The sequence below is a fragment of the Neltuma alba genome, unplaced genomic scaffold (assembly GCF_004799145.2).
Source record: "Neltuma alba isolate B1F8T4 unplaced genomic scaffold, ASM479914v2 tig00010247_pilon, whole genome shotgun sequence".
Lineage (NCBI taxonomy): Eukaryota > Viridiplantae > Streptophyta > Magnoliopsida > Fabales > Fabaceae > Neltuma > Neltuma alba.
In genome coordinates, this window is record NW_021635174.1 from 796286 (window position 1) to 868374 (window position 72089).

The window sequence follows — 72089 nt, forward strand, 5'->3', positions numbered from 1 at the left end:
AGCTGTTGTTGTGCGTTTCCTCTCCTTCCCCTTCCGCCAATCTTTATTTCATGTTAACAAATGACATAGCCACGTTTTGTAATAGATAAGGGCATTCTGGTTATTTTGATAAACTTGAAAATCTCTATTTTGTCATATATGATTAAAAAGGGATTGCCTTATTCAAGCGTCCACTTGGGAATTTTTAACTTTAACTATCATTCTTTTGTCATTTTCCCTATTTGTTATCCAATTAAATCGAAATAAGTATATTGTAAATTTTAAAATTTGTCAATATAAATAATAAAAATAAATACAAAGTAACGGAAAAAAGAATTTTGATTAAGGACATTTGTAGTAAATTTATTATTTTGTTGGTAGGTCCCTCTTTCAAATTTCCTTTAAATTTGTTATTTTTGTTGGTATGCCCCTTCCCAACTAGCAAATTACTTGTAATTTGTAAAGTTTGTAATTCTTATTAAATTTATTTTATTTTCATGACATTTTTTAGTTTGGCTACCAATTTCTTTTATAAGAGAACAAATTTATTCAAAATTCAAGTAAAATTATACATAGTATTATGAGCACAATATGAGATTATGTAGCAACACAACAACACAAAGTAAAATACTAATGTTATTTTTAGTGTATCTAGAGCGCATTGGTGCTATTTTTTAGATACAACTGACAACCTAATCTTATTTATGGTTTAGAGTGCTAGAAGCAAAAACAAAACAAAAAATCAATATTCTAGATACACCATAAATAAGATGAAGATATTGGATTTATCTCGAAAATAATGTAAGGATATTCTATGCTGTTTTATTCAATATTAAAATTCAACACAATTAAAACAAAATAAGCAAAGAAATGTTCTGAAATGTAAAACAAACATAAGTTGAAATATGAGACCCACTCTCATGCAAAGCCCACACTAGCCCTAATACAATAATACTACCCTCATGATTGGAATCTTTAAAAGTAATTTTTCAACCATGATTTATGAAATATGAGATAAGTATCTGAGATTAGTTCTGTCTTGACTTATGTAAATATATTTTAAGTTCTTATATTATGCAACTCCAAACAAACAAAACAAACACTTGTCTCTAGAGGCAGGAAAACAAGCCGAGCCCCTTAGGGCCGGACTGTTTAAACCCATTTAATTGAGGGTCGTGCTTGTATTTTGGAGTTTTGAAAGGGAAGTTGGGTTTAAAAGAGCCAGTCCTATAGGACCGGCTTATTTAAGCCCGCCAACAATTTTTTTCAAATGTTTATATTTTTTTTAATTTAAAAAAGAAAACCCTAATATTTTACACATAACACACTCTTAGTTTTACTCATCCCAGCAGCTCACACAGACAACATTCACAAAAAAAAAAAAAGAATCACTTCAGTTGTTAGAAAAATAACCAAAAAACGTGAAAATTACAAAATTTAAAAGTAGGTATATTCACAAAAATGTATTGTTATAAGTTGTCAAAACTTGTTAAAATATTTTATATGTAATTTTTACAGTTTTTTATTTGTCATTTTTCCATATTTTTTATGCCTGAAATAGAATTAATTAAAGAATCTTTTGAATTAAAATAAAGATCTACATCATTTTTATAGTTAGAAACAAATTTAGAACTAGGGATGATGGACTCTTTTTTTTTTTGGTCAGCAAGACGAATGATTATTCTTTATGAATACTATGTTTGTTAGTTAAACTTTTTTGTTAGTTATCTATAATTAAACTAGATCATCCACATTGTAATTATTTACTGAACTTAGTGCTTATTTAATTGTTTATGTCTATCTTCCATTTAGTTTGTTTATTCAATAGACTCTATTGTATTGTGATAGATGTTTAAATATGATGATGTTTATGTTTGTGACGTAATTTTATTTATATTTATATCTTTTACTAGTAATTTTATTGTTTCATTTTTATTATTTCCATATAATATGTAAAAAAAAATTTAAAAAATTTGCATTTTAGTTAAATAGGCCAAAAGTCCGCAAGCTGGCCTTGAGCATGTCGTCTCAAGGGCCGGGCCTAAGAAAATTGTCTATTTCTAGGACTCGGGTTTAAACAGACCAGCCTGTTTTCTCGGTGCTACCTATCTCTATCAACATCAAGTGTATGCCCTTTAAATTATTAATTTTAAAATTGACATTGCTTATGAAAATTGTAGAAAGTCACTTTATTTACAAGTCAATAAATGGTTTAACATTTATTTCTGGGTTCACCCTAATACTTGTAACTTATAAAGCTTTTATAGGATTTTTATATTTTTCTTACCAAGCTATATTTAATAAAAATATATCAAACATATAATCTTTCATTATTCAATAGGTTATTTGGCATAGAAAGAACTATAATGTGTGATAATTGAAGTCAAACATTTAATAATAATTAAGCATATGAAAATATCATATAAGTCGTTCAAAATTAAACCAGAGAGCGTTTTTTTAATAATTGTAACAATAAGATCAAGAAACAATTGTTTAAAGTTCATTTCAAGAAAAAAATATTTTTTTTCATCAAGCTTCATAAATTTTGTTATTTATTAGCGTCAAAAGGCTTCTTTTTTTTGTTTTGTTTTGGAACATGGCAATTGAGGAGGGAGGAGGGAGGAAGGAGGAGAGAGAGATTCCAAACCAAAAGGCAAATTTAGCGAGAAAAGAAACGAATAAAGAAAGGACGACGCAATGCAATATACTCTATTTACTTTTAAAATGACAGTGCGTCTCTCCAGGTTGCACGTTTTGTTTTTTTGGGGGAAAAATCTTATTGAGCAGGCTAGGAATTACTTTATTTAAGGGTTTGATTTTTTTGAATAAAAAATCAAAATCAATTTTTTTTTAAAAATTCCAAACATTGAAATTTTCTCCTATGGTTATCTTACTTTATTAGTATGCTAAGATCATGCTGAAGGACCAAAATCAGAAATTATTTATGTTCAAGTACTAACCGTAAATTTTGGTAATTTCTCTTGAAGACAGAAATTCTTCTCTGCCAAAAGGGGGAAAAAACGAATTGTCCTTATCGTTAATTTTGCAATTTCTCATTAGTAAATTTTTGGAAGTTGATTTTTTATCACTTAAAATGCTTGCATGGATTAGCTATGAATTAATGTGATTTTAGATTGTCATAATTTTTATAAACATGTAATGTTAGTTAGTTCTATGTGGATAAAGTATGAATTTTATTTACATTTCTATTATTATATCTAATCATAATGATAACTAAATATGATTTAATAAAAATGGCATGAATGTTTAGATATAATTTTTATTTAATTATTATTGTAAGAAATAATAGTTATTATTTACATATAATTTTCATTTAATTAGTTAGTATTAAAAAAGGTAAATATGCGAAATTTTTATTATTCAACCTCTATCAAGTTCTCTTCAATGGGTAACGATTTCAGGAAAACTATCCAAAGAGTGTAAATGGGCTTTATGTTTTTCGGCCCAAAAGATGGGCTTTAAGTATTTTTTCACACTCAAATGTTTTTTTTTTTTATAACCAGCACACTCAAATGAAATTATACTGGCTACCGCCGCCAAATTAAATAGGCATCCATTATGCTAATTCTAATTTGTTTGTGTAACATGTGACCCACCTTGTATATTGCATGTTGCAGTGGATTTAGATCCTCACCTTATTCCTTTTCTCTTCATCTCCTCTCCTCCCGTTGGATTAAAAAATGATTGCTTGAGATTTAATATTTTATAAAATTACTCCTCTGATCTTTAATATAGGACCTAATTGTGGAGTTGATCTTAATTCTAAATATAAAAGCTATTTCTCATATTTATTAATTTTTTCTAAATTACCCCTATAGATACTCCCTCAATCATAATCAGTAAAAAGGGATGGAGGATATTAAAAAAGATAATTATGATATTTTAGGAAAAAAAAAGTCATATTTCTTATAATTAACTAACTTACCTAACTTCCTTAATCTAATCAAATTAGTTAAATAGATCTCATATTAAGGACACGAGGAGTATTTTTTTAAAAAAAATATTTTTAGGTAGTTTACAACAATGATTAAAGAATCAAACCTAATCAGACAATTCAGCTGATTGGATTACCAGCCAAACTTGCTAATGGCTCAGTTTCAAATATAAAAAAAAAAAACCATTTTTAAGGTTTAGTTTGGTTGGACCTAATGTGCTTGAAAGGGTCTCATCCCTGCTGTCTCGTCCCTGTCCTGATGGACAATTCCAACTCAAAAATTTTCGGGACAAGACAAAATCTATATCGGAATAGGATGAGATGTGGGATGGGAGTGTCCCGTCTCAATCCCATCCCAAAATATTATATATATATATATATTAACTTTTATTTGTTTATTTCTAAGCACATTTACAATATTATATTATCAAAAAAAATCCCAAATATCTAATTTCTAATGTTTCATACTTTCATATGGGCATATAATATTATACTTTTTAATCACTTTAACTGGTGAATTTCTCAAATTTCTATTGTAATTGTTTTCATATTGGCGGTGAATATAAACCCTTTTCGAAATTCATATGAGCGTGACGTATACTGTATACACATATTGATTAACCAGAGTATTAGAGGAGAAGAATTGCATTCTAATAATCAACACATATATGCGAGCAGGTTTTAATTATTTATTTTATGTGTGTAAAACTTACAAACAAACACTGTATATACATGCGTATGTGCATATAAGTTCGTCTATAAAAAATAACTAAAGTCAGGTGTGCCGCAATGAGATAATGCTAATTAATTAAATCACTTAATTCCCATGATATATGTAATTCACATTCATAGTTTTTGGTTCATCTGATTTAAACATTGTTTTTTTGACTTAATTCCCTATGAAACTGTGAAGAAGAACTAACTAGAGAAGAATTGTATGTCCCCAAAACAAGACATACTCAAAACTTCTCTGGCTTAGTATATCTTTTGTTAATGGCTCAATGATCCTTGAATAAAATATCACCATTTTATACTTTGGCTTTGATTATATTTCAATACTTGAAATGTGAAGGATTTCGGGCATACCTGGAGTCTGCGGTGTAATCAGGTTGCCACGCGGAGGTCCGATCACGGTGACGGAGTCGGATTTGGGAGACACAGCAAATACACTGGAGTAGAGGGAAGGGAAGAATGGAGAGCAAAGTGTGGAGACAAAAACGAAAACCACCACACGAATGCCATACCCATGACTCACTAAAAAAGGGTACTCGGACGGTTGAAACCGAAGACAAAAAACCGTCTCTGTTCTTGAATTTTGCCTCCACGGTTATTTAACCGTTTTGAACTAAAAAGGAGCAAATTGCAATTTTCGACCCAAATGTTTTGTTATTTGCTTCAAAACCCCAAATTGTAATTGGGTTTGGGTCCAATCCACCAAGAGTGGACTGGCCCATTTTCCTACATCTCCCACTCACACTTGGTGGATTAGATGTCGCGGGTCTAGTCTCTTCACCTTCCCTCAATTTCATACTTAGTGCTTTGCCGTGACCGCGTGGGCATGACGTCTTCGCTTAGGTCCCTGTACTAGAAATCCCTTTTAAAGGATCAGCACAAGTCACCCTCTCCTTTGTGTAGCTTGAATTTTAAAATTATGCCTCAGATGTCCTAGATTTACTTATATACACTTTTTCATGGTAAATCTAATCCCTCTCGAGTCAATAGTTGACTCAGATTACCTTTCTCTGATGTCTAGTATCCACACTTATGACCACAAAATGTCATAAGGGACATGTCACAGACACTAGCATAGGTGTGTATATCACAGTCAATCTTCCTTTCGCCCAAATATCACTTTGAAATGAATCAGTCGCTTTCTTAGCATACTACCTTAGATCGCATCAATCATGACCATAGGACATATGCCAAAGTAGCAGTCACTGAAACATATCTTCATGATATTGTCAAAGTCAAAGGACACCAATAGGAGGATAATTCCTCCCTGGGACACAGCAATGAAGCAGGGATCTTTCACTTGCTTCCCTTTTGCGGTTCTTTCAGCACATGTGGTATGAAACACATGCTACGGTGTCACTCTTTTATTATAAGAGCGTATGTCGATTTAGATTTATTATTAACACCGTACAGACTTAGGTCCAGACACACTCAGTATCTAAACCCAAATTCTTCAACTCTGCTCATTGTTATGACGTCGACGTTGAAGAGTTTGTTGTCTGGCTACAGGTATTATGGAAGTGGGATTCCAAACTTCGATCCAACTTTATCCACGTGGATCTCATCTTGACTTGCTACACTTTAGTCAAGGCGACATAAAGTTTGTGTTTCTTCTCCACCATATCAGCATTCATTGCTGCTTTACTAGTGAACACAAATGTCTCATCTTTATTCACTCCACCTGAGTGTCAAAGGCGGTTGCCCGTGTGAGAGAGCAAACCTTTTTAACCTGTACGACATACTAGACATTGTATACTTTCGGACAGACACATAAAGTGATAACGAAATATAATTTCATTAATGAAGCATTCATATTACACTTTACGTATGCCAAGGGCTTGTACATGTTCTTTAAAAACTTTTTCGCCTATTGGCTTTGTCAGAGGATCTGCTACCATACATTTGGTTGAAATGTATTGTACAGTAACAATCTTTTGTGCTATGTAATCTCTAACAAAATTATACTTGATGTCAATGTGCTTGGTTTTGCTGTGATACTTAGGATCTTTAGTATAGGCTATGGCTGCAGTATTATCACAATATACCATCACCGGATTGGTACTCTCATTTCCAAATCCAAGGTGTTCTATAAATCTCTTCAGCCATAAAGCCTCTTGCACTGCTGCAGTGCAAGCCACAAACTCAGCTTCCATTGAATGCAATGCAATGCACGTTTGCTTCTTGCTACTCTAACATATGGCGCCATTGTTGAGTAAGAAGGTATAACCTGAAGTTGACCTTCGTTCTTCTTCATCTCCGCCTACATCAACATCGGAGTACCCAACAAGACGCAGGTCACCTCCTTCGTAGCACAGTGCATAATTGGAAGTGCCCTTTAAGTATCTCAAGATCCTCTTCACTGCTTTCCAATGCTTTTCACCGGGGTTAGACTGGAATCTGCTCACCAGTCCCACTGCATAACAGATGTCTGGTCTTGTACACATCATTGCGTACATCAGACTACCAACAGCACTGGCATATGGAACTCTTTCCATCTTCTTTTTATCGGATTCGATTTTGGGACACATGTCAGAACTCAAAGCCACTCCAGTAGCAACAGGGGTACTCATGGGATTGCAGTCTTTCATGTTAAATCGCTCAAGAATCTTGTTGATGTAATTCTCTTGTGAAAGAGAGAGGATTCGTTTTGAACGATTTCTTTGGATTTTAACTCCAAGTATGTATTCTGCTTCACCCATATCTTTCATTTCAAAATTCGATGAAAGCCATTCTTTAATAGCCACCACCAAACCCAGACATTTCCTTCAACTCTGAATTTTATGGTTCAGCATTCAGATTCCAGAAATTTTTTGTTATGGATCTTGCTTTTGGTTTTAACGCTCATGATTGTTTTGCTATTTCTTCAAGCAATCCTGATATGAATATCTGGCATGCTAGATTAGGACATATTAATCAAAATAGAATGATTAAACTAGCAAAAGAAGGAATGTTGGGCACAATCCCTAACATGGAAATGTCCTTATGTGAAAATTGTCTAGCTGGTAAGGCAACTAGAAAACCTTTCGGTAAGGGAACAAGAGCTGAAAATCCATTGCAATTAATCCATTCTGATATTTGTGGTCCGATGAGTGTGAGGGCGAGGCACGGAGCTTGGTATTTTATTACCTTTATTGACGATTTTTCACGATATGGTCATGTCTATTTGATCTCGCATAAGTCTGAAGCACTTGAGTGCTTTAGACGATACATAAATGAGGTAGAGAATCAAATAGATAGTAAAATTAAAGCATTACGTACTGATCGAGGTCGTGAATATTTATCTGATCAATTTAAACAGCTCTGTGAGGAAAAAGGGATAATTAGACAACTGACTATCCCTGGCACTCCACAACAGAATGGAGTGGCTGAGAGGAGGAATAGAACTCTTCTAGACATGGTTAGGTCTATGATGGCTCAAGCAAACCTACCAATTTCATATTGGGGTGATGCTTTGTTAACGGCAACCTTCATACTTAACCGTGTGCCCTCAAAATCAGTCGCTTCCACACCCTATGAATTATGGACAAAACGCAAACAGGATCTAAGTGTCCTAAGACCCTAGGGGTCAGCAGCATATGTTCATGATGATTCCCACAAGCATGGGAAATTGGGTCCTAGAGGAAATGTCTGCAACTTTATCATGAAAATAAACATTAAACCCAAAGTCTACTAAGCAAATAACAGAAATTAAATTCCGTCGGATGTCGGTAGCATGAAGCACATCATGGAGTATCAAGGTCTTTCCACCACGCAAAGCAAGCTTGCAGGTGCCAATGCCTCGAACCTCGATTCTCGCGTTGTTCCCAACATAAAGCCATTTGCTTTGATACGGCAACCGACGGTATTCCACGAAGGATCCCCGATCCCTGCTTACGTGGTCTGTGGAGCCTGAGTCTATAATCCAAGAAGAAGAAACAGGTTCTGTTAGAAAAACAGTACTAGAAACATATGAAACATGTGAATTCACATAATTCACTAATACCTTTTCGCTTTCAGCCTGTTTAAAACAGTCACGTGCAAAATGGCCCATTTGTTGGCAGGCGAAGCATTTGACCTTCTTTAGGTCTAGCTTCTTCTTCCTGCCTTTCTTTCCCTTCTTCTTAAATTGTTTCTTGCCCTTTTTAAATTGAGGACCGCCCTTCTTCCCTTTCTTTTGGGGCTTCTTGCCCTTTTTGAAATTGGGCTTAGATTGGGAAGTTCCAGCATCCTCAGTTAAATAAGTTTATCCAGAGCTCTTGTAAGCCTCTAGACGTTCATCTTCCAGCTCCAGATGCTTAGCTACATCGTTCAAAGTGATGATGTTTTCATTGTGGGTTAGGTTGACTTTCATGTGCTCCCAACTTGCAGGGAGCGACCTGATGACAGCCTGCACTTGCTGCTCATCAGACAGATTATGTCCAGCTTCCTTCAGTTCCCGGATCATATTGGCCATTTCTCTCAGATGTTGCTTCATAGGATTGTTTGGCTTGAGCTTATAGGTATCAAACTTAATTGTCAACCTTCTAAGCTTGGTCGTAGAGACTCCGCCAAAATTATCCTTCAATGCTATCCACATGGCCTGTGCAGTTTTGTGCAACTCAAACTCACACATCAGGTCATCAGCCATGGAGCTCAAAAGCGTGATTCTTGCTATGCTATTCTTCTTTTTCCAGGTTAGATATGCCTCTTGGTCTCTCCTGTGCTAGTTTGTGTTGCCAGCCTCAGGTTCAACCATAGCAGTGGTGAGAGGCTCTATCGCATCCTGTTCCTCTAGGATATACTGGACCTTTCGGTGCCAGATGTCCCAGTTGTCCCCGTTAAGCTTTTCGCCCTTATTCAATTCAGCAATTATGTTCTTGGTTGCCATTCTTAGTTCTGTGACAAATCTATCCCACATTAATCTATGTTCTCTTTGAAGAGAACCGAACCAAAGAACGTTTCAGTTATATAGCACAATGAAGTATACAATGTAATGTGCCTATATTATCCTTGATCAGTAAATAATGAAATTACAAGATCTATGATCAAGAGAATACGTTTGTACCTCCCATCACACAGATACTAGCAATAATCATCATGTCCTATCAAGGATTTTATATAAGCACTTCAAAGATTGTAACCTTTAGAAGTCTCATCTTCTAAAAGCTCCCACTTATAAAAGGCATACACATGATATTCACAAATAATCATACAACAATAATTCAAGTAATTTCATTAAATGAAATAACATACTTAGTCTGTTTACAATGCATGAAACCACAAATTCATGGTAAATACAAATATTACATCATTTGATATGAACATAAAGGTAATCAAGCATTGCTTTTCTTAGGCTTCTAAGTTTGCGCGTTTTGTTCATAAAGGAGGACACTAGCTCTATGGCCCAAATCCAGTAAGACTTTCTTATGGGTTTGCCTTTAGGCCCGCCTCTAACTCTTATTGCTCTTATGTACTCCATTATGACTCTAAGGTAGAATTCTGTATTCTTCTTATCGGTCATGTAATGGACGTAGCTAGCGAGCACACCATTGATGCCTTTTATGTTTGTCAATTTAGCTGCATCACTTTCAGCTATTCTCATAGCTAAAGCAGGGGTAGAGGGTTGATCCACCTCTTCGCCTTCCTCTACTTCGGTTTTATTGGGAAGATCTAGTGAATCATTACAGACCAAATGAGGTTCGGTACGGAGGGGTTCAGTGGGAAATAAAGATTCTGACTCAGGTCCAGAATCCATTAACTCCTCCGGGATTTCTTGAGGAACCTCTTCAGGGTCCTCTTTAGGATCCTCATCCTCTGGTTCATATTCTGGAACTGCATTATCCATGTATAAATATTCTAATGAACCATCTTGGATATTTTCAGTGCTACTAGAAGCCTCTTACTTCATTTTCACCTAGAACAAAATAATTTAAATTATTTTGAATATTCTGGAATTTATTTCCGCATGAAAAATACCAGAAAATACACTGAAAATACTCACAAATAGATCCTTAATTATCTCCAAAATTATCAAATTATATATCAAAATGAAGATCTTGATTTTAGGGATTTTTAGAGACAAACCGCACCTCAAACGGACCTCGCACGCGCCTACACGCGCCCCTAGAAGAAAAATTAGAGGAAAAATGAAAAAAAAAAATTTCCCACGCGCATAGTCGGCGCGTGTAATACACGCACCTCCCTGCACTTCGCCGCCGGTAACACGCGCCGAACCGGCGGCCTCCACGCGCCACCACCTGTCAGGTGGTGGTCCCCACGTGGCAAATTTTTAGGATTTTAGGGATTTTTAGAGACAAACCGCACCTCAAACGGACCTCGCACGCGCCTACACGCGCCCCTAGAAGAAAAATTAGAGGAAAAATGAAAAAAAAAAAAATTTCCCACGCGCATAGTCGGCGCGTGTAATACACGCGCCTCCCTGCACTTCGCCGCCGGTAACACGCGCCGAACCGGCGGCCTCCACGCGCCACCACCTGTCAGGTGGTGGTCCCCACGTGGCAGAACGCGCCACGTGGCGCTGCTTGGTAAAAAATTTTTTTTTTTTAATTCTCGGTTTTCTTTTTTTTTTAAATTAAAAGTATTTTGGGCCGGTTGGGTTTGGTCCATTTCGGCCCAACCGGTTCTCTTCAATTTTTTTTTTTTTGGTCTGGGCTGGATCCTGCCTCCAGCCCAGTACACCCTTTCCTTTTTTTTTTTTTTGTCTGGGCTGGATCCTACGTCCAGCCCAGTAAATACCCTTTTTTTTTTTTTACAGGAGGGGCCAAAACGACGCCGTTTTGGCCCCTGGAGGGTCTCCTTCAACCTCCAGCCGGGTCGTCTTGACCCGGCTTCTGCAACCGGGTCGGGTCCGACGGACCCGGACCCGGTTTCTTCTCTCCTCCGTATCTTCGCCGTCCGGTGTCCGTTTTTAGTGTATTTTATATCATTTTCTTCATTTTTTCGAGCTCTACGCAATGGGATAAATTTTGAATCCAAAAAATTCATTTCGAGACACCCAAAAAACGAACAAGCGTACGGCCAAAATATATACTGTATAGAACGATTTTCACAGAGGCAGAGAAGCAACCCAATATGTCTAAACATAAATATAAGACACGAAAACTATCATATTGGAAGTAAAATGGAGGATTTGCATAATATATTGAAGCAAATCGCAAGTTACTCAGACCGAACAATCAGAAAAAAAATACTGATATGAAAACGCAGGCCACAGAATCTACAGGAAATATCACATGCTCTGATACCAATGAAGGATTTCGGGCATACCTGGAGTCTGCGGTGTAATCAGGTTGCCACGCGGAGGTCCGATCACGGTGACGGAGTCGGATTTGGGAGACACAGCAAATACACTGGAGTAGAGGGAAGGGAAGAATGGAGAGCAAAGTGTGGAGACAAAAACGAAAACCACCACACGAATGCCATACCCATGACTCACTAAAAAGGGTACTCGGACGGTTGAAACCGAAGACAAAAAACCGTCTCTGTTCTTGAATTTTGCCTCCACGGTTATTTAACCGTTTTGAACTAAAAAGGAGCAAATTGCAATTTTCGACCCAAATGTTTTGTTATTTGCTTCAAAACCCCAAATTGTAATTGGGCTTGGGTCCAATCCACCAAGGGTGGACTGGCCCATTTTCCTACAAAATGACATATGCGGATGTATGATGCAATGAGAAATTGGGAATATTATGCACTCTTATTATTACAATATTATCTTGAAATTTTGTTGTGTAAAGATTTAAGGGTGACTATGAATGATTGCAAAATTGGAGATTCAGTTTTTTTAAAAAAAATTTCACCAAAAAAAAGAAAAAAATTGGGCTGTAAGTCCCAGTCCTGTCCATCCTTATTGGAACCAGGGTACCTTCAAGTTAAGACGACAAATAGGACGAAAAGCCTGTCCTGTCCTTATTCATCAGGAGGGGTTGTTCTAATCCTGTCCTGTCCCGTGAACACCCCTAGTTGGATTTGAGTTGAGCTACCATTGAGTGGGAACCCAAAATTAGACTGAGAATTGGAATGGTTTTACGGACCAAAAATTTAAAGAAACACCATAAAAAATGACCCCTCAAAAGGCCTAATATATTTTTAGATCATTTGAAGTTATATGGTGAAAATATCCCATGAAAAAAAACCTAAAAGCTACTAATTCTCTAATCATGAACTCCTATAAAAATATGTTATTATTTACAAGTTAAGTGTAGTCAAAAGCTATTAAAATCTAGGAAACAAATCTGATTTGGAATTTATTAATTCCAAGTTCTTATTATTGTAGGATTTTCCTTTATGTGATATTGTTCACCTAAAATATCTATAAATTGTGGTGTTATTACATTAACAATTAGACTGACTACTTCGGTCCTAAATATAAGACACATTTTGTAGTATAAATTACACTACAAAATAGATTTTATATTTAGGACCGGAAGAGTATTATAGATTTATTCTATACATATATGTATTCTATAATGCTTATAATTATTTTTATTTAATTATTATGTCGCTAGTCCAACTGTGAATCTAATTGGTTAGATCAAAAGAACAGTTAGCTTTTTCAATTTGATGTCGGACCCGACTTCAATTTAAAACACTAGTTAGCTGCAGTAAATTATCCACATCAAATTTTAATATTTTAAATTTATTTATTTATCTTTTATCTTCTTTTTTTGTGTAAGAGAAGAGGCCTAGCGCCCACGAATTAACAAGAGCCCATGCTTAGCTTGTAAACATGAGCCCAAAAAAAACGTAGCAACAAATCAGGTGGCTGAAAACTTGAAGCTTGCTCGTCAAAACTCAGCAACTCCTGTTCTCTGACATGAATATTCTCCTTATCTTTATCAAAATATTGCTTCAGATCTAGAGACAAGACATCTCAAACTCTACCATCTCCTTCTAGACCAAAACCCATTTTTGCCAACACGTCCGCACAAAGTTGGCCTCTCTATTTACTCAAGGTAAAAAAAACCGGACCGGACCAGCTGGTTCGACCGGAAAATCTGGGAGGCCAAAAAAACCGGCCCGCAGTTGAACCGGTACTAACCGGATCAAACCGGGCAACCCGCCAGTTTGATGGGTTGTCCGGTTTTGAATATTTTATTTTTTTTAATCCCCAATCCATGGAAACGGCGTCGTTTAGCAGTGAAATTTACAAACCAAAAAAAAACAAAGACGGTCCGGTCCAAATCGAACGACCTCGCTCGCCCCTGCTTCAGTTTCTCTCGCCGAGTCGCCATCGCCACCCTCCCCTAAATCGAAAATCCCTAGCTGAATCAACCTCATTGTGCCGGAGTTTTCTAGCCATCGGAGGTCTCAGATCGTCGCGTCACGTCGTCGAGGTTGAACGTTGAAGCAGCCGGTGATCGTGGTTCAAGCTCAAATCTGCATCGCAGCCGCAGGTGGTCGCCTCCCATCATCGTTGCTTCTTCCCGGTCGCAGAATCATCGTCAGAGCTGCAGGTGGTCGCTTCTATGCTCTTGCCTCTTGTTGTCCTGTTGGTAAATTTCATTCAGTTAGGCTTAGATATTAAATCATCAGCGTGCCCTGCTCTTACGGTCACTGCTCATGTTTTGTGCATTCTTCGGTTTTTTTTTTCATCTGAATTCTCAAGTAGCTAGGCTTAGATAAAATGAGATTTGTTTCCTTTTTCTAATGTAGAACAATATCGTGTATGATATAGATATAAGATCCGGGAAAGATCATTTGATTCGTTTGAATGATGATATGCGTTCTTCGGTCATACAGCATACTGATTGATTCAATGATTCGTTTACTTGGAACATCATTTGATTATTTGAATGATGATATCTGGTCAGCACATGTGAGAGGATTCGTTAACTAAAATTTGATCATACTGAATTTTGGCATGATGATATCTAGTCAGCACATTTGAATATTGGCATGATGCCCGTAAGTCGTAACCTGAAAATTTATGCAAATGGTGTTTGAATATTAGATCCAAGTACTTAAAGTGCATATTTCATATGAAATCTGAATTTATCAATTTGATCTTTGATTTTTAATCAGTGATGTTATATTATCCGAGCTAATCCCATAGCAATGAACCCCTAGATGTTTGATTTTTTTAATTTGTTATTTAGTAACAGTGATGGATATTTCAAGTAATCCAAGTTCAAGAAGTGACAATGTGACTCCTAATACGGGATCTTCCACTCCTAATACTGAAACTTCCACTCCTACACCCACTTCTTCATTACGTACCAAAACTGATCCTGCATGGGCACATATTGCATACAAAAAAGAGGGGACACAGAATATATATACTTGTCTTTTCTGTGCTAATAGTTATAGAGGAGGTGGGATAAATAGGATGAAGCAACATCTTGCTGGTATCACTGGTCAAATAGCTTCTTGTAAGAAAGTTCCACATGATGTACGCCATAGAATGTCTGAATCTTTGAAAGAATCTTCAAAAGTTGAAAACTTAGAAGAGGATGTTGAAGAAACCCATGTTGATCCACAAATTATCATGAGTACTTCGAAGAAGAGGAAAGCTAGTGGGAGTATGGACAATTATTTTGCTCCTAGGACAACCCCTGATTCCCAACCGGGTGTTAAAAGTGCATTAGCAACTAAAGAAGCAAAACATAATGTGAAAATGTTGATTGCTGAATGGGCTATTGTGAACTGTATTCCGTTTAAAGCATTTGATTGCCCTTTATTTCAAAAAGCTGTGGATGGAATTGCTTCAATTGGGCCTGGGTTTAAAGCCCCTAGTGCTTATGATTTCAAAACCAATTTATTGGGTGATTGGAAAAAAGAATGTCAGTTGCTGATTGATTGTCATCGAGCTAAATGGAAAAACAATGGCTGCACACTCATGGCTGATGGATGGACCGATGTTAGACAATGCACTTTGATAAATTTCTTAGTGTATTCTACACACGGTATGGTATTTGTGAAATCTGTTGATGCATTAGATCTAGTCAAAGATGCTAAAACTTTATTTACACTATTCTGTGAAGTCATTGAGTGGATTGGTCCTAAGAATATTGTTCATGTAGTGACTGACAATGTAGCCAACTATGTAGCATGTGGCAAACTGATTAAGGAAAAGTATAAAAGCATTTATTGGTCTCCTTGTGCTGCTCATTGTTTGAATCTTGTATTGAAAGACTTTTCCAGCATGCCTCATGTGTCGGACCTTGCATCAAAGGCATCAAGAATAACCATCTTTGCATACAATCATATGGTTTTCTTATCCTGGCTGAGAAAAAGACCGAGTTGGAAAGAAATTGTGCGTCCTGGTGCCACAAGATTTGCTACTACATTTATTACATTGCATAGCATATATATGCACAAAAATGACTTGCAAGCTTTGGTTGTTGATAAGCATTTTGTGGACCACAAATTATCCAAGACCGAAGCAGGAAAAATTTTTAGTGCAATCATATTAGATAACCGGTTTTGGAATGACTGTTATGAAGTTGTAAAGATTGTATCTCCTTTGATAAAATTATTATGAATTGTGGATTCAGATGAAAAACCTTCATTGCCTTATGTTTATGAAGGCATGCGAAGAGCAAAAATGGCAATTAAGGAGATGTTTAAGAAGAACAAGGAGATGTATAAGCCTTATACAAGAATTATCCAAGCTCGATGGGACAGGCATTTGAAAACCAATCTTCATGCAGCATCATACTTGTTAAACCCTGCAATCACATATGGTCCAGACTGTCCTAGCAAGTCAAAATTAATGATGGCTTTGATTGATGTGGTGGAGTCTTATTCAGATGAAGATGTTGATGGCTTTCTGGTGATGAAACAAGAAACCACTTACCGTGAAGGCAAAGAATCTTTCAGTAGACCCTCATGTCAAAAAGCTGCACAAAAATTAGACCCTTGTAAGTGTTAATACTTTATAGTATTTTTATAGTTATTCACTAGTTCTTTATAATATTGTATGCTAAATGTATTTTATTATGCAGATGAGTGGTGGACATATTATGGTTGTTCAGTTCCAGAATTACAGCGCGCTGCAATGCATATTCTTAGTCAAACTTTTGCTTCTTCTAGTTGTGAGAGGAATTGAAGCTTGTTTGAGAGAATTCATACAAAAAGAAGAAACAGATTGGAACATAGCAGGCTGAATGATTTGGTTTTCACAAACTATAATCTGCGATTGAAGCATAGGTACTCTTAGAAATACTAAATGCTTTTAATCTTCTATTTTAATTGATTTATATTTAATTGAATTTTTATTTGTCATTGAAGGAATACATTGAAGAAGAAGAAAAATTATGATCCAATTGACTTTGAAGATATTGACATGGTGGACTTTTGGGTGACTGAAGAAGATCCCACCCCTGAGTTTGATGATAGAGATGTGGCTACAATTGAAAGTGTTCTTAACAATGAAGGCACTGCAAATTCAACAACTTTTGAGAGGGATAATGAAGGTGTGTATATATATATAATTAAGATTCTATTAGTATTCTTAGATGAATATATAACTATTTACATAATCATTAATATTGATTATTGTCTTATATAGGTGATGAAGATATGGACATTGCTGATCCTCCACCTTTGCACGATGATACTGTTACTCCTACTTTTCCTCGCCCAACTGATGATATCTCAGTCCATGCTCCTACCAATGATCTTAATGATGATTTTGATTTTGTATAGTGATGAAGATGTGAATTTTATTAATATTTGCTTGGTACAATTAAACCTTTAAACTACTTTTGTAACTTTCTATCTTTTTTTTGAGTGATTGTTATTTATGAATTCAGTTCTATTTTAATATTGTGAATTAAATTATATTATTTTAATATGACCGGTCCGACCCCGGTCAGACCTCCGGTCCGACCAGTGACCCTTGACCCACTGCCTCGACCGGTTTAGCTCCCGGTCCGGTTTTTTGTTCCTTGTATTTACTTTACAAATTTGGATGCTCTACTCTCTTTCCGGCAAAGTCAAGATGCGCCGCTGGACAATAGGAATAAAGCTTAAGACTTTCGACTTTCCCCTCAACTCCTTGACCAAAATTTTCGAATCAGTCTCCAAGATTAGCGGGTGGCAATCCCTTGCCCAAGCCAACTCCAACCCTTTCACAATACCCCAACACTCCGCTTCAAACATCCCACAGCTCCCTAATTTTTGAGAAAAACCACAGATCCAGTCACCCTTGTCACTTCGCAACAAGCCTCCATAACTAGCCATAGATAGATCTCTTCTACAAGCTCCATCTAAATGAAGTTTTACCCACCCTTTTTCTAGTGGGCACCAAGCTTCGCATGGAGATTTAAACATAGTAGGACTCAAAGGTTCAATACAACACATTAAACCCTTTGCTTCAACAATCTCAAAAGCAAAATGCATAATCCTCTAAGTAATCGTTCGACCATGCACCCTATTGTCACGGAAGATTCTTTCATTGCTATTCCTCTACAAGGACCAGCAAGTCACGCCAAAGACCACACACCAGGGTATGTTTTTGACTTTCAAACTATTAGCTAGATTTCTTTTTACCCAAATATGGATAGGCTTTGAGTAAAAATTCTCAAATATCTAATTGAGAGATAAAATTTCCTCCCAGACTTCCTTAGCAATGCAGTAATCCCTAATAACATGCACCGATGTTTCAAGTCCACCACAAACACTACAATTCCCTTCTACCCCCATCTCTTGTTTCTTAGAGAATTTGTGTGCAAATTATCCAGAGCTAATAACCAGAGAAAGAACCTTATCCTTTCTGACCCCTTCCACTTCCATATTAAGTCCCGGATAGAATCCTTCACTCCATAATTCCTCGCTTTTAAGTATCTGTAACCTCCTTTCATAGAGTATACACCCTTTCCCCCCTTCCACAAATAAATATCATGACCCACTTTAAAAGGCAGGTAGAAAGCCTTTATCTTATTTAAGCTCTCCCTTTGAATTAAACAAGAAAACTTCTCCCATTCCCAATTTCCTGAATAATTCACCATATCAGCCACTGACCACTCCAAAATATCATCCGAAATCTTTGAAACACTAGACTCAAGCATAATAATGTCCTTGTAAAGCCATGGTTCTAACCAAAAGGAGATATGCTTGCCATCTACAATACCTTTCCAAATATTACCATTTAATAAATCTCAAATTTTCCCCAGATCTCTCGATAAAGCTGAAGCATTTTGGGAATTTGTAGGATTGAAGAGAGCTTTGAGCCATCATTATACTTATAGAGTAAAACTTCCTTCCACAATCCTACTTCCTCAGAACGAAGAGCCCAAGCCAGCTTTAGAAGGCACATCTTATTCATACTTTGCAAATTCAACACCCCCAAACCTCCACTAGTTTTAGGCTTCTAAAGTTTATCCCACCCTACTAAGTGGATTTTTTCGTTCATTTTCAGAGTGACCCCAAATGAAATTTCTTTGAACAACTCCCTCTAGTAAGGAATTCAGCAAAAGGGATACCATTATGGGGTAAATAGGAATAGAGCCTATGACTGACTTTGCAAGAGCAATTCTACCCGCCATACTTAGATGATTAGTTTTCCAATATGTTAATCTTTTCCTCACCTTTTCTAAAACAAAGTTAAAGCTGTTCAACTTCCCTTTCTTATAAAACAAAGGAATACCTAAATATTTTCCTGGGTCAGGAGTTTCTGTAAGACCCAATAACCCAACTAGCTATCTCTGTATGTACATTCCTAGAAAAAAAAAGATGATAGACTTGTTAGCATTAACTTTCTGGCCCGATGGCAAGCAGAAATAATTCAAACAGTCTATTGTAACTTTTATTTGATCTTCTATAGCAACTCCAAATAAAATCAAATCATCAACAGACATTAGATGGAAGACACTTGTGCCCTCCTCTCCAACTTTAAAAGCCCCTCCAGCTCCCTTTCTCTTTTGCTTCTTGAATAATGTGTGTTACGTTTTCCACGGCCAAAACAAAAATATGGGGAGACAAAGGATCTCTTTGTCAAATCCCCCTAGAAGGTTTCAAAGTCTTAGATTTCTCCCCATTCCACAAAACTTGCATACTAACCAAAGTAACGCAATGCGTAATAAGCCCCCAAACTCATCTTCAATTCTTAGCTCCTTAAGGATATCATCTATCAAACTCCATCTAAGCCTATCATAGGTTTTTTCCAAATCAATCTTTAGCGCAAAGTATCCCAATTTACCTTTTAGTTGCCTCATAATATTATCTTGGATATGTCTAGCAGGAACAAAACTAACTTGGTTAAGGGCCACCACCTTATTCAGCCACCATTTCATTCTATTCACAACAATCTTGGTAATGCACTTATATGATACATTGCAAAGCCCAATAGGGCGCATTTGTTTCAAGGATTCAAGCCTATGAACTTTAGGACTCAGAAATAGAAGAGTTGCATTCACTTCCTCAACATTACCCTTACCCTTCCACAAACTCTGCACATATCTACACAGATCATTCCCTACAACATCCCATTCTCGTTGAAAAAAGATAGTTGGAAAGCCATCCTCACTCGACGCTTTGAAGGCTCCAATAGAAAAAATTGCTCCCTAATCTCCTCATCCAAAAAGCCTCTATTCATACTCATTAAGTCTTCCTACAAAAGAGATGGAAAAGAATCCTCTAAAAAAGCAAATTGATGTTGAGGCACCAACTCTTCAGAAAAGAGATTGTAATAAAAATCATAGGCTATACGACTGAGTTCAAATTAATCTTTAACCCAAACCCCTTCCTCATTTTTCAGCATTACCACCTTATTCCTTCTTCTTCTAGAAATAGTTCTAACATGATAGAACTTAGTATTTCGATCGCCATCATTAGTCTATTCCCCTCTTGACTTTTGAAACCATAAGATTTCCTCTTGCTTAAGTACTTCTTCTAACTTCCTTTATAATGTCTCCCCAAGCTTTAAAAAAGTAGAAATCAGCCTACTGAAATTGCTCATCTTTTTTTGGATACTATCCAATCTAGCCAAGAGTTGGCTCTTTTTCATGCGAACATTGAGGAAAATCTCACGATTCCACTGTAGAAGATAACCCTTAAGGTCTAAAAGGCTCCCTCTCAAACTCCCTCCACAGATCCAGTTCTCCCTTATCACTTCTTTAAAAGAATTGTGAGCCATCCAAGCAGTCTCAAATCTGAAAGGATGAACTCCTCTAAGTCTGCTATCTTCATTCATGCACAATAATAGAGGACAGTGGTCAGAATACCCCAATCTCACTAGATTCTTAATCACTGCATTTGGGAACAAGTATCGCTACTCACTATTACAAAGACCACTATCCAATCTTTCAAAAACTCTTTCATACCCAAGAATCGAAGGCCCTTTGTATGTAAAGCGATTGTCCCAGGCCCCTATCTCCATCACATTACACTTATTGACTCTTTCATCAAAAAAATTGCATCTTTTTTCATTCACTGGTGCCCCTCCCTTCTTTTCACTACTCTATCTTTTATCATTCAAATCCCCTATCAAAACCCAAGGCAACGAGTTGTGACCTGCGAAGCCCTCCATTTCCTCCAAAAACATCTTATTTCCTCTTTTATGAGGATTTACACAGTCTATGGTAAGAATCCATAGTCTATGGTAAGAATCCAAGCAACTTCTCCTTCTACTTTCAAATGAACATATTGAGCATTTTCTTTTACCATAGAAATATTTATCCAATCATTGTTCCAAGCCACCCAGAATAGCCCAAAACCCCATACCTAGAATTGCAATCCAATTTTGGTATCCAAGCTTTTTAAAAAGCTCCCCTGCTCTCCTATGATCAATTCTCATTTCCAAGAGACCGACAAAGGCTGGTTTCCTATCCTGAATCAAAGACTTCAAACATCATTCAAACACCTTACTTCCAACCCCTCTACAATTCCAAGCTAATATTTTGTAGTCACAATTCATCATAACAGAAAAGAAGAGTGAGCAAAACCCCCAAAACATCTTTAGTCAATGATCATAACAGCCTCACACCACTACTGCTTCTCATCCTCTATTCCGTCATTATTCCCTACCTTCAAAAGACCAGAAAGGGCTAGATTAAGGGGTCTACCCGACACCCCTTCCTTCATTAACATAAGTCCTTTAGCCACCTCAGGTGTCTCCCTAACAACATTCACATCTAACTCTTTCAACCCATCACAAAACTCCCTTTTATTCTTCCTATCTAAAACAACTACCATCAAATCCCCTTCATCTTACCACCCAAACTACCAAACTTGTTTCTGAAAGCAGAAGATAGAACTTATTGAGTTTGGGAGGCATTCTTAGGCACTTGCACTGCCACAGCCGCATTCTTAGCAACCCCATTAAGCTCTTCTACAGAAGCGCCACCATTCTTCTTCTTTTTATACCAAGTTTTTCTGGAATTGCATCTAAAACACCCTTCTCAACCCTCTTTTCAACTCCAACAGGAGTCCCTTGTTTGTCCAAGTCTCCCAAACCAGCAAAATGAGAGCCTTGTTATTAGACGTAACATTTAAGTGTCTTTTTTTTGCCCCTTGGAAGAAACGTCTAGCTCCTCTCCCCTTCTGAACTTTTGAGCATTCACCAAGCATTAACTCCTCACTTCTTGTCTCACCACCTTGTTCATGATCTCCAATCCCCTCAACCCTACAATTCTTCTCCTTACATTTTCGTTCAGTGTGCCCATATAGCCCATAATAGAAACACAATAAATGAAGTCCTTCATAAGCTATAGACCTCTCTCTTCCTCCTATAACATGCACCGATATTAAAGGCTTTCTTAGATCAACTTGCACTCCTACTCTTACATACCCACCTCTAGATTGTAAAGAAGTGGTCATATCTACTTTAACAGTCTTGCCAATCTCATTATCAATTGCTTCCAAAATATTCTCATCATAATACTTTAGGGGGAGGTTAGGCAACCTAACCCGAACTAGCACATCTTCAATAGCTTCCACTTTAGGATCAAAATCCGATCTCTATTCGTTCACAGTTAGATAGCTGTCCATAATCATCCATAGGCTCCCTAAAAGAGCCAATTCATAATCCTCAACCGCAGAAAAGGTAATCACAAAGAAATCGCTAGATAAATCCACCACTATAATTACACCTATTCTTGCCCACATTTTGTAGATTATTTGCTCCATACGGATGATACCCAATTTCTTCCCCAATACTTTGACTATTAGACTCAGATTAAAAGGTTTTCTAATTTTATGCAGGGCTTTCTCAGACAAAACAAATTTAGGGATAGAGAACCTACCCTTTTGATGCTTTAGAATCTAAATATGGGATTTCACCGAGCCAAAATCCAAGTCATTTGCCTCCATCTCAGCATTCCGCCTCAAATCGCCCCTGTGATGCCCGCCGCTAAGCTTTTCACTAAGGCTTTGTTTGGTTCAATGGAGAGGAGGGGAGGGGAGGTTAATTAAGGGAGGGGAGGGACGGGGAGGGGAGGTCATGGGTTTTGTTTGGTTGGAGGGGAGGGGAGGGGAGGGGAGATTTCTTGTTTGGTTCACAAGGGGAGGGAAAGGGAGAGGATTATAAATTGACAAATATGCCCTTATCTTTATATTTAGACTGGTTTATTCTTTTATTATAATATTTATATCAAAATTATTATTTCCTAATTTATCAATTTCAAAAAAACCAATTACCTCACTTATATGTGATAAAAAAATTATGAAATAAAAGTATAATATATGTGAGAAAAGTGAATGGGAGAAAAAAAGACAAGACCTTAACTATATAATAATACCCTCCACATATTAGGAAATAAAAAATATATATGATATTAATAGTATCATTTTATAATTATAATATATATTAATATATATAATTAATTAATATATTAACATATATGTATATTATATTTGTGTGTGTGTGTATATAACTGAGCGACCGCGAAAGGGAATGCGAAGGTAATCATGCGAAACCAAAAAAATAATAAGAGGGCACCACTGGAATATTCAAAAAATAGTATGGACATATTTGTTCAAATTCTCATAATATTTCTCTCCCTTCCAAAAACCTCCAATTTGGGAGGGGAGGGGGGGGGGGGGGGGGGGGAGGGGAGCACAAAAGACAAATTTTTTTAGCTCCCCTCCCCTCCCCTCCTCCCAACCAAACACATCCTCCCCTCCCCTCACCTCCCCTCAAAAGAACACTGCGATCCACCTTCATTAATGCCCTGCAGCTCATTGCTCTTGAATTTCTTTTTACAACGATGAAGAAGATCTTCTTCTTCCACATATTGCTGTCCAAGATCCTTGATCTTGAGAAATTCCGCCAACAAGAGCACCGAAAGATTATCGGTGTTTAGAAATATCTTTTTTCTAATTTATAATCATAATTTTAATTATAAGATATTGAATTTCAATCATTTATTTTTTATTGAATGATTGGGATAGGACTAGAAGAAGAAAATGAGGGAAAGGATGACAAGAGGATGGGTATGCTTAGTGCGTATTTAAATTTAAAGGTTCATGTTTACTTTACATACATATTTTTTATTCGTTTTGATTGAAAAATTGATTTTGGGGGATCCATTTTATTATCCATTGTATGAGAGGCTAATGATGAATGAATTGACTAATTAAGAAAGCATAAATAATTAATGATTCTCTATAATGTTAGGACTCAAAGGATCACACTTTATGACTTAAAGAGAAGATTTACCTTCTAAAAGGCATTGGAAGATTGTGATTTCACACCATAGCCCCTTACCATAGTATCTTTGTCGGCCTTTTTTTTTTGGATACACCGGAGAGAAATCTTTATCAGCTTTATGGCAAACTAAAGTGGGCAGTAAAGCTTCTTTTGAAGGCTGTCTGAATTCTTTTAATATTAAAGGGAAAATAATGTTAAAAAAATCTCAAAAAATACCTCTGAAATTTTAAAATCCCAAATAAAAAAAGACTATAAAAATGTGTTATCATGTGTTTTCAAATATTATCAATTATTATTAAAGAAATGTAGCGAATAATATTAATTTGAAATTTTAAAATTCAAAGATATTCTTTTGAGATTCTCCCAAAATAATATACTCCTCCGGTCCTTAATATAAGACTTATTTAACTAATTTGATTAGATTAAGAAAGTTAGGTAAGTTAGTTAATTATATGAAATGTGACACATTTTTCCTAAAATACCATAATCATTTTTCTTAATACCTCATCTTCCTTTTCTACTTGATTATGGTTGAAAGAGTATCCGTAGAGGTAATTTAGAAAAAATTGATAAATATGAGAAATAGGTCTTATATTTAGAACCAAAACCAACTCAACAATTAGGTCCTATATTAAGGACAGGAAGAGTACTAAATTTTGATTCTATAATAGATTTATAATTGTATGTCACATGATATAATACATGCAAAATAGTACAGCCCTTAAACATCATTATCACCAGCTTTTCTTTTTCACTCAGCACATACGCCTCTTATTTATTTTTTTTCCAACGAAAATGCACTTTTCTATTGAATTGCATTAAAATTACATCCTCAACTTTTATTGATTTTACAAGGGTGTACATGTTATTTCAAAACCAAACCTTGAAAATAAAAAGGATGGTTATCCATTTTTGCAAGCCAACCTTAACTAGTGGTCCCGTATTTGAGCCTTGAATATGCAGCCACGATAATTGTTTGATGGTAGCTAGCGAGGTTTCCCCCATTGTGGGCCTGCATTCTCGCAAACCAAATTAGTTGATTGCTATTACCCCAAATATCGACGGATTAAATTAAAAAAAATGCATGTAACTTTAAAAAAACATTAACTGAAGCCCGTATAATTTATATTTTACTTTTAACATAAACGTGTGTAAATATATCTCACATACATATTATATAAATTGATTGCGTAGTTCGCAAAGGATAAATGTATGAATGGGGGAAGACAAAGAACAAGGACTTTATTTGCCGAAGAAGTTATGCCTCACATATTGTACCCAGTAAGGGAAAATTTCAAGCCATTTCCATTGACAAAACCAAAGCAAACAAAAAAGGAATTGTCTCGTATTCAAGAAACCCTATTATGTCTCAAAGCACATATATATACATACGGAAATGTCGTAACCCACAAAGCAACATATTCAGAAAAACACTTTCGTTCTGTTCCATAATAAGAGAACAAAAACTCTAAGCATATATGGCTACGAAGACAAGAACATCAAGTTCTGTTGGTCCTGTGCATGACTACTTCGAGCCCAGCACTGAGTTATCTGAGAATAACGAAGTTCACTCTCTGCGCATCCTTCTTCCAGGTACGTCATGTGTGTGTGTGTGTGTGTGTGTGTATAATTTGTGTCTGTGTGGTGTTATTGATACGTCTAAAGCGGATATTTCCCAAAATATAAAGGGTTCTTATTCCTCTCATGGTAGCCATGAGCAACATGTTTGTCCAAAAACCAAATGCAGTTTAAATGATCTAGATTTAGAGCTTTTAATTTACAATTTTTAAATAAAATTTACTTTTTCACATAGGTATAATTATAAAATTATATTTATTTTAGATTATACATATATTAAAATGAAAAAATTTATCTCATATACATAGATATATATATATATATATATAAAATTAAGCATGATCTTGATTGTCCAAGTATGGATGCATGATATTGATGACAAGCATGAAATGTACATGTGGTCTTGTGTACTATTTCTGGTCCTATTTATAAGCTTCAAATTAGAGAGGAGATATAGTCGATTTTATAAACTTCAATTTGTGTTTGTCTTAATATTTAATGTGTTTTTTTTTTAAATGTTGCCCTTAATGATTTCTTTCTTACCATATTTTCTCACATATTCTCTTTCATCTTTTTTTTTATTATTATAAGGGCGTATTTGAAAACAAAAATATTTTTCTAACATATTTATTATTTTTAACTAATTTTAACTATATGTTTATTACTTATGAATTAGTTATTTGAAACTTATAATAAGGACCAGAGGGAGTATTAATTAATACTTTCTCTTATCCTAAATATAGGAAATAGTTAGGAGGTTTTATTTTAATCCTGAGTATATGTCTCCAATCTATTTTGTCTTTCAAAATTATAATTTTTTAAACTATCCTTAATTGCACATATTAAGAATTTCCATCAAGGAGTAATTTAAATACAAAGAGGGTATTTTAGGAGATTGACATATGCTTTTATAAATAACTAAATAAAATAATGTTTTATATGCTTTCAAAACATTTCGAATGTGACAAGGAGAAAATCCACAACGTAAATGAGGAATAACTTTTCCCATTAACTATCAGAATATATAGCAAAAAGTTTATTAATATGGTAGTGAAAAAAAGGCTTATTATTTTTGTTATTTCCATGTAGGTATTCTTTTTTTTTTTTTTTTGCCAAAATTACCATGTTGTAGCTATTCATATATACGCATATATTCATATATACATGGGGATTTTTTGGTAATTGCAGGCTTTACAAGGGATCAAATAAAGATTACATTTATGACCTATACAAGGATGTTGAATGTTTCTGGAAAGAGGCCAATTGATAGTGACAATAATAGGTGGATCCATTTTGATCAATCATATCCTATTCCACGGAACTGCGATGAAGGCAAGCTCAAGGCCAACCTTAGTGAGGGAGTTCTCATCATTACAATGGCAAAGAAGATTCTTTCCCAACATTCTCCCAGAACGGAAGCCCAACAAAAAAGCCGATTTCCCTCAAAGAAACAAGTGCCTAGGCCTAATGGAAAGACCCAGGAAAAGCCCACAGATCCTACAGTTATTGATTCAAAACCTGAAAAAGTCCATGAAAAAATCCAACAAAAGTATGGACCTACTCAGGTTGAAGACCTAAGGCCTGAGACCCGCAAAACAACCCAAGAGCCTAGGACCAAGGAGGCGCAAGAGGGAAGCCCTCATAAATATACCCCTGTATTGGAAGGCCCAGCGCCTGAAAAGACCTATTGGAGTCCTCAAGGATTTACACAAGGTAAATCGGAAGAAAAAACAGCTGGAGGAACCCATGATGAGGAAATTCCTTTTAAATTCAGAATTCGTAGAGGGAAAGAAGATTTTAAAAAAATGGAAGACGACAAAAAAGGATTAAAAGCTCTTATGCCTCCAGATCCTACCAAGGAGTCTAAGCTTAAAGGCCAAGATGAAACTGAACCCATCCCCACAATGATAAAGTCTCAGAGAAAGCTCATTGATAAAACGCCTCCGGTTGGCCCGTTTGAAATAGAGCAAAGACCCACATTAAAGTTTGCTCCAAAAAAGCGCGAAGATGAAAGGTTTGAAAAGGGTGCTGAAGAAATTGAGAAAGAAAGAGGAACTAATAAGGAAGAAGAAGGAAAATTACTAGGAAAGCCCGAGAAAATATTAAAAGAAAAGGAAATAAAGACAAGACAAAAGACTGCAGAAATAACAAAAAAAGAAAATGAAACTTTGCCTACAAAAGAAGATAGAGTTGGCACAATAGGGAAAGGAATAAGACAAGTGTCATCTTCAACTTCAGAGGTTGTGACAAAAATTTCAGAAGGAAAATGGAAGGAAGAAGAGAAGCCAATGCTTATAAATATGGGTGCTGCAATTTTAGTGATTGCAGCTATAGGAGTGTATGTATCCTATAAGGTTACCTCTTCTGGCAGTACCTGAAACTTCAACGTTTCTTCTTTAATAAATCTTTGATCATTCTCACTACCTTCAAAAGCAGTAAAGTTTCATTATGTGTAATTTCAAATCAATAGTTAATGCAAAGAAATCCATTTCCATATTTATCAATGAGATAAAATAATATACAAGCAAAATTAAAATGTTTGTGCAAATAATTATATTTATACACGTAACTCGTGACGAAATTGAAATCGCCCTTTATTCGACAGTGAAAATAAATTCTGGTGCTTTGTTTGGGGATGAATATTAGGTTCACAACTCTTAAATTGTTGATTTTGATCTAATTTGGAATTTAATTTTTAGGAAATAAAAAACCTTTGTTTTTAAAGTTGATAGTTCCAGAGCATTAAAATTTAATGTGATATGTAATAAAATATTAAATATCAAAATGACTAGAATATACCTATTCGTATATCAAAATTTATCATGTTTAAAACCAAATCAAATATCGCAATGAAAAAATCACATTTGTATTAATATCATCAAATTATTTGGTAAAGATATATTATAATGTTAATATATTTTAAAATAAAATAATTTTGTAAAATTGTTATTTCTTTAACCTAAAAATTAAAAAGCGGATATTTTTTAAAGTTAAATTTTTTGCCATAAATATTTGTGCTCATATCATTTCAAAGTAACAGTCTACAAAACACCAAAGTACAACACACAAAAAGTATAACTAGTATGAAAACCAACAAAATATAGAAACTAAAAACAAAAACGAGAACAAAATACAAGCACAAAGGAACACTCTTCAGCTGAACAATGCAAGCCAAATCCCAATACTTCAACAAACAAGAACAGTTATAGAAGGTGGTAGTCTCAAAAACTTAACAATTGAGCCCAACTTCTCTAGTGCCAATGCTGCGTCCACAATGGCAGCTTTAAACCACTCCTTTGAACTAAGAGAGGAAGAGTGGTGCTGAAGCCAAAATGGACCTCCAGGATAAGGAGCATAAGAAATCTGGACTCTGCATCATTTTGCCTAAGAGCACCAACAACTAAACATAAAACTTCTCTAATAATCCCATTCTTTAGGTGGAACCCATCTCAAATCATCCTGCTTCTTTAAAACAACTTGACCAGAGTTTGCAAACAATCTTCCCTTCTAAATAATAAGAGAGAACAAAGTATTCACAACAATATTCATCTCTGCAAACTCAACTAAATAAAGAGTATCATAATACGAAGAAGTCACTAATTCCATAAAGATTCATTGTTGCTGGTAAAAGAACAAAAATTGAGCCATAAACCATCGTCATAATCAGCACAAAAAGGCCATATTAGACTTTCGGATAGAGGTATAACAATCAATTGAAGAATCTCTAACCATGCCAAATTCATTCTCTTCTGAACCTCCTTTCTTTCCATTATTTTTCCACGTAAAGGACAGTTAACATACATTACAAAAGCTCTCTCCAACCAAATCCAGTGTATCAAATTGATCCAAATATTCCACAAATAGAGTTGGACAAAGCAAAAATTATCTTACCTTAGGATCCTTAGATTTTGGGAATCTTCATCAACATAATAGCACATTCCTAGAGTTATTAAACATATTAGCGAGAGAGGTAGATTCGACCAAACCTTACATCGCTTAGTATCATCAAATCAAAAAAATAGAGCTTTGATATTGATGTTATTATAGCAAAGGTTGCTATGAAAATTTTCTTCTATCAGCACAGACCTAGTCAGATCATTCTCACCGCTTATCAATTTCTGCACTATAATCCATGGTTCCTTTGACCTCCGTCACTCAAACATTTGTTTTGTTAGGGATATGTCTTTAATTGACTTAGCTCCACCTTGGCCATCACAATTCCTTCTATAATTCCACAGATCCATATCCATAGCACGTATCACAAGATACTCTCTCCTTTATCTTGATTGTTATTCCCAACGGCCTCAAATAAGCACAAACATTCACACATGCATGTCCTTCACTCACACACGCTGTTCAACGTCCTCTCCCACAGGAGTTACCAGAGAGCTGTCGGAAAAAATGCCCCTGCTCACGTAGAGAAACATGCTCCCATAAGGATAAACCCTAGGAAAGAAAAGAAAGGGGCAAAACCCCAACGGTGATTATAAAAGTATTTTTTACGTGTAGTTCAACACTTGCATTTTATAATAAAAGGAAATAAAAAAATTATATAAAAAAATTTACATAAAAACCGATGATAAAATTGCCGCTCATGTCATGTTATATAATAAAGGTGGGAAAATGTTCATGCTAGAAGACGATGCTACAAAATTAGGTTTGAAAATTAAAAAAGAAGGGGAAAACTAATCTGCTAGTCCTTATGATTTCACCATATTTTGAATTAGATCTTCATAGTTTTTTTATTTTTTATGCAATCCTTATAGTTTGCTCTATTAGCCGTAGTGGTCCTTTCGTCTATAAGGACTGCTAACTTAAGTTGACAAGGGTGATGTGGCGTTGACGAGGCTAATCCTCTTCCTTACCAAGCATAACCTAGTTAATCTAAAACCCACTATAGACCATAGCTATGCCGATGATGATGCTCTGTTTTTCCCCCCGAACCGCAACACAGGTGTTTTGAAACACATATGCTTGCAACTCGGCTCGTGATTGTCAATTTGTCATCTCTTTATTGTCTCTTCGTCCACTATTGTTAGAATCGTACTCTCCAAGAGTTTCCTGATTAAGCGTGTAGCTTGTGGTGATAGGTTTCACACTCTGCAACCCTAGGTTGATACCGAAAAGGTGTTTCACTAACCAGGAGGCAGGTTCCAAGGCAGAGAGATACCTAACCGACAAGGTTCTTCATCATGCAAAGTCTCTGGTTAATAATATTGGCCATATCTCTATACTTTTGTTTTTGGACTGACATGCTTGAAAATGGTTGTTTGTTTGTAATAGCTCATACTAAGCTCTAATAGGATAAGGCATATTTCCATTTGAATTTGGTTAACTTGATGTGATAATTATAACTACGTGTTCTTCCTTTTCCCTTACAATATTAAACATCAGATACAACAACAGTTGGGTTCCTTATCATTTCAATTTGTATAAGGAGTCTGCGTGTCAAGTTATTGGGAGAGCCAACGAAACACACTACATATGTAACATACTAGATTGATGAGAATAGCGGGCAAAGTTTCTATGATAGCTATTAGATCTAAACATGGCCGCGTTTTGAGGGTGTCTGTGTCAAAATAGCTGGGTTGAAGTTGGTGGGTAAATTAGAGCATCATCTTCAGGATAGCTAATATTGTGGATGGTTTCTTATTCTGGTTGTGTTGGATAGTTTTTGCATAATTCTTGCTCGGCTGGTTTACACTTGATAAAGGAGTTGGGTTAGCCTAGGCAGCGCCACACCCTCAGTAACTTAAATTAACGGCCCTCACAGACAGAAGGACTAAAAAGGCTAATGGAGCTAATTATAAGGATTGCGTAAAAAATTAAAAAAAACTATAAGGACCTAATTCAAAGTATAGTAAAACTATAAGGACTAGCATATTAGTTCTTTCAAAAAAAATTTCTCACATTCGTGCTAAGGAGGGCCAAAGGGGGAGTGTGATTTTTCTTTTCATTTTCTCTCCATATGTGGAGAGAAAACTTAGAGAAAAAATGGGATGTGGGTCCTACTTTTTTTTCTTTTCATTTTTCCTCCCTTATTCAAATGAAGAAAAATATATTTCTTTCCTTATTTTCTTTTCTAGCTCTCTTTTCTCTGTTATTTTGGTTAGTCCAAAATTCACAAGATCATGGATTCAAAATACATTATTGATATAAGACTTTGTTAGTGGATAAATAAGACTAACCTGTATCTAACACCTTAAAGTATTTTTTTTTATGTGATTTAGCATCTTAAAATATTATGTAATTCATCAGGCCTCCTAAAATATTCTTTTAGGTGAGTTTCGCTCTCTAAAACATCTTATGGTATGATTTTGCTCTTAAAATATTAATTTTTTCCAGGAGCAATTGTATCCTTATTTTTTAGGAGCAATTTTAACTTTTGCCATTAATTCCTCAAAAAGTCTACTAAACAAATATGCATCAAATACCTTAAAATATTTTTTTAGTAGTTTTTAGAGTATTGGATGCACCTAAAAAAAAAATTACTTTAGTCAATTTAGTGTACTAGATGAATTTAGAAAAATAGTTCAAGATACTGGATGAATCACAAAATATTTTAGAGTGTTGAACATACCTAAAAAATATTTCAAGGTGTTGGATACATCTTAACCTTAACTTATAAGTACTTTTATAAGCATTTTTTGAGTTTGGAGGTACTTGACCTTAATAAGCCTCATAGATCCAAATCACTAAAATTTTTTGTTTATAGGAAAAAAAAAACAAAGAAAGAGAGGCAAAATGAAATGGATTTTATTTTCTATAAGATTTATTCATACATGAAGTATGCCTATTTTATTAATTTATGTTAGAACAAGTGAAGGGTTATTGTGCAATGATGACGTGAAAGCCAAGCAAAATGTAATAGGAGGACCTAGGTACTTCTTTCTATCTTGTTTGGTTGAATTGGCAAATGAAACTTGCTCGGCTTGATGATGGAATAAATATATTACATTTTTAAAAATATAATTTTTTTGAATAAAAGTTAGTTTTATTTTTAATGACTCTCTCTTTCTTTGTTCCATCTCGTTCCTTTACTCCTCTCATTTCCTTTGAACCAAACACCAATAAAGCAATTCAAAGAGATTGCCTCTAGAAAGAGATTCTAGAGAGAGACTCTGCTTTGCTTCTCTTTTGAGAAAAGCTCTTGTTTTCTTCCTTTCTATTTTGTTGAATATTATAAGAGGAAGAATATTATATTAATTTCTTGAAAATGTTTTATACACTACCGTTTAAATTGCGTTCCAATAATTGCTTTCAATGTAACTGATAACATACTATAATGAGATGATGTTATAACAATTCATGACATTGCTTATAAATCTTAATACAAGTGCCTAACATCATTTTTGCCTCCCGCTCATGCTTTTCGGTTTAGGGTATATGGATAACCACATCTCTACCTATAGAGACATTATTTTCTTCATACCCATATCTTCCATCACTACCTACTCTATATACTCCCTATAAGCCTTCAGGAACAAACCATGATAATCTTTTTAGAACCACCTACCAGTATACTCAACACCTCAGAAAACCCAAGAAGCCATCCAAGAAAAAGACTGTTTACCTTTCTGGTACTCAATCTCATCCTCTGAATCCTCAACCTCTTTCCATAGCCACCTCATTCACTTCTATGTATTCAATCCCTACATATACTGACCCTACTTTCTCATATATCAGACTATAAAGGCCTTTGATCATAAGAACTCCTCCTTCCTCTCTGCCAAAGACATCTTCACTCACTTCTGATCAACAAGATCAAGGAAAATCACCTGTTATTGCCCCTACTCCTTCTACATCTACCTCATTCCTCAAAAATGAATGAGTCTTTTTCCTCTGATGAGATGCTTGAAGACAACTCTACAGAAGCAACAATAGAAGAAGCTCTATCTCAGACATAATCTAAGGACTACTTTACAGAACAACGCCTTGCGGATTTGTCAAAAATTGCTATGGTTGATTAGCCAAGAGAACCACATCATGAAACATCTCGTACCAATCCTATTGTCGAAGATCCCTCTTCCAAGGATGAAGTCCAAGAAGAAACTGCCCAAACTGATCAGCATAATCATAAACCATCTTCAGGTCCTTGGTTTACTTTTGATGACCTTCCTCCACACAAATGGAGAGATCGCCTTCATGAGTTTGGTGCATGGCTAGATCTTCGGATGACACGACCAGGGATAACTCTTAGACAAATTATTACAAGATTTGTCTCTCACATGACTGGTTCTTTGAGAGAATGGTTTATTCACATGAATCCCTATGTCCATATGCAATTTCTTAGAGCTGATAGTCTTGGAACATTCCTTGGTGCTATCCACAAGGAATTCTTAGGAGACTTCAATGTTATCCAGAGAAGACATTACCAAGAATATTTTGAAATAAAGTGCTGTTCTCTTGATAAAAGAGATTTGCAAAGACATTTTTCATGAATGTTTGAAAAATACTATCTCTTATGAGGACATGAAGAACCACAGTTGAGACATGTCTTTATTGCATCCTTATCTGATGAACTCTAGCCAAAACTTTATCGTATAATAGCATCCCTTCAAAGGGAAGTTTCACAACTTTCTTTAGGAGCAATCTATCAACTAGCCTTGGCCATATTGGATAAGCTATATGACCCACAGAGACTCCTTAAGGCAATAATGAAAGGGAATGCTAAGTTCAAACCAAACTATGATCACTCTTATCTTCGCATAAAGTGCAAAGACAAGAAGGATTGTGACTATACTTCCAAGAAAAAATCCCATTTCAAGAAACACATTCAAAAAATAGTTGTTATTTGACATTCAATACTTCTTATTGACAATTAAATTACAAAAATAATGTTATTTTGTGCACGAGAGAAGTTAATGATATTAGATTTGCAACACTTATTATTTTCCAGTGATGACTTATTATTGGCAACTAAATTATGAAAATAATGTGATTTTTTGCACTAAATGAGGTTAATGGTTTTCGTTAGGGGTGGTAATACAGGCCAACCCGCGAGTTGCAGGTTGTCTTGTGACAATTAGGGTTAGGCGGTGCATGTTGAAAATATCTCGTGTAATGGCGGGTTGACTTTTAACTAATCCTAACCCGCCAACTATTTTTTTTTTTTAACTTTGCATTTTAAAAATATTTTTTCCTTATACATATAAAGAAAATATAATGAAATTTTTATCTTTCCTTCAAATACTTGATTGAAAATACTAAATAAATGACATAGGTATCTTTTAGATAGGGTATAAAATATAATAATTAATAAAATTTTAAAAAAATTAAATACAGGTTAGCCCGGGTTGTGGGTTAGGCATTGTAGGTTAAAAAGTTTCATTTACTGGCGGGTTGATTTTTAGCTAACTTAACTCGCCATTTTTGTAGGGTTAGCAAGTTGGACCCATTACCAGCTTTAGTTTTCGCTTGCCAATACTTATAATTGCTCAACAAACCTTGTTAAAACTAAATTCGTAATTTAGCATTCATGACTTGTTATTTGGCATACAGGACTTGTCATTGACAATTATTATGAAAATTAGGAGTGCACATGGGCAGGGCTAGGCAGACTAGGACCCCTGCTCGATGCCCAGCTCAAAGTGTGAGCGAGCTGCACTGGCCTTGCCCATAGAAGCCCTAACCATTTTGGGCTAGGCATAGGCGGGCTAGGCAGGGTGAGCTTTGCTGCCCAAATGGTGATGACCTGCCGATATCTAAATAAATAATATTCGTAATCCATTTAGAACAAAACAACTCTCAAGATTGTAATTAAAGCCTTCAAATTCAAATGGTTTGCATTAATCTCCAGAAAGTTGAGAAAAGAATAAAACATCTGAAAAAATTGAAGAGGGGTTGAAGCATATTGAGATATTCCATTGAGGGTCGGGGATGGAGATGTAATAGAAGCTTGATTATCTATTCAAGTGGCAAAATTAAATATTACCTAAAGGATTGCAAAAAGATATTAAAACTGAAGCAATGGGCTAATAGGAATAATATAGGCCATATAAAAATAGGATGAAAATAATTGTAAAAAGAAAAATAAAAAAATCTTATAATCTTATAATAATTTAATATAACTACTTTTAATATACAAACACTTATTATGCGATACAATGCAATTAGCAGTCCATAAAACTAAAAGACTTCTTTCCATCATATGACTAGTTCATAAAAAATTAATACAAAATAACTAAATATAAATCAAATAAAAAATAAAACATGTAATTCAGATAATTAAATCCTAATTTTCTTTCCCTGCTCGCACCCCAATCTTGTTTTCTATCTTGTATAAATATTCAAAAGTGTTGATTTATGCAAATATGTAATGTATGAACTCCATTCTCTAACAAAGAAAGTTGTTGATGGCATAGAGGGGAAGACTGACTTATAAATAGCTAATATTACAACAGCAACACACAATAGGATACACCTAATAAAACTCACAAAGAATAAGTTAAAAGCAAGATATTATTGCTTCTTTAGAAGAATTAGATCCCCTAAAATAGAAAACTAACAGACACGTGAGAATAACAAATTAAATTGCAAAGAGGAGGGATATAACTTTTTTTTTGGCAAAGGAATATAATATATTAATATTATTTCATAAATTATAATATATATATATATATAATCCAGGTAGGGCCAAATGGGTAGGGCAGCATGTCCTGCCCGATGCTTAGCCCTGCTCATGAAATGCCCAGCCCAAAGATGCCCATTCTTTTTTGAGCTCGGGCAGGCTCAGTGGGCATTTGGGCTTAATGCACACCCCTAATAAAAATAATACTAATTTCTGCTAAAACTTAAGTTAATATAAACAGTTTTTTAGCACTTGTTATTTTCTATGCTAGACTTGTCATTAGTAACTAAATTATGAAAATAATGGCAATTTTGGCTAAAACTTAAGTTAGTGTAAATAGCTTTTCAACAGTTATTATTTCACATACGAGACTTGTTATTGGTAATTAAATTGTGAAAATAATTCTAATTTCAGCTAAAACTTAAGTTAACATGAATAGCTTTTCAACACTTACTATTTTTCTTGTTAGACTTGTTATTGGCAACTAAATTATGAAAATAATAACAATTTTAGCTAAAACTAAAGTTAATAGGAATAACTTTTCAACACTTGTTATTTCTCATGTTAAACTTGTCATTAGCAACTAAATTATGAAAATAATACCAATTTTAGCTAAAATTGAAGTTAATAGGAATAGCTTTTCAACACTTGTTATTTCTCATATTAGATTTGTTATTGGCAACTAAATTATGAAAATAATGTTAATGTCTGCTAAAACTTAAGTTAATGTGAATAACTTTTTAACACTTATTATTTCCTATGATAACTTGTCATTGGCAACTAAAATTGTAGCAATAAAGCCAATTTGTGTCAAAACTTAAATTAATGTGAGTAGCTTTTCAACACTTATTATTTTTCATACTAGACTTGTCAATTACAACTAAATTAAGAAAATAATGCCAATTTTTACTAGAACTTAATTTAATGCCAATTTTCACAATTTAATTTTTGCTAATGACATAACTTTATTGAGAAATAACAATAATGTCATCACCAATGACAAAAAATCAGTATATGATTGACAGCAATCATTTTTGCAATGCAAACAAAATATTCTTTTCTCTCCCCTTATGATATTCATATAATCAAGTTTGAATTTAGGAGTTATTCCCTTTCTTTCTTGTTCAAGAATAACAAGGGTCTCAACAATTTGATACTTGAATCACAATTCAATGCAAGATTGAATTGAATTAAATAACATGCATTAAATTAGATAACTTGCATACTACTACAATTTTTCTACCATCTCGCCCTTGTGAAATGTAACATCCTTATTTTTATCTAGTATTTAATTAAATTTATAAATAAATATATTTTAGTATTAAGTTAATTAAAAAAGAGTTAGATATAGGCAAATTATTATTATTATTATTTTAATAATGTTTTTGTGTGTGATTGTGTGTGTGTGTGGATGATATTCTAGAAAATTAAACCATGGTATAGAAGTCCCACATCGACTAATCTTTAGAGTGAAAAAGTTTGAGGAGCCTATATATAGGAGATAATGAGTGGAGCTTAAAGTGAATAAATAATTTTCGCACATATCTGAGGTAGTCTTAGAAAAGTGCTAGTTTTGAGTTTATTAACCGTTGGATCGAATTGAAATTTGGTCAGCCCATTTGAGACATCCAAATCGTTAATTTCAACGGTTAGATCATCATTTTGATCTCCGAGTTACAAGTTATTAGGTACGTTTTTAACTTATATCTTTTGGTATTTAGCAGATAGAGTCCTGAATAGTAAATTAGCATTTTAAAGTTCATTCACCGTTAGATTGAGCTATAATTTAGAGGATAGTATCATGATAGATAGGAAATTAAATTCAACAATTAGATTTAAGGGTTTAACTTCTGTAGTGAGAATAACCTGGTTCGTACTAAGTCTATTTGTCTAAGTCCTTCGAAAATGGAATATAAGTTATAAATTTACAGTTTGTCTATTTACATGATGAATTTGGTGATTCTAATAATATAATCTAATAATTAAAGGATATTTAAGTAAGGAAAATTTAGGAGTCGAGTCTAAATCATATATATATATATATGTTCTCATTCCAAACCTTAGAAAAATGTCTTTTAGGCTAGAGTTTTGAGTAAAATTAAAGCTTTTAGAGGAGGATTTAGAGGCTAAAATTTTGTGAGTCGCAAACTCTAATATTATAGAGATAATATTTTAATTTTGTTTGTAGATATAAACTCTATTGTGGCATTTTTGAAGTTGGACTCTGGTTGTAGTTGACTGTTAGCTAGGAGACTAGGTAACTAAATTTCTATATGTTGCATGCTCTAGTATGAAGTTGGTGAGTGGTTTTATAACTAATTCTATAAAAGTATATTACGTTTTGTATGAACTGTCTTGTGTGATGCTATTTTAAAGAGGATTGACATAGTTTGTATTGCAAGAAATTGGTGATCATGATTATGATGTGTTATTATGAAATTCTGTTGATTATGTATATAAATGTATCATTTTAAACCTTGTGCATCTATTTTGGATGGGGAAAGGAGATAATTGGAGTTATTGAGATTCATATACTTGCCACGTGGTATTTGCCTCCATATGGAGCTCTATGGTTGGCTGTTATTATTGTCCCACTAGTTCTTCGAGGGACTGCGACACCCCACTAATTCTTCGAGGGGGAACCCATGGTCCACCGAGTGCTCGGTGATCTTTGGCTGGTCCACATCATTCGTGTGGTGAGCTTGTCAGAGTTGCCAGTCAAATGGAAAAAACTTAGCCTATGGGTCCAGTCAGCGGAAATAAGAAGGATATAAGGATGGATTTGGGTTCAGGAATTACATATGACATGAGATATTCATTGATATTTATATCTTTTAAATAAATGACAAGTATGTTATCTCTTTTGAAATGTATCAATTGCATGAGATTGGTGGAAATATTTGTCTTGTATGATTATTGTGAGTTTAAATGTTAAATAAATGTTTATAAACTATTATTAACTCTGTGTATCCCACCTGACACCTCGCTAGCCATGCTAGGGTGTGTGATAGGTAGGGATTTAGTTACTGAGACGTAGTCTCACTCCTGTCGCTTTACCATTTTCAAGAAACAATACGTTAGTGGGACCTTCGGGGAAGACTCCTGAGGCTCAATAGCTGTAGCTGACAATGTAGAACTTCTCGACCTTATTTTATGCAATCTTTTCGTATATTGCCACGCATCAAGAGTGCATTCATTTGGGACTTATTTTACCTTCTCATATTTTTATGTCATTTGACTTAGTGAACGCGTTATACCTTCTATCTTTGGTTTATTTTGTCTGAACATTAGACTAGAGTGCTGATAGTGGGCCCGAAGCCCTTAGATTGCATGTGATTGAATTATTGTGGATCCACGATGTGACAATGGCAATTTTTGCAAGTTTAGTTGTTGCTAGTATTGACTAGATAGTCAAGTCTAAACTGCTATTATAATTTATCATTCAAAGGCGTATTGTTTTATAACCATATTTGCCATGATTACAAATATAGGTTATTCTTTTTCTAACCATGATATCCTTAATTAAGGTCGAATGCTTTTCTATAATGGTTAATCCCTTAATGATGTGATTGCTCTTAAATAATCATGATAGAGTATGTTTACTAGTTTTAGTTCTTTCTATCATGGTTAGTTCTGGTTAGTAAGTGGTGAAGGTTACACTCGCCCTTGTGAAATTTTTGCGTTTGCACATAATAAGCGCACACACACACACATATATATATCTTCACCACATGCTTTACCTAATCGTTTACTTCATAAATTCTCAAACCAATTAAAACTTAATTACATGCTTAGTCCTCTTTGAGGAAGGAAACAAAATGGCACAGCATGGTGGGAGCTTTCTCACAGCTTGGCCTTTGCACATGAAACACATGGCATTCTTCTTTCGTTTCCATCACCTCCACATCCCAGAAAACTTGTTTCTCTGCAACACTTCTTTGTGGTGCCATCTAAAATGAATTTTATATAAATTAATCGGTTAACACTTAATATTACAAAGGAGACCATTAACTGGGAAGAAGGAAAGGGAATGAAAAAATAAAAATCAAACCAGAGAAGAGAAAAAGCAAAATAAAAGCCAAAGGAGGAGGAGGAGAAAGAAGTATTTTAGGGGGTGTTTGGGTATCATCCAAAACTATGGTTTGGGGACCCAAACCATGGTTTGGAAAAAAATTGCCCAAACACCCATCAGAAATCAAAAACCATAGTTTTGGATTAAAATCATGATTTTGGCTCAAAAACCATAGTTTTGTAAGAAGCATTTTGAATCTGCTTCTAGAAAAAAAATGGGAGAGTGTCAGCTGGTTTTAGGGAGAAGCATTTTGACCAGACACATACCCCTTCGCTCCTTCACTGTTCACTATTCAAAGGTAGTACATTGTTTTTTTTTTAGCAAAAAAGAGGTAGTACTTTGTTATTTATTGTTTTTTCTGTTTTTTTTATTCACTTCTTTTCTGTTTACAAAAATTATTTATCTTTTTCAAAAATATTTTTAATCTTATATTTTATATTAAAGATGAGAGGTAGTTTGTTATAAAAATTAGTTATGAAAAAATGTTATAGAATTTTATGTTTAAAATCTTTAAAGCAAATTAATATTTTTCTGTTAGAAAAAAATAATCATTTTTCTATAAACATATTTAATTTTATAATTTATAAATATATATACACATATTGATTAATTATTAATTATATTATCTTATATATTATTAATTATGTTGGTAAAAATTATTTTATTAACAATTTTATTTTTTCAAATTAAAATATATTATAAAATCTATCCCTTATATAATTATCATATTTACATATGTCTTTTTTAGTAATTTACACATGTAAAAAGTACTTCTGGTAACAATTATCCAAACATTCTCATTTCTCATAATTACTTTTTATAAGGGGATGTTTCGCTTGGTTTCGTTTTGCCCTCATATTTTATAATTACAATTTAAGACCTGAACTTCTCAAGTAATATGGTGAATTTAGGAACGATTTCGTAATTTCATGGTTTAAAAGTTTCAGCTCCTCCCATTGCTATCAAACGACCCCGTTTGGAATGGCTGAATTTGAAACCTGAGCCCCGAGTTGGAGCAGAATCGTTGGACCTCCGACATCAGTGTTCATCATCGTCTTCGTCGGAGTGGGCGGAGCCAGATGAAAGAGCGGCGTGAGGACCGAAGGAACTCCGTTGCCGTCTCTGTCTTCTGCTCTTCTTCTTCATGAGCTCAACGAGGTTTGGATTGGAGGAAGGCAGCCATCACCATCATCGGATAATGAGGGAGGAAGCGAGCTGACCCAGTTGGAGTCTTCTTCAACGGAGATGCCGCGAGTTGGACTGGAAGACGAGTTGAAGGAGGACGCCATCGGAGATTAGAGGAGAGAGGGAGGAAGACGCTACTGGAAACAGAGTCGTTGAGAGACGCAAGCTGAACAAAGGAGGAGCTGAGGACGTCGTCGTTGTTGTTTCCTTCTTCGTGGTTTGTTTCTCAACTTTCTTTACAACTTCGTCATCTCCGCTTTATTTCAGTTCTTAATTTTCTTTATGCTTTTTGAATCTGAATTTTATTTGTGCTGTGCTGAACATGTTTATATTGTTTATTGCTGCATGATTGGCCAACATTGATTAGCAAACAATAGATGACTTTCACTAGTCTTCGTCATGATAAATCTTCAGTTCTTTACATATATAGTCATTTATTTTCCTTCCCTTTTGTTCCTCTACTTGCTTCGTGAAATTGAACGCTATGTTTTCTTTATAATCATTCTTTTCTCAGTGTAATCTTACAGGATTTCAATTGGTAGGCTCAGACAAGAAAACCGTGCAAGCAGGCAAGGCAAGGGAATGTTGCTATGGCTGTACCTATTCTGGTTTGTGAGTAGTTATCTATACTTTTCTAGTTCAAAGTGTCATCTCCTATCTATTTTAGGGAATTCGTTGTGAATAATTTCTATTAGTAATGTGTATGTTGCAGTTAAAGAACCTGAACTATTTCGTCAAGATCCATGTGATGATATCAGAATGTTTACTATCACCGAAATTCCTCTACTTGGCTTCAGCAGCACTTTCAGTTTCACTTTCTGATCTGAAGTGTCTATGGGCTTTGTCAGTGTTGATTTGTCCTGTATTTTGCTGGGCTTGTTTGGCCGCATGCCTGTACTCAAGATACTAGCTTTCTGTGAAAAGAGTAGCATTTCTTAAACTTAAGTTCTTCTTTTAGTTATAGTATTTGGAAATTCTGTTAAGTATGATGTTTTTGAAGACCTCAAGGGTTTTGAAGAATCGGACTGTGCTGCTCCCTTCAAACTCATCCTTCACATCCAACCATGAAATTGTTCAGAAGATTGCCTATACCCTTAATAATCCAGGTTCTAATTATTCTCAACGAGCTACAGAACTGCATTGTTTCTGCTCATTCATCAACCCCCATGTTACTCATCCTGTTCTCTCAAACCGTTGCTTATCACCTCAATCATCCTTGGCATTTTACAACTTGAAAGCAAACTACTCCCTTGGTTCCTGTAAGCCTGACATTCAAGATTATGCATGCCTCATTTCTAGACTCTACCATGCTCAAAAGTTTGCGGAAATGAAGAATATTTTGAGTTGTATTGTGACTGATAAGAAGCTTTGTTGCCCTGTTTCGGATTTCCTTGCTTTCTTTGATAAAAGAGATCACCACTTCTTCTTAAAGTTGTGTGATATGTTATTCAGGGTATATTCAGATAATAGAATGTTTGAGGAGGCTTTTGTAGTCTATGATTATATGGAAGAAAATGGGTTGGTGATAGAGGAGAGATCCTGTTTTGTGCTTTTACTTGCTTTGAAAAAGTGTAATGAGACGGACCTATTGACGAGATTCTTTAGGAAGATGGTTGAGTTAGGTAGGGTTGAAATCAAAGTTCAATCTTTGACACTTGTAATTGATGTTTTATGTCTGAAAAGGGAAGTTGAAAGAGCTAAGGTTTTGATGGATGAGATGGAAGGTAAAGGCATAGTGAAACCCAATGTTGTCACTTACAATACATTGTTGAAAGCATACATTGCAAGAAAAGATCAAAAGGGTGTTAATGCGATATTGAACTTGATGGAGAAGAGGCAAGTTGTCCATAATTTGACCACTTGTGATCTTTTGATACAGTGGTATGCAAGTTCTGGCAGCATTGAAGAAGCTGAAAAGCTATTCACCAATATGTGCGAAAGAGGGTTAGAACCAGATGTTTATGTGTACACTTCATTGATAAATTGGAATTGTAGAAAAGGAAATCTTAAAAGGGCATTTGCTTTGTTTGATGAATTGAGTGAGAAAAGCATTGTTCCTAATGCTCACACCTACGGGGCCTTAATTAGTGGTGTATGCAAAGCAGGCCAAATGGACGTAGCAGTGATCTTAGTGAAAGAGATGCAAAAGAAGGGTGTTGATGTAAATATAGTAATATTTAATACAATAATTGATGGTTATTGTAAAAGAGGGATGATAGATGAAGCTTTGAGACTCAAAGTTGTCATGGAAAGCAAAGGTTTTGAAGCAGATGTCTTCACCTACACTAGCATTGCTAGTGGGCTGTGTAAATTTAGTAGGTATGAGGAAGCCAAGAGGTTTCTAAGTGAAATGGTTGAAAAAGGACTGACCCCCAATGTGGTAAGTTTCAATATATTGATTGAGATATACTGCAAGGAGGGGGACCTTGCAGAAGCTGAGAGGTTGTTCAGGGATTTGGAAGAGAAGGGAGTGATACCTACTAACTTTTCATATAATACCATTATATATGGTTACAGCAAGAAAGGGAAGATGGAGCAGGCTCATAGGCTAAGATTTGAAATGATCCAAAAGGGTTTAGTGCCGGACGTCTATACATACACATCACTTATACATGGTGAATGTGTTGCTGGCAAGGTAGATGAGGCACTGAAACTTTTCAAGGAAATGTCGTTAAAGGGCATAAAAGGGAATGTTGTGACCTACACAGCAATTATTTCTGGTTTGTCTAAGGAGGGGAGAGAGGAAGAATCCTTCAAATTCTATGATGAGGTGATAAAGTTGGGCTTTATACCTGATGATAGAGTATACACTTCACTTGTTGGCAGCCTTCATAAATCTGGATCTCATGATGCTCCACAACGTTAGATGCATCTTCGGCTGGCTACAATTTTTTTTATTTATTTTTGGGTATTTCCGCAAAAGGTTAAGGATACAGTGCTTAACAGACGTGACATGGATGACATGCTCTTTTGAAGCCCAATTGATAATAACCAGAAAGAAGGAAAATCCAGCTCTCGTGGAATCTCAACTAGAGCTTGAATTCTCAGAATATATAGTCTGTCTAATGTTAGGTAATATACTAACCTTCTTATGTTTGTTTCTTTTATAACTTTCTTTTAAATAATTTTTTTACCTAATTGGTGATGGATTTTTTTTATTTTTAAATCTTTGAAATCATAAATAACGCAAGACACACTTTAGGATGTGCATAATGCTTGGATTTTTCAGCTCTTTGCAGCCCCCACAATCAAGCCAAACTAGCAAACATTTGCTCATTAAACCAAATCACAATCCTTGAAAAATTGAGACCATTTGGGGATTGTTATAGGCTTCTCCTTATTTAAAAAGAATTCACTATTTTACTGGAGTTCAGGTGCATTGTTCCTATGCTTTGATGACAATTTTAGAACGTAGAGTAAGAACACATAAGCGAAAAGAACGGGTAAACAAAAGTATTATTTAATGTGTGTGTGCATGTTACATATCCTTAGCTTAAGCTAGTATACAAATTGTTGTAACTCTATACACTAGTTTGGGTGCATTACAAGTAGCTATTTAGCTTACTTTCTTAATAATTAATTGTACTCTTTTACAGAAGTAAAATATGGTGTAAACAAAATGAAGCTTTTGCCTTCATATTCTTATTTGATACGTGTAAGGTAATTAATCATCCAGTTCCAGTTTGGCTGCGCAATGGGTAACTCCAAAGATGTTGATTCAACATTCTTCTTTTTGAATCACTGTTCTTGCATCAATCTGTCGGCCGTTCACCTTCCTGTCATGCTCTCTTGGTCCTTTTCAGTTATTTGCATTGCAGCTTTCACATTTTTGTCCCAAAATTGTTTGTTACATGTAACTTGTGTGGCTTGAATTTGTTTGTTACCTTAGAAATAAAAAGCTTATGACAATTGCTAAATGCAGATGTCCACGTTTGAATGGTGGTTTGCATGGCATATCTCTCGGATGGCGGAGGAAATTTGCTGCTACTCAAGTTGCCAGATGAGGATATTTTAATAGGTTTGTGATTCAATTATCAAATAAATCAACCAATTTTTTTTTTAGTGGCGTGATTTCTAATTCCTAGTTTTCTGAACTGACTGTTAAATTATGGAGCCATAACTACTCGTGCATCACGAGGTCTGTGGGCCACACATGAATTTCAAGTAGCTATAAAATCCAACTTCTTCATTGCGTCCACTGTTGTTGTAATACGAACGTGTTATAACTTTTATGTTTGTTTTAGTGGATTAGGGAGAAAAGGGATAAGGAAAGACACGAACTGTAGCTACACACCCTTGTTTGGTTTATTTTAGGCTGTTTGTTTTTAGGGATTTGCAAAGTGAGAGGCAACTGAATATGAGAGTATCAAGCTAACTACCCATGAATAATAATCTTCGTCCAGCCTAGATATTTAGGAGGGTATAAGAGATATTTACATGTCATATATTAAAGATTTTCTGCATACTCTTGGGATAAAAAAGAAATAATTATAATCACCTAGTTGGAATATTATAATTGATGCCCTTCAGCGCGGGAATAAAAACTTTCTAAAACAAAATCTGACAATTATAGCATACAATCAAATGAACATAGTCATTGTAAATGGTAATCAAAGAAGAGGAAGGGAGAAATCCAAGCTACCAGGAACAAAATAATTGGTCATAGTCAGAGAAAAAGAGCAACAATATTGGTGAGCAGAAGTAAAAATGATAATAATCATTTCTGCCACAACGAAACCAATTAATTAGTAGTAATCAGAGATTAAAAATACCCTATCTAAGCATGACATACCACCCAAGCATAGCAGCGGCAGATTATCTTCATTACTCATACACTAACTTGGTTTTTATCAGAGAAGAGCAATGGAGGAAAGAAAGCTGCCAGGACATCCAACAATGTCATAAAACAACGAGGTCTCCGTGCAAAAGATGTTCTTGATACCTCAATGTCTTCCAGCGTTTGGTGGCTGCTGAAATATTCTCCTTTCCTAAGCTTTGCAATAGTCCTTAATAACTTTCAATTGAGATGCTGATCTTGAAACCTAATAACTGACGAATTCAATATGAAAGGTCTGAGAAAAAGTGCCAGACACATTTGAAGAATCATTGTAAAAATGAGAAATTCTAATATCATCGTTTACTTCCAAGTATGAACTTTTCCACGTAGAAAAAGGAGTTTTGGTTTTTTTTTTTTTTTGGCTTTACATGTGGCAGTCCAAAATATCTTCCATAACATTAAGGATTTTTGTTCACTAAATGGCTCAATTAATTGAAACTATAAAACTCCGCTAAAAGGAACCTAATCATAATCAGATTGTCACCTTGATCATGACTTCAAATTGGGGTATTGAGTTTTTCAACAAGACGAGCAGAAATTCTACAGCACAATAATCCCTTCCCCAACCTTTTCTTCACCCGCGTGTCCATCATCATCACCAATTCAGCCAACATAGAACAATAAAATGCACTCAAACAAAAGGCAAAATCAAAACTATGAGGAAGGCAGAAGAGGACGTGGAAAACTGAAGGGAAGAAAAGGCTTGGATTTACCGGGTTCTGCCTGAGAAGTACTCTTTGTTGCTATCAACAATTAAATGGAAGAAAATTATGAACAATACAATTTAACTTTCTTGAGTGGATTTACCCAAGTAAGGTATACCCGATAGCATGATTGCTTGAACTACTGCTTCTTACGCTACATGGCAGAGGCGTCGAGTTCACCAAGGTGGCACGGTTGTTTGGGCTACTGGGATCAATGATGCAGATAGAGAGATAGGCAAAAAGAGAAACGAAGATATCGTCCAACCTAGCATTGCCAATAGGCAACAGGAGTAGTAACAGTACAATGTACTTATTGTGCATTTTCCCATTGTGTTTGCCGTTTTGGCATATCCACTTTTTGTCTTCTATCATGGTCGGCATTTTGAAAGCATAATGAATATTGTTTTGAATGAAGAGCAAGGGAGATGATGAAGCGACCGTGAGAGAGGGCAAAAGAGCTGAAGAGAAACCGAGGGAAAGTGGAGATACGTACTTGAATGGGAAGGAAATAAATCTCTCTCTTGATATATTGGAAATGAGACAGATTAAAAGAAAAGGAGAAAGGGTGGAGATATCTTAAAATAAGAAAGAAGAAATCCAAACAAAAAATGAAAGAGGGAGAAGGGATACTGATAAATCAATAAAAATGGAGGGAATTTTAAAATTTGAAATTTAAATTTGGCAAGTATTAGATAATTTTGTGGCAAGCCCCATGCTGGAACTAATCAATAAGGAAGCAATTGTTAGTATGGCTAAATACCTAAGAAGAGTGTGAATTGGGTGATATAAAAATTTTACAAATAATAAAACAAATAGACTCAATTAATACAAATAGAGCATAATGGAGAAGATATCACTTATCGCTTGAATGAAGAGATAGAGAAAATGCATATAGAAATTTATCTTGGTTTGGTTTGCTACTTCACTTATATTTAGTCCTCAGAATATCTATGAGATTTTCAACTATAATTCTTAAGATTCAATAAGCTCTTGGTGCCGTAGTACATCAAAGACCTCAATATTTGAGGCAATTCCTCTACACCAGAGGCAACCTCTTCCATTTGTTTTTCTCTCTTTTCCTTCACTTATCATCATAGTTTCCATCATTCCACCTCTTCTTCCATTTTCATGCATTCTCTCCATGGAAGATGCTTGGATTAGGTTGGGTGCAGCTGTTTCCATGGCTAAACGTGGTTGAAAGCACTTTTCCTTGAAGATGAATGAAGATGGCATGAGTCTAAAAACTTCAAAGGGGAGTGCTTCGTTTTATCCAATATTGAGCTATATAGTTATGATTTCTAGAGTTAGGAATTGTTTCTATATCGCTGAACTTGTGGGATTTAGTTAAATTCTTTTGTTTAGATTAATCTTTGTAATTATGGATTGGCTTTTTGTAGAATTTGTGAGCTTTTATATATATGGTTTCATATATATGTTCTTTATTTTTTTTCATTACTTGTCTTGCTTTCTTGATGGTTGTGAGTGATTTGATATTAATGAAATTAAAGTTAAGAAACAATTGCATTAATCATTTCATAATTGCATTAGAGAAGCTTCATAATGTTTTATAAAATGAGGTTTCATTGAGTAAAACATTAGACCTAAGAGTTGCCTTAGGCTTTTGATTTTGAAAACCTAATGAACTTGCACTCAAATATCATTTTGACGAGGATTGCCATCAATCCCATTTTCAAGGGTTTCTTCAATTATTTTCAACTTGTTTTTCCATCCTCTTTTCCGAGAAATCCAAAATATATTTACCTTCCATTTGATTTCAATTAATAGCTTTAATGACAAACCCAAACCTCTTCCTAGTCAATTTACATTTTCATGGCATTTAGTTAACTTATGGTCAATAATTAGGGGCCCAACAAGTAAGACGACTTGAGGTTGTGTTTATAGTATAATCCTTAGTTTTAATTTTGAATTTGACCCCAAAATACAAGTGAACGGTCATTTCACCAAGTTATTAAGTTTTCACATCTTGAGCCTTGACAAGCAATAATTCAAATTGGTCTTTCTCTTCCTATGAAGCATAGGTCTGTGATCTCTTTATTTAACAATAGGATACTGATTTATATATATATATATATATATCTTCCAAGAGCAAGGTTGTTATATCTTGAATTTTGAGTTTGGACGTATAAGGATTAGCCTAAGATGGGTAGGTTATCAAGTCCTTTTGAGTAGGAGTCTCAGAAATGTGATAAGAAAATTAAAGAGTCTTCAGGGACTAAACTATAAATTTGAGAATTCTATAGGCTAAAGTGTAAATAAATTTAAGGACTCTAGTGAAGTATCAAAGCCCAGGAATGAGAAAAGATGATAGTTTTCAGCCATAGGTTCTGTTCAAGGCCTTAATAAGGTGATTTATAAGGTTTAGCCTAGTCAGGGGTAAAATCATAATTTTAAAAAGTCTCGGACCGAAAAGGGTGAAGACAAAAACTATGACTAAAAATTCCAAAAAAATCTCAAAAAATAAGAAATAGTGTTTTAAGGCCTTTTTGTGAAGCGAAACATCTTACTCAAAAATTCATTTTGAAGCTGAATGCAATAATTGAAATCATGTAGTGTTTATGGTATCACAAAACTCTAATATTTAACAGCATCAAACCCGCATTATCGAAGAAAATCTCTCCCAAATGCTTACTTGAATTGCAAGCTTTAGAGTTCTGTTGACAATGATCAATACAGCTTCCTCTTTGGCAACCGTTTTCTTTTATCAGCACGATGGTTGTGCAACCTTTCCCGGATTATTCCTCAGGCTCAAGATTGCGATAAGTAAAACCAGTTGAGAAAAGAGTGTATGGAGCCCGTGACTAAAGGAAGAAGAACCCCGTTGTCAAGGGAAAAAAAGAAACAGAAAGAAAAAGTATTTTCTCAATGTGACTATTTTCTTGGCATTGCTGGTAGGGCATAATGGTAAGAATAAAAGTCGGCCAAATTATTCCATGTAAATTAATTCAAACATATGTAAATAATTTTTTTTATTTTTACCAAAGGTAATTAAATTTTATTAAGCTAACTAAATGGATTAAAGTGATAAAATTCTTGATTAAATTTTAAACCTGAAATTTACTGTTTATGTATTATAATAATAGAATGCTACTTGAGAACTGACAAAGAAATTGTATGGAACCGGAATACGTGTATAATTAAAACTGCAAAATTTGTTACTCAAACTTATTTGTAATTTGAAAGATCTTATTTTACATCAATCTTTCTACAAGATGTTAAATTATCATTTACTCATAAATTTAATTATTGAAATTTAATAATTTTTAAAAATATAGATTAATATTTACTATTAAAATTTGATACACTTTAAATTGTAATAAAGGTATAATAATAAAGAAAAACGTTGGAAAAATTGCACTCACCAGATTAAAAAACAAGAATAAAAAAAGAAAGTGCACATTAATTAATACATATACTACCTCCGGTCCTAATTATAAGAGCTAATTGACTAATTTGAAGAGATTAAGGAAAGAAGTTAAGTTAGTTATTTGTAATAAATAGGTGTTATCTTTTCTAAAATATCTTTGTTAATCAAATGCATTAGCTAGAACTACCATTGTTAGAAGGACTATCTTGAAAAAAAAATGTATAAATATAAGAGACAAAGTGGATTGGGTCTTATATTTAAGACCAAAATAAAAGTCAAACAAGATCGTATATTAAAGATTAGATGTAATATTTAATAATTCTTCCACATTAATCAGCTCAAAAACCCCTCAAAAATAGCCCTAAACTCATTTGGCTGCTTGTGTGTTAAATTAGTGATAATAAAATTGGTTTTTATTTCATCTAATTTTTGTAAACTTAAATTAGGATAAAAGTGAATGAGTGTAATGTGATTTATGCCAATAAGCTAGAAAGAAATAGTGATAATTCCTTCAAAAAATTGAGGACAAGGGGAAAAAAAAACAGAGAAGTGAGAAGAAAATTGAAAGTCTGTGCGTCTGAAGAAGAGAGAGTAAAAAGTGAAAAATAGATATAACTTGAGAAGAAAAAAATATTGTAGCGTTTGAAATGAAAGATACAGAAAGGTTAAAGGTGGAGGGAATTTCAAAATTTGAAGCTCAAATCTATGCATCCCAGCAAAAGCATTCGAAAAAGTCTGCATGGACCATCAAACATAATAACAAAAGCATACGGCTACAAACTATGAGCTAGTACTGTTTATAGAATAGTAATTTAAATGAAAAGCCACAGTGGAAATAACAATGACTCAGCTTGTCATTTTTTTACTTAATATATTTGTTGATGGACTCAAAATCATCTGGCAACCATGACTTTCAAAGCAAAAAGAATCATATACAAAATGTAGCGGATGGAAACAAACAATAATTAAAGGAGTGTGTGTAATGGCTTTCGGATCATAGTGATAAAAAAGTTATTTAGATAATAGATTTTAAAAGAATAGATTATATGAAAAAAGTGATATTAATAAATTGAAAATGTTTGGCTTGTTGTAATCAGAGTCGCTTTTCCATATTTAAATTACAAAAAAAAAATCTAATGTGATATTTTCATACTAAAATAATAAAAATGATTGTTTTGTATTTTTGAAATAAAATATATTAAAAAATTTAAAAACTATCATACTAAAACGAATAAAAAATTATTATTGTTGATCATTGTTAAAATAAATTGGGTGTTTTACTCAAAAAAAAGGATGTCTTCCAAAGGAAGAAGCTTAGGGACATTAATGACACATGCATTTTCCAAGAAGGATGAGGATATTTTAGGTATAATATGTTTGACACCTCTATTATTCCATTCCAAACAATAATTTTCCACTCCCAAAAGCCAAAAAAATATTTAAAAAAAAAAGCCTTCTGGAGAATCATAGTTTTCGATCCTCAAAAGCTTTTCAATGTATAGGAGATTTTAAAGACATGCATGAAGGAGGAAATAAAATCTAGGATAAATATCCTGAAAAATGTATTATAAGTTTAAAGACAATAAAACATTTATATTTACATTCATTCGTGAAATAAAATTATAGTCACATGTCATTAACCAGAAGTCTCATCACTATATAGACTTTCACAATTGTCTTACATAATCAACTAAATATTCATTTACTGCTTTTCCTGGGTTTCTTGACTTTCTCCCTTTGTATTTATAAGAGCCTGATCCATTTCATTGATAGAATGAAAAAGGAATGGAATGAAAAGTGAAAGGGGAAAAACATCTCCAAATGAAAAGTACGTTTTTAAGAAATCATATAAAAGGTATAAATTACTTCTGCTGTGAAAAAATTGAAATTAATTTATATTCAGTATTTTTTTTTGCTATTGAAAATATGTAGTAGTGATTAGACATGACGAACATTATTCTTTGAAAAGATAAAATGAAAAACAAAGAAAATACAGGCTTGTTTTTTTTCCTTTATTTTCTTGTTCTCAAAACAATTTATAAAAAATTGTTTTTTAGAACAAGTTTTTGGAGGAAAAAAAAATGTGTTTGGGAAATAATTTTAAAAAAAATCATATTTGAAAAAAAAATATATAAAAAATCACACTTTGACATGTAGTAGTTATCATCGGTAGTGATAGGTAGGGGGTAGTAGGTGAGAAGAGAAAAAGAGTCCTCCAATTTTTCAAAACAAAAAATAAAAAACAAAAAAACAAAAGAAAAAAAAAGTAAAAGTTGTTTTAGATTTTTAGTTTTAAAAAATTTTAATTTTTTTAATTTTTTAAAACATTCAACTAAAATAAATTACCAAACAAGTTGTTTAGTTTTTCTGTTTTTAAAAACAAAAAACTAAACAAGTCCTAAACTTTCTAATTCCCTTTGTATTCTGCATATCAAATGGCATTAATAAAGTATGGAAACACCTAATTAACAATAAATAGAAGCTTGAAGATGCTAATATATTCAGGTGAATAAAAAATGCCAATATATAACCATCACAAGGTTCCTCGTCAGTTTAATAGTAGGCATGATTCTCACCAAATTTTATAGGATTTAATTTGGTGAGTATCATGCTTAAACATCTCGGCGAGTATCATGAGTATTTACACCAAAAAAAGCATGCTCATATATATCATTAAATTCTTTTTAATTGTAAATTTATGATATGTGAATGATCAATATTTGGAGTTCAACTGATAAATTCAATTTATGTGAACCATAAATTTGATGACTTGTTGAATAGTTAATTTGTCCATTTGGTATTTGAGCAGGGTTTTTTGTTAGTTGGCTATAAAAACAAGTTAAAAGTATTACAAAGTGATAAAAGGACAATAATATTTTTTATCAAAATAAGGGGGGAAATTTATTTGTAGTTTGACCTAATTTTTAATTCAGTTATTGTAGTGCTGTTTATTAGGTCCTTATAATTTTCTTAATTACAGGCATAGATTCCTATATTTATCATGTGTTTATTTGTAAGAGAAACGATATTTATAGTTGATAATATTGCTTTCACTCAACATAAACCTTGATAAATTTTATCACATATGCATCTAAATGAAGATAAAAACAATCAGCTTACAGATAATGTGTGCGCGTGCGCAAGGAAATGATTATGAGCGCGATAATCTTTTTACTGTATTGACAATAAATAAATTTTATTTCAACATTTCATTGACAAATAAAAAATATAAATCAAGTTATATTCAGTATGTTATTTTGCCATTGAAATTAGGGGGGGGGGGAAACCCAAAAATGACATATAAACTTAAAAATCCCCAAATCATCACTTGAATAAGACAAATCCCATTTTCATAACTTCAAACCAAATTGGGATTTTCAAGTTAAATGGAATGACCAAACTGTCCTTATTAAGTACCAAATATGGGAACCACATTTACTTGCATCATATAAAGTCTGGCAAGAAGGAAAATATAGAGAACATGCACAATGTCGGTTTGAATGTGAGGAGAAGGTGCTTGTTCGAAAGTGTAAGTATTTTTTTTTTTGGAAATCCCATGACTCTTTTCATCCTCCTAACATCACTGCGGTGTTCTATTTTTTTCATTTTGATGGTTTTGGGTTCTAGGTAATCGAAGATTCAGACGGAGTTGAAGTACGGCATTATGGAAATCGAAGATTCTTCAAGTTCGGTGTTGGTTCTTCCTTTTTTAGATGTGAGAATGGTTAAAAATTTAAAAATTTGGTTTGGTTAGTGTTGGACAAGGTTTGGGTTCTGGGCAAGTCTGGGAAAATTTGAATAAGCTTAGTGATGATTATATGGATGGGAAGTCTGAACATGAATAATAATAATTCGTGAAGTGTGTGGCTAATAGCAAAAGTGTAGTTGTAAAATGTTATATTGAAGTTGTTAATGTAGGAAGTGACTATGTTGGATTGATTTTGAAAATTGATTAAATATCTTTGTTAAAAAACTGACATTGTGATGAATTTTTTTCTTGTTTGTTGCAAGCTAGAATGCAAAAGGACATATAGTATTGGGTTAACATCCTCAAAGGAACTTTTTAATAATGTTGAGGGGAAGTTAATGTTGGAAATTGTGCCCTAGGGGCCAATCATTATGTTTTGAACATTGTTCATTGTTCATTTATGAATTTATTAATTACGTTATCATATTATTTGCATGTTTACTGTGATGACTATCCTTGGATAACTCATGGTTTATCCTAAATGTCCCTGGTCGGTCATCTATGTGGGAGTAAAGATGAAATAAGACCAGTATGACTTTAAAGATATATAGAGATATAAATTAAAGTCATAGGCACATGTAAGAGTACAAGGTGTTGGACCGACCCGCTATGAGAGAGCTGCATGGGTTAAGTCATAAGCTTCTCTCATATACAAACCATGTCACTGTGCCATTTGACCTGAGATCATCATGGATTCCTACATGAGAAACGCTTAGCTTTGACCTAGTCAAAAGTCACTTTTGACCGAGTGATCATAAAGACTATGTTCAGGCTTAGTGGTTTTTCATGCGGAGAAATGTGAATGGTCAAGATGGAATTTGTCCCTCACATTCGTAGAGAGACATTATTGGGCCCCTCGATGAGTGAGTCTGAGAAATGTATGGCCATACTATAATGGAAAGGTAGTTCCATTTCTATACTCAGACTACTCAGGGATCGAGAAAGTAACGGTCATGAATAGGAGGATGACGTTCTCCATGCCTCGTCCATGACCAAAATGTCGTGTGACAAAAGGGACGCGATATGGTTGTATGAAAGGTTACATCGTTCAACGATCCTCATATGATTTGGGTAGTCGTGATGTCTTGCTAGAGACCGCTTACGACTTGTGAGTCATTATAGTTAATAGCCCACTGCCAACTTCATATGGGCCTACAGGGTCGCACACAAAATAGCCCAACACGAGTTATGATGTCCAGATTCATTGAATCTAAGATATGTCCAGATTCAATGAATAATATAGGGTGGACGTGTATATATATATATATATATATAAATTCGTATATATATATTATATAAATATAAGAGATATTAATTGTTAGATTTAATTTATAAGGATAAATTAAATATATAAATTAATTCCGTCATCTCTTTATTAAATAAATAAGTGAATTAAATCTGTGAGACGGATTTAATTTAAACTATATTTATTTAATTGTTCTCTTATCTGATTAGGCAATATTTGATATTGTATTAATTTCGGAATTAATTTAGAGTTAATTTCGAAATTAAATATTATTCATTAAACTTATAGCATCCTATATATTTGATATGAGGAGCTAGGGTTTTAAGCGTGAGAGTAACCAACAGATAAGAGACGGCCTAAGAGAGATAAGAGTGGACGGATTCTCTGAAAACCCTAGACGGACATAGACGCTAGCACGTCGTTCGAGGTTGAGGGCTACTCGTGTGGATACTGGTAGAGGAAGCCGACCGGAGTTGTCGACTTCGAACGATAAAGGAGGCGAGCAGAGGCATCCTGAACGGCGAAATCACCAAGCCACTCGGAAACCGAACACCGAAGGTAATACTTCTTACTACCTGACTTAAACGCGATCGGTAGATCCGGGCAAGGGATTGAAAGTTTTAAAATTTTGTGTTGTTTTCCGCTGCGCGTCGTCTTTCAATTCCCTTCAGTTAAATATAATGGTTGGAATGTGAGAGTGAAAATGATAAAAAAAAAAAAGAGATAAAACTTGAAGATTTCATGTTGATGATATTGGAATGGTTTGAAATTGATATAATGGTTGTTAGATTTAAGGTTTTGATGATAACAAATCAAGTATGTGCTGGTTTAATATGTTGATCGATCAAAAGGTAATCGATCAAGTATTAGATAAATTGTCTCTGTGTAATTGAAGGCTGGTACTAAGTTTGATTGATAAATTGATAGATAATTCAAATTTTATGTGTTGATCGATCAATTGATCAATCATTGTTAACAATGTTTGGTATAAAAGTCTACAGAAAATTATCGATCACTTGATCAATAATTAGATGATCAAACAACTGACAGATAAAGGGACATTATTCCGGTAAGAGATTATCGATCACATGATCGATAAATAAATTATCGATAAGAAGACAGATAAATGGTAAAGCCCTTCCACTTAAGTTATATTCTATTTTGTTCACCATTTATCGATCACTTTATCAATCAGAGATTTATCTATAATCTGATCGAACATTGCTTAATAACTCACTTGATTATCGATTTTTTTTGGTTAAACGTAGTTGTCTAGTCCCTTAATTGATCACTTGATCAATCAATGATTTATCAATCAAATGATCGATCATCACTATCTCACTGCACCTAACTATTTTGGGTTACATTTTAGAACACCTGATCAATTATTTATCTATCAATGAAATAATCGATCATCCAAACTTCTGAAAGTTCTTTTTTCATATAACATGATCGATCAATCTTTATCCCTGGTTTTTAACTAAGTTTTTCCAAACAATATTTTATCGATCACTTGATCGATCAATCTTTAATCGATCATCTACTCAAACATTATACAATCTGTGTTTTCATCTTAAAATATTTTTCTTGACTTTTTAGCGATCAGTTTTTCTATTATTCATTTATCGATAAAGTATTCGATGAATGGTCTTTAGAAAACCATTACACTTTTACTTAGCTTTATCGATAATTTGATCGATCAAGCAGTTTTTGATTAATTATTCGATCAATGTACAAATTTATTTCATAACAAGCTTTTCATGATGATGTCAAAATCTCTCATATTTCTATCTTTAAGCTTTTTTCAGCCTTCCTATTTATCTTAATTCTCTATTATAAGAAATTCAAAGCCATTGGTGATCTTAGACATTTTCTTGCTTAATGTTTCAAAGGTCACTCTTTTTCATTTATCGATCACTTGATAGATCATTAATTAATCCATAACTTGATCAATAAATATAGTTATCTGTTTCAAATTCTTTCACTTTGTTTAATTAATAACATGATCAATCAACCAGTTATTGATCATGACTTCGATCAAGGATGTTAAGTTTATGTTTAAAGTACCTGTTAATTGATTGATTCCATTTCCAACCGCCACATGAATGTATATTATTATCAGTTAATCAGTTATCTTCATGAGTTTCATTCTGAAGAAAAAACTTGTTAGTTTCAAGTATTGTTACAGAATACAAAGCTCAATGAATATTCAATGGATATTTAGTAGCCCTTAACCTACCGTGTCAAAAGAATTAATGGCAAATATTGTTGCAACTGAGAAAACACGCAACCGAACATCCAGTGGCTAGAAGCTCTTCAGTCTAACGGTTAATTAAACTTCTCCAACTATAAAAGGCGCGAAGAGTATTGAATGAGTAGTTGAATACGAGAGCTACCCTTTGCTAAAATATTTACTGTCGCATTCAATACTCTGTTCTTTACCAAGCTTCAGTGTTTCATATTCATTTACTCTGTGAGAGAGATTGATACACCTTCTTTACTCACTTTCTGAGAGTAACTCAAGAGTGTGGACTCTTGAGAGGAATTGTAATCTTATAGGTAGTAAGTGGGAGTGATTGAGAAAATCAATTGCTGTACTGAGGTGCCAAGAGCCCGTTTAATCTTGGATCATAGTAGAAATCTCAGAGGTGTTTTGAGGACTAGACATAGGTTAAGTGGTTAAGACCGAACCAGTATAAATCTTGTGTCTTTGCTCTGTGTTGAAATGCTTCTAACTCAAAGCTCCCTGTTTTTATTAATTTCACTGTTTCAATATGGTTAAAATTTTTATAACTTACCCAATTCACTCCCCTCTTAGTGTTAGTGGCAATCTTACCCAAGAGGGGGGTGAGTTGGGTGAGTTATAAAAATCTTGCATATTAAAACAATAATCTAAATAAAAACAGAGAGCGTGAGTTAGATTGATTTCACCGTAGAGAGTACACACAGGATTTATGTAACACCTTACGTTTACGACCTTATATTATACCAAGTTAAGATATTCGGAAGTGCAATCTCAGGTTACTGGGTTGAAAAATCTGAGTTAAAAAATTTCTTTTCCCTCATTATTATTCACTGTAACCTTAAACTTGGCATAACTTTGGAAAATCATAACTAATTCTAGAAAACTCGAAACAAGGTTGTTCTAAGTCTCACTCGAAGCTCTTAACATCATCTATCAAGGAAAAATGACCTCAGATTCCACTTTAATCAGAAATGCATCCGATTTTAATTTCAAAAAGTACTGTTCATTTGGTCATTTTTCTATTTTCCAGGATTTTTGCCTAACTTCGGAAAGGCATAACTTCTTGCAAAGAGCTCCGATTGTGATGGTTTACCACTCATTTTAAATGGAAAAATAAGATCTATTTGCATGTCAAATTTCTGGGAAAAATTCAACCATTTGACCAGGGTCTTAATTGGTCAAAGTTTGGTCAAATTTAGACCATTTTTATCCCCTTTTTTCACTAATTCTAGTACCTATTCATTTTTCACTATAAGCATACCATACTCGCATATAAAGGCACTCTACCATTAATATACATCCAAAAAGGGTATCATGTTATGTGTTCATGATCAGAATATGCTTACATTGCTTGGAAAAGAAAGGTTTGAAACCCTATAATACAATACGTAGATCATAATTTCCTCAAGCCATGATTACTTCTTTTCCCTTCTCCTTGGAAGTAGTGGCACCTAGGATATCATGTTATAGGAGTAATGAGATTTCATAGAAATCCCAGTAGCATTGAACATACAACCATCAGGTTAACATGCATAAAATGTCATGCTACATGCAGTAAAATAACATTGCTAGTCTTTATGCCATGCCATAACCATTTTGTATCCATGTCATCATCATGGAGCATATAATCATTCTAGTCAAAACTCAATCATGCAAGAGCTAAGGCATACATTGCAAGGAGTTCATATCATCTGTATATAAACATTCTCATGGCACATAAACACACATAGTAGAAACACCAAATGCAGGTTAACAAAACAATTGCAAGTTCACGCTACCTCAGTTCCATGCTTAATGTTTCCTCCCTGTTTTCCTTGCTTGAGGTCCTCCTAGATTTCCAGAAAATTGCCTATCAACCATACATTAAGGGTATGGTAAATTCCATATCCAGTATACGATCCTTTCTCAATATAATACTACCCTTGTGCCTTTCAATTTATAACTTCTGTATACCTTTCCTAATCCTTTGACTTTGGTTTGACCAAGCCTTAATCCTCAATTAAAGTCTTGGAATTCTTCCTTAATCCATGATTAATCATGTTTTCTTGGTTAATCATTAACCCTTAATCCTTAATCCAATATTTAATTAAGGTCCTCAAGTCACATAGTCATTAATACGCATAATCCTCTAAGATTAAGTCACTAATCCCTTATGGATTAAGCATTAATCATTCTCTAATTAACATGATTAACCCTTAATCATTCCTTAATCAACATGATTAATCATAATTAATCATCCTTCAATTAGCATAACTAATCACTAATTACTAATTAATCAAGGTAGCTAACCTTAATTACTTACCAATCTTTAATCAAATAACATGATTAATCTTAGCTATCACTAAACCATAATTAATCAAGGTAATTAATCCTAATCTTCCTCAAATAAATAATTAACTAAAAATAATTAACACTTAGGGAGGTAAACATACCTTAATTAGCCCTTAATCGACGATTAGAGGTGTCTAACTTTGCTTTCTCCCTTTCTCTCTCTTCTTTCTTCCTTTCTCTCTCCTAGAACTCAAGAACACAACATTCCCTCACCAAGCAACCATCTTGGCCGAAATGTTCATGAGAGGGGGGTATTTATAGGCTTTGATTTTTCAAAATTCCAAGAATGCCCTTCGGGAAAAAGATGCGATCTCGGCCGTCCATTTTTTTTTCTCACTTTACACATGGACAAATCCTAGAGCACACATGATTGAGCTCAAAATATTAGTTTCTTTTCATATCATTATCCATGATTTTGTCATACTTTCTGGTCCTTTTTAATGAAAATTGTGCTTAACTGAGATTTATGGTTCTTACTTTAAGTTAGTGTCATTTTGAGGATTAAATTGTCATAATTGGTTGTTAATTGGATTCAATTGACTTCTAGGACAATTGATACTTCAATTTGTTACTTTTTTTATTGCAGGACACTAAAGATTTGGGGCCAGAATTGAAGAACTCAAGGCAAAAGAAGCAAGAGAAGATCCTCTGCCTAAGTTCGCCGCGGCGAAAACCCATCCGTGAAGACAGGTCTCTGCCATGTTTCGCCGCGGCGAACCTCTCGAAGCAGCAAATCTCAGACCCGACCATTTCGGGAAATTTTGACCTACCCATCCCCAAAAACCGACCCATGCACGTAAGTTTCGGGTTAGAAACCCTATTTTGGGTATGATGACATGAGATGACCATCATTCAGCCACCACCTTCGTATCTTTCATCCTCTTCTCTCATTTCACCTCAGAAACCCTAATCCCATTTCCATTTCTTCCATCTGCTGCTGCCATGGCTGAAGAACAATATCTAGTTGGAGTTGGTTCAAGAGTTATGACTAGCTAAGCTTCTCAACTCTTGAATATGGTGGAAGGAGCATGAGTTCCAAGAGCTTCAAAGGGGAGTTAGCTTCATCTATGAGTTCTAGTTCTTTATTTATGAATTTCTAGGTCTAGGATTTGTAAATTTGAGCTGAACTATTTTGATTATGGTTGTAATCAATTCTGGATGATCATTTTGTGTATTGGATTAGTTAATGTTGAATTTGAGCTTCAATATATGTGGTTACATATATGTTTCTATGCATCTCTTTTGATACTCTCTGTCTTGCATGGTAATGTGTGATTGTTGAGTTGATCTGGGCTTGCATTTAACCAAGTGCATTAATTAATCTTAATACACACACCAAGTGAGCTTAATAGGATCTTATGAAATGGGTGACATTGATTAAGATCCTAGACTTAAAGAGTTCTTTAAGGTTTTCATTTAGAAGACTTGGTGATTTCTACTCCCAAAATTATTTTGAACCATGATTGCTTCAAAACTGTATTCAAGAGATTTCATATCATTAACTTCACTTCATTACCACTATCTTAGAAAAATCCAAAAACATAGTAACTTAGATTAGCATTAATTGCATTTAGTTTTGGCATTTCATTAATGGTTAAAAACACCAAAAACCCCTTTTTCATTACTCTGCATAGCATTAATCTAACTTAGACATCTAATTTAGGCTCCCAAAAGAGAACGACCCGAGTTTGCACTACTGCATAGCTTGGAAAAATTTTTGAGCGAGAACCTCTAAGCGAACGATAAGAAAAGGCTCTCTTTCAAGTGGCGCCGTTGCCGGGGAAGCCAAGAAATTGGTTCTCTAGGTTAGCTTGTGCTATTTGATTGTTGATTGAAGTTTTGATCTTTGTGGGTAGCATTTAGGGTAGTTTAGTTGCATATTTGTTCATAGTATAGGTTTTCATCTTGCATAGCATCAAAATTTTTGGAAATACAAACAAATATACTGATTTTCTTGATTTTCAGCATCTCCCACGTTGCATCAGTGAAGTCCAGTGTCTGATAAGCACTCTATCAACTTTCACTGCGGCCAACATTACCTTTCGCCGCGGCCAACCTTTTGAATTTCTGAGGGAATCCTCTCGGGACACATTCGCCATGGCCAACCTATTCTTTCGCCGCGGCCAAATATTTGAAAAACCGAAGGATTTCTCTCGGGACACTTTCGCCACGGCCAACTCCTTGCGATCAGACATCTGGTCTTCTCTGCCAACTTTCGCCGCGGCCAACCCCTATTTTCGCCGCGGCCAACATCTTTGGAAGTTTTTAAAACTTACATTTTGCTTCTTTATCTGTGCATACATACTTATACCCCACCCATACATACTCATACTCATCCATACATACTCATACTCATCCATATACTTTCATACTCACACCATACACTTGCATCAATCACATTGCATACTTTTATTTGACTTTGTGTGCTGCAAGTCAATTTTGTTACTTTTTCTCTTGTGATACTTATTTTGCATGCCACGAAAAACCAAGCTTGTGCCCTATAACCCGGAGATTGAGAGAAGACTCACAGAGATAAGAAGAGAGAAAAGAGTCAGAGGGACAAGTGAGTTGGTGATTGAGCAAGAGAATATTTCAGTGGAATCTAGCCTATCCAGTAGTGAGAGTGAACCTACTGACCAAGAGATAATGGCTGATTTACCACAAAACCAACCTCATCCTAACCCCAATGCCAACCAAGTAAGGAATGGAGGCAATGGAGGAAATGGTGAACAAGAGAGAGTGGGAGAAAATAATGGGAACCCTAGAAGAAGAACAATTAGGGAAGCCACCACATCTGATGTTAATTTTGACCCATTTATTGCTGCATGTCCAAATTTTGAAGTTAACTTTGAGATTAAAGGTTTATTGATTAACTCTCTTCCTAAATTTCATGGCTTGACAGGAGAAGACCCATACCTCCATTTGCAATCTCTTTCCATGATTTGTCAGAGTATGAAGCCTGTGGGAGCATCGTTGGACCAAGTGCTATGGAAGGTTTTTCATCTATCCTTGGAAGGCAAGGCTAGGGAATGGTACATGAGCCTTCCAAGACATGTAGCTGATGCATACCATAGCTGGGGGAACTTAAGGAAGGCATTTTTGGAGAAATACTTTCCGGCTTCTCGTACTTCATCAATGAGGAAGGAGATTTATTCTGCCAAGCAAGACTACGATGAATCCCTCTACGATTACTGGAATAGATTTCAGGACCTACTTTCAAGATGCCCACATCACCAAATTCTGGATGAGCAACTGGTGCAGTACTTCTATGATGGGTTGAAGAACCAAGAGAAGGGTATGTTGGATGCTGCATCGGGAGGATCTTTGATAGACTCCACTGCTGAGGAGGCTTGGGATTTGATAAAGAAGATGGCCCTGAATCATCAACAACATGGGGTGAGAGATACTAAAGGAGTACATGAGATGGGAGCTGCTTCGGTGCACAACAGAAGAATGGACGCTTTGGAATCAAAGGTAGATTCTTTGGGAAGCCAAGTGACATCTCAATTGTCTTTGATTACTGCTGAATTGAAGAATATGAGTGTGCATCGCCCATCCACTCCTATGGACATTACAGCACCTAGTTGTGACACATGTGGATCAGTCAATGCATATATCTAGCGTTTGTCCGGGCCGTTATGAGGAAGTGTCTGCAGTCTTCCCAGGCCGCCCAAATCAAAAATGGGACCCTACTCCAACACTTACAATGAGGGATGGAAATCAAACCCTCGATTGGGCTGGAGGAATGATGATAGTAGACCTCCAAATAGATTTCAAAAGAGTGGAGGAGCTGGTCCATCTTCAAACCAGTTCCAAAACCAGTCTCAAGCCCTTGCGGTCCCACCTAAGGATGAAACAAATCAACTCCTACAAAATATGATGGCTTTAATGAAGGAAGAAAGGGCTGCCAACGCTACTCAGTTCAACTCCTTAGCTTCACTAATTCAACAAGATTCATCCAAGAATGATGCTAGATTTAGTGCTTTGGAAAAGAGAATGGAGCAATGGGAGACTAAATCTGAGAACATAAACTCCTATGTAACTCAGTTATCCAACAACATGAGTGAGCAACAAGCTAGAAGCAGTGGCACCATTCCTTCCAATACTGTCATAAACCCAAAGGGTTTGAATGCAATCGCGCTGCGAAGTGGGAGGCAAGTAAGATTCAGTGAAGAGGAAGAGGAATCAGTTGATGAGGAGATTGAGTGTGATAAGCCTCTTCCTAAACATTCAAGAGTTAAGAATTCTGAGAGTGCAAAAGAGAGAGAATTGCTAGATGAAAAGAAGTCAACTCTTCTAAGTAACAAAGGAGAAAAATCTGAGAGCAATTATGAGGAAGCAACATCAAAGGAGCATGATGGGCCATCTAAGCATGGAGCTGGTAAGCTGAATGATAAAGAGGTAAATCTCAAAGACCTTCCTTTTCCTAATTCATACTTGATAAGCAAAAGAAAGACTGAAACTAAGTTTGAAAAAGATGTTATTGATTTGTTTAGTAGAGTGGAAGTTAATATTCCTTTGCTTGATCTTGTTAAGAGAGTGCCTGCTTATGCTAAATACCTTAAAGACCTATGTACCCATAAGAGAAAGTTTAGACCAAATGAAAGAGTCCAAGTGAGCTCCAATATGTCTGCCCTGTTTAAACCTCAAATCCCTGTGAAATGCCAAGACCCTGGATCCTTCACCATCCCTTGCACAATAGGAAAAGTTTCTATAAGGGGAGCCTTACTAGATCTAGGAGCAGCTATTAATGTGATGCCTAAGTCTGTATACACTTCACTAGGAGTCAAGACGCTTAAGTCTACCACTGTAGTACTCCAGTTGGCTGATAGAAGTATTAGGTATCCGGAAGGCATCATAGAGGATATTTTGGTTCAGGTTAAGGATTTGGTCTTTCCTGCTGATTTTTATGTACTTGACATGTCCTCTGAGCTTGTCCATGACACCACACTGATTCTTGGTAGACCCTTCTTGAGGACTGCTAACACTATGATTAGCATGAAAGAGGGTACCATCACTATGGAAGTAGGAGATCATAAGGTTTGTTTTAACATGTATGAAGCAATGAGGCATCCTTATGAAGACTATTCTCTCTTGGGTGTAAATATGATTGATGTTGCTGTTGATGATGTCTGTTCTGAGTTTGAATTGCTAGATGATTCCTCTAGTTCTGAACTTTATTCAGTTAATTCTGATGATGAGGATGACACTATTTCTTCTCTTTCATCCCTTTACTCTACACCTTCTTCTTGCTCATGTGGTGATAAAGATACATGCCTTGATTGCACTGTGTTTAATTGTATGCTCTCCCTCCCACATGCATTTTCTATTTCCTCCCTTGACTCAAAATTAGACTTTGATCCCTCTATTGTCAGCGATAATTCCCTTGGGGAAAGGTTTTCTGTTGCTATTTCAGATATGGAGGACGAAGTCATGGAGGAGATCCCCTCTAAGGCAGTTGCTGTAGATCAACTACAAGTTGGTTCAACGCTTGGAGAGGAAGCTATCTGCAAGGTTGAGGAGCTCTCATTGATTGAAGGCAAGGGGAGTAATCTTTTCTCTCTTGAACTTCATAATTTGATCCCATCTATTGTGCAACCACCTACTCTTGAGTTGAAACCCCTGCCCCCTACTGTGAAATATGCTTTTCTAGAGTCTGATGAGCGATTACCGGTCATTATAGCTAACTCCCTGTCTAAGGTTGAGGAAGAAAGACTCCTTACTGTTTTGAGAGAGCATAAGAGGGCTATTGGGTGGACTTTAGCGGACATTCCTGGAATTAGTCCAGCCATTTGCACACATAGAATCTTGCTTAGTGAAGGTTCAAAATCAGTGAGACAACCCCAGAGAAGACTAAACCCCCTGATTCTTGATGTGGTTAAGAAGGAAATTACCAAACTTCTAAGTGCTGGGATCATCTATCCAATATCTGATAGTGAGTGGGTTAGTCCAATACATGTAGTGCCTAAAAAGAGTGGGGTTACTGTTATTAGAAATGATAGGGATGAGCTTATTCCTACAAGAGTGCAGAATTCCTGGCGTGTGTGCATAGATTATAGAAAACTCAATGATGCCACACGAAAAGATCATTTCCCTCTTCCTTTCATAGACCAGATGCTTGAGAGACTTGCAGGCAAATCTCATTACTGTTTTCTAGATGGTTTCTCTGGGTACTTTCAAGTACCTATTGCACCGGAGGACCAAGATAAGACCACTTTCACATGCCCTTTTGGTACCTTCGCCTATCGTAGGATGCCTTTTGGGTTATGTAATGCTCCAGGGACTTTCCAACGTTGTATGATGGCTATATTCTGTGAATTTTTAGAGGAATGTATGGAAGTCTTTATGGATGATTTTACTGTTTATGGTGGTTCTTTTGATGATTGTCTTGCTAGTCTTGAAAAGGTTTTGAAAAGATGCATTGAAAAGAATTTGATTTTGAACTTTGAAAAGTGCCATTTTATGGTCAATGAGGGGATAGTTCTAGGACATTTGATTTCTAAAAAGGGAATTGAAGTTGATAAAGCTAAGATTGAGGTTATATCTTCTTTGCCTTATCCTGCCTGTGTTAAAGATATTAGATCATTTTTGGGTCATGCGGGATTCTATAGGCGGTTTATAAAAGATTTTAGCAAGATTGCTTTACCTCTCTCAAAGCTTTTACAAAAAGATGTGAAATTTGATTTCGATGATTCTTGTAAAGTTGCCTTTGGTGATTGAAATCTAAACTCATTTCTCCTCCTATTCTTGTTGCACCCAACTGGACCATGCCCTTTGAAATTTCATGTGACGCTTCTAATTTTGCTGTAGGAGCTATGTTAGGCCAGAGGGAGGAGAAGCTCTCAAGAGTCATTGCCTATGCTTCGAAAACACTGGATGCAGCTCAAGTCAACTATACCACAACAGAAAAAGAGCTATTTGCAGTTGTTTTCGCTTTAGAGAAGTTTAGACCTTACTTGTTAAATTCTCATGTGACTGTTTTTACTGATCATGCAGCTGTTCGCTATCTTCTTAAGAAACCACAATCGAAGCCACGATTGATTAGGTGGACATTACTTCTTCAGGAATTTGACATTGAAATCAAGGATAGAGCCGGGGCTGAGAACCATGTAGCCGATCACTTAAGTAGGCTACCTGATGATACACGGGGAGTAGACTCTTCTGAACTCACCTGTGATTCCTTTCCTGATTCAGTATTATGTGCTCTAGCTGTTAAAGAGCCTTGGTATGCGCATATTGTTAATTATCTTATAACCGGACTCACCCCTCCTTTCATGTCTAAATTTCAGGCACAAAAACTTCAAAGCGAATCGAGGCACTACATCTGGGATGCCCCTCACTTATGGCGGATATGTAGTGACCAAGTTATAAGAAAGTGTGTGCCTAGTGAAGAGTTTGAGTCTGTCATTACAGCTTGCCATTCAATGGTTTGTGGTGGTCATTTCAGTGCAAGGAGAACATCTAGGAAAATTCTAGATTCTGGTTTTTACTGGCCAACCCTTTTTAAAGATTCTTATGATTTTTGTCGGTCCTGTGACAAATGTCAACGTTTTGGGGGGTTAGGTAAAAGACATGAAATGCCTCAACAACCTTTACTGTTTTGCGAAATTTTTGATGTTTGGGGGATTGATTTCATGGGTCCCTTTCCTTCGTCCTTTGGTTTTATATACATTCTTCTGGCTGTTGATTATGTTTCCAAATGGATAGAGGCTGTACCTACTAGAAAAGATGATGCCCAAGCGGTTTCTAAGTTTCTTAAGTCCAACATTTTCTGTAGGTTTGGGATTCCAAGGGCTGTGGTTAGTGATAGAGGTACCCATTTTTGTAATAAAGTGGTAGATAACTTGTTTTCTAAATTTGGTGTCACCCACAAAGTCTCCACTGCATATCACCCCCAAACCAATGGCCAAGCTGAAGTGTCCAATCGAGAAGTGAAACAAGTGCTGGAGAAGATAGTCAAACCATCCAAGAAAGATTGGAGCCTAAGATTAGAGGAAGCATTGTGGGCCTACAGAACTGCCTATAAGTCGCCAATTGGAATGTCTCCTTATCGTTTAGTCTTTGGCAAAGCATGCCATCTACCAGTAGAGTTGGAGCATAAGGCATATTGGGCAGTCAAACAATGCAACATGGATTTGCAATCTTCTGGGGTGGAGAGGAAGTTGCAGCTGCAAGAACTTGAGGAACTGAGATTGGAGGCTTATGAGAGCGCTAGACTTTACAAGGAGAAGACAAAATTGGTGCATGATAAGGGTCTCCTACGGAAGAACTTCAAGGTGGGAGACAAAGTGCTGATGTTTAAGGCCAGATTCAAATTTAAGCAAGGAAAGTTCAACACCCGCTGGGATGGGCCTTACACAGTCACAAAGGTGCATAATTTTGGAATGGTGGAGCTTCTCGATGAGAAAACTGGAGCAAACTTTAAAGTTAATGGCCATCAGTTGAAGCTCTACCATGAGAACCAGAAACCCCCTTAGCTCCCTGGTAGTTTCTTTCCTTCACTCATTTACATGCTTTTGCTTAATTGTTAATCTTGTTATGTTGCATGCGTTGTATGTTGAATGAGTGTGGGGGAGAAACTCCCTTCAGTAGGAAAGTAGAGTAGTTATAGCTAATTTCAATAAGACTCCCCTGGTAGTTTTTGATCTCTCTCCTATCTTGTTTCATGCCTGATGAATTGGTGTTTTAAGTGAATTATATGATTCAATTTGATTGAGGAATTTTATCTGTGGTATACTGCCTATTCATGGATTTGTTGAACACCTCTTGATCTCTTTTGAGGCATTTTAAAGTTTTTGAAATATCCAGCCTTGTCTGTTGTTGGTTGTTGTGTTTATCTGGGTTTAAGTGTTTTTTTTTTGTTTTACTCTGTGCATTCTGTGGTGTTTCGCCGCGGCGAAACTCGCTTTTCCTCTCGGGATTGTTTCGCCGCGGCGAACTTATGTTTGGCCGCGGCGAAACGTCTCTTTCTTCCGTTGCGTTTCTTCTCGGGCATAGTTCGCCGCGGCGAACTTAGATTTCGTCGCGGCGAACGTGCCGTTTCTGCGTTGAGGCGTTTCGTTTTTGCTGGTTTTCCGCGTGTTTTTCCCTTTCTGCCCCCTATCTGAGTCGCCCAGCCCCTTCACCTGAACCCCTTTTGGTCTTTTCCCATCCCCACTCAATTAAACCCCTTTCATTCCCCTCTAATTTCTTAAACCGTCGCTCGCCCCCCCTCTCTTAACCAGTCGGCCATCTCTTCTCCTCTCCCTTCCCCCTGCCCTTCTTCTCCTTCGAACCGTCGCACCACCCCCTGCTCTTCTTATTTTCCAAGCTCGCTCTGCGTCGCCGCCTCGCGTTTGCATTTTTCTCCGCTTCCCTTCGTGTTCGGCGTCGTGTGTGTGTGTTCCTCTCAGCCGCCGTGCGCACCTTCTCCCCCTTCTTGGTATGTTCTTCCTCCTCCCTTGTTCTTTCCTTTAGTTTAGTATAATTTAGTGGTTTATTAGTTTATTTGTTCTGGTTTTTGCTATTGGATTAGTTTGTGGTTAGTGTAGTTGCGTGGCCTGTAGGTTATCTAATGATTCATAGTGCATTGTCTTTTTAATTAATCTATTGCTTAATTTTGAAAATTTTTAGTCCTCTGAAAACCTATGAATCATTAACTAACCATTTGCCACTGTTAGGTTAATTTTAGTCATTTCTGGGTTGTTTAGGTTGTAGGTGTTTTTGTTGTGATTAGTGTTCTTTCTGTTTGTTGCTTCAGGATATGCCTCGCACCAAAAAACCCTGAACCTTTACCCGTGTCTGAGTCTGAGTCTGACTCTGAGGGACCCATAACCTATGATGCCATCTATAGGGTAGTGGACAAGCGCCCCCTCCTTAGGGAGAGAGCCTTTCCCCTTGAACCATCCGACCATCCCTTTGTCAAAAGACTTCAGGAATCCCAAATGCTTGAATTGGCTCGCCCACGAGCTAATGGTAATAATGTCTTTGTCTGCCATTTCTACACCTACGCCCGCCTTCATGGTATGCTATCCATTCCTTTCCGGGGCAAGCATGTGAACTACACTTTCACTATTTATAACATAAGAGACCACTACCGGCTTCCTGTAGTCCGTAATTCTCAGTACTCCCATTATCGTGATAATTATCCTTATGATGAGATCCTCCAGACCCTATGCCGGGATGGTGCCACTTGGCATCGTCCCCGCACTGCTGAACTGTACCTAAAACGTTCTGATTTTCGGCCTGAGGCAAAGCCGTGGCTACACTTAGTCTGCAATAACATCCTACCTACTTTCCACCTCCAGAACCTCCCCAAACGCCAAGCTCTTATTGTTTTTCTCCTTATGACCGGCAAATCCTTTGATGTAGCTGAAATCATTCAATCCGCCCTCCATTATTCCGTCAATACCAAAAAAGTCACCAATAGCATCATCTTTCCCCATCTTGTTTCTGACCTTTTCCGCAAGTGCGGAGTTCCTTCATTTGATGATGACAGCTACTTCGAGCCTGCACCTCTATTCCGGTTTGAGCGTCTTAAACTACCCACCATTGCACCCCACCCACCTGTCCACCCCATATACGATGTTAGTGCAGGCCAGGCCGCCACTGATCCAGCCGAGGAGGGCCCTGATGTTCCGAACCCCCCCAACCCATCACCTTAGACACGCTTGCCGATGATATTGACGAGCTGTCTGAGGAAGTTCATCAGATTCGCGTTACACTCATTCGGGAGATAAAGCGGCAGAAGGACCGTGATGCCCTCTATGAGCGAGAACGTCGCTACCGTCGCCGTTTTGATGCTTTGCTTGCGGATCGTTTGAACTTCGCTTTACCGGCTGAGGAGGAGGAGCCACAACACCATATGGGTATGGACGGAGCCGGCACATCGGGTGCAGGACCGTCAGGATCTGGAGCAGCTGACCCTGAGCATCTGTCTTAGTTTCTGTTTTTGTGGTTTTCTGTTGTTTTCATTAGTTCTTTTGTTTCATGTGTTGTTTTGAGGCTGGATTGTTTCTTACACTTTATGGTGCCTCATTGGTTTTTACGCTTGTTCACTTGGATGATTTCTGATTAGTTTGCTTTAATCTTTGTTCTATTTTCACCTCTGCGCCTCCTTGCTCATATTTGCTGTCCCTAATCCCCCTTGTTCACAAATTGAGGACAATGTTGTGTTTAAGTGTGGGGGAGGTCTATATTGTGGATTTTAGCAAATGCTTCTCGTGCATCCATGTATTTAGATGATTTTGAGGTGTTTTTGAACTAATAGATTGGTTTAATTGTGAATATTTTGAGTTTAGTTGCTGAAGAGTTGAAATTGCACAGGAATTTTCGCTTTCTGCCATGTTTCGCCGCGGCCAACTTCTTAGTTCGCCGCGGCGAAGCCTCCCTTTCACGTTAAGCCATATGTTTCCGCGGCGAAGCCCTTAAAAAAACAATTTTTTTTTAATAAATTCCTTGCAATCTCAGCTGGTCTGCAAAAATTTTTCCCGGCTTAGAATTTTCATACTCCTGCATTTTTTTAAATTAGTAGAAAAGTTCAAATTGTACTAGTGCTTTTAGAAAATTTTGCAATGCTGGTCTGAAAAATTTTTCCCGGCTTAGAATTTTCATACTCCTGCATTTTTTTAAATAGTAGATTCAAATTGTACTAGTGCTTTTAGAAAATTTTCCATGCTTAGAATTTCATACTCCTGCATCTTTTTTTTTAGAATTATAGAAAAGTTCAAATTGTACTAGTGCTTTTAGAAAATTTTCCATGCTTTTAAATGAGGGATGAACTTAGGCTAGTTATTCTCATGTTTTTGACAGATAGTAAATGATGATGTGCTTTGAAATTATGACTATGTGGTTGTTAACTTTTGAGATTGACTAATTGAGATTTGAGCCTTGTTGGAAGGATTTTTAGACCTTAAGTTATTGAATTGAGTTAATCTGCTTATTTCATATTTCTCTAGAACTTGTTTTCATTCT

At 35.4% G+C, this 72089-nt stretch overlaps 3 protein-coding genes across 10 annotated transcripts; all 3 read left to right on the top strand.

Annotated features, from left to right (window-relative positions):
- Positions 1-14750: 14750 nt before the first annotated feature.
- LOC114755286 (uncharacterized) lies at positions 14751-16127 on the top strand. Its single transcript, XM_028944149.1, has one exon. The coding sequence runs from the start codon at positions 14751-14753 to the stop codon at positions 16125-16127; it is 1377 nt and encodes a 458-aa protein (XP_028799982.1).
- Positions 16128-25714: 9587 nt separating this feature from the next.
- LOC114755288 (inactive protein RESTRICTED TEV MOVEMENT 2-like) lies at positions 25715-28192 on the top strand. The gene is made up of 2 exons (XM_028944150.1): positions 25715-25829; positions 27003-28192. The coding sequence occupies exons 1-2, from the start codon at positions 25715-25717 to the stop codon at positions 28190-28192; spliced, it is 1305 nt and encodes a 434-aa protein (XP_028799983.1).
- A 645-nt stretch (positions 28193-28837) lies between these two features.
- Positions 28838-46807, top strand: LOC114755290 (pentatricopeptide repeat-containing protein At2g32630). Of its 8 annotated transcripts, none has more exons than XM_028944154.1 (5): positions 28838-28847; positions 41473-41858; positions 42169-42253; positions 42354-44713; positions 45564-45851. In XM_028944154.1, exon 4 carries the CDS (start codon positions 42627-42629, stop codon positions 44505-44507), a length of 1881 nt encoding a protein of 626 aa, XP_028799987.1. In that variant the 5' UTR covers positions 28838-28847; positions 41473-41858; positions 42169-42253; positions 42354-42626; the 3' UTR covers positions 44508-44713; positions 45564-45851. The 8 variants fall into 8 exon arrangements, with proteins under 8 accessions (XP_028799987.1, XP_028799988.1, XP_028799989.1 ...); XM_028944155.1 differs by lacking the exon at positions 28838-28847 and adding an exon at positions 46496-46807 and having other exon boundaries at positions 41449-41858; positions 45564-45659; XM_028944156.1 differs by lacking the exon at positions 28838-28847 and having other exon boundaries at positions 41449-41858; positions 42156-42253.
- Positions 46808-72089: the final 25282 nt, after the last annotated feature.

Bases quoted from the DNA above. Each gene is read 5' to 3' on its own strand.
- LOC114755288 (XM_028944150.1), top strand. From the start codon at position 25,715: ATGGCTACGAAGACAAGAACATCAAGTTCTGTTGGTCCTGTGCATGAC. The intron at 25,830-27,002 runs GTACGTCATGTG...TGGTAATTGCAG, and splicing joins TCTGCGCATCCTTCTTCCAG to GCTTTACAAGGGATCAAATA.
- LOC114755286 (XM_028944149.1), top strand. From the start codon at position 14,751: ATGGATATTTCAAGTAATCCAAGTTCAAGAAGTGACAATGTGACTCCT.
- LOC114755290 (XM_028944154.1), top strand. From the start codon at position 42,627: ATGATGTTTTTGAAGACCTCAAGGGTTTTGAAGAATCGGACTGTGCTG.